The sequence below is a fragment of the Peromyscus maniculatus genome, chromosome 12, assembly GCF_049852395.1.
Source record: "Peromyscus maniculatus bairdii isolate BWxNUB_F1_BW_parent chromosome 12, HU_Pman_BW_mat_3.1, whole genome shotgun sequence".
NCBI classification, from domain to species: Eukaryota; Metazoa; Chordata; class Mammalia; order Rodentia; family Cricetidae; genus Peromyscus; species Peromyscus maniculatus.
The window spans coordinates 36006269-36078357 of NC_134863.1; the positions used below are offsets into that span (position 1 = coordinate 36006269).

Below are 72089 nucleotides of genomic sequence, written 5' to 3' on the forward strand. Positions count from 1 at the left end.
GGGATAAATTCAGGTTTTTTTTTTTTTTTAGAGCTATAGCCTTAGAAGGTCAGAGGTCTGATGTTATGTGTTTTAAAATATTCCTTCAAAATTCGTTGACTAACAATGGGAGCTAGCTTAGTGAAAAATACCATATTAAGAATTTCCTCCATGCTTACTAATTGACCTAAGCTAGCTCTTACTAAAATGGGAACAAGAGGCTACAGAGCTCAGTGTTGAATAAATCTCCATGGTTTAAACATTCATGGCTACATCATCCTAGTAGATTCAGAAAAGGCCTTTGGCAAAGTTTAATATTCTTTATGACAAACATCCCTGAAGAAAGTAGGAATTGAAGGAACATACCTCAACATAAGGTGTATAATAAGCAGATAGCATTGTAATAATGGGGAAAAACTGAAAGCATTATCTCTAAAATTAGTAACAAGATGGGAATGCCAACTCTTACTGGTTTTATTCAATACAGTGATGGAGTTTTTTTAAGAAAAACAATAATATAAGAGAAATAAAAGGGATGCACAGAGGAAAAGAAGTCAAATTATCCTTATTTATGGGTGACATGACCCTATACTTAAATGTCCCTAAGGATTCTGCCAGTAGACTGTTAGACTTGACAGTCATTTTCAACACATTGGGATACAAGTTAACTAATACAACAAAAATGAGTGCTTTTTCTTTTTAAAGATTATGTATGTTGTGTGTGTGTGTGTGTGTGTGTGTGTGTGTGTGTGTGTGTGTGTATGCACAAGTAAGTTTCAGATTCCTTGGAACCAAAATTAATAGGTATTTGTTAGCTTCCTAATGTGGGTGCTGGGATCAGAATTCTGGTTCTCTGATAGAGAAGAAAGTGCTCTTTTTGTTTTGTTTTGTTTTGTTTTATTTTGTTTTGTTTTTCGAGACAGGGTTTCTTTGTGTAGCTTTGGAGCCTGTCCTGGAACTCACTCTGTAGCCCAGGCTGGCCTAGAACTCACAGAGATCCACTTGCCTCTGCCTTCCAAGTGCTGGGATTAAAGGCGTGCACCACCACCGCCTAGGGAAGTAAGTGCTCTTAACAACTGAGTCATCTCTTCAGATCCCAAATCAGTAATCTTCTATATGTCAATAAGAAACACACTGAGAAAGAAAACAGGAAAATAAATTCTATTCAAAACAGAACATCCAGGAATAAATTTAAGCACAAGGATAGGAAGCCTCTATAATGAAAACAATAAAATACTGAAGAAGTCACCAGAAGATGGAAAACAGATGGAACATTCATGGGTCATCAGAATGATACGGTTAAAATGATTGCATTATCAAGAGTGAAAAAGATTCTTTAACACATGGTGTAAGTGACCAAGTAGTGGTGTTACATGCCTTTAGTCCCAGTACTTGGGAGGCAGAGGTGGGTGGATCTCCGAGTTAGAGGCCAGCTGGTTATAGAGTGAGTTCCAGGACAGTCAGGACTACACAGAAACCCAGTCTCAAAAATCCAAAAACAAACAAAGAAAAACAAATGGTACAAGAAAACTGGATATCTACATGCGGAAGAATGGAACTGTGCACAGAAATAAACTCAAGATCAAAGGACTCAATGTAAGACTTGAAACTTTATAACTACTTAAAGAAAACACAAGTAAAACACTTCAAGGTCTATAGAAATAGGCAATGCCTTTCTGAATATGAGTCCAATAGCTTAGGAAGTAATAGCATGAATTTGCATCCGATTGAAAAGCTTGTGCAATAGCAGAGGAAACAATTATCAGAATGAAGAACTGCCCACAGAATGGAAGAAAATCTTTGTCATCTATTAATTTAATGATAATTAATTTGATAAGGGAATATATATTTCCAGAATGCATAGAGAATTCAAACATTAAGCCCCAGAAGAATGAATAATTCAATAAATTAATTCACAAATTAATGGAAGAGACAGTATTCAAAAGAAGTAGCAATGGCCACTCACCCTAATCAGAATGACTGTCATCAAGAAAACAACAGACCCAGGTGAAGCTGCTTTGGGGAAGGAAGACATAGTCACTGCTGGTGGACATTTAAATTAGTGGAGCAAATTTGGAAATTGGTATGGCATTCTTAAAAAATTAAAAACAATCAAGATTTTATGTATGTGTCCGTGTGTGTGTGTCCGTGTGTCCGTGTGTCCGTGTGTGTGTGTGTGTGTGTGTGTGTGTGTGTGTGTGTGTGTGTGTATCCCATATGAGCCCACTATACTGCTCCTGGTTACATGTCCCAAAGAATCAAAAAGATTTTTTTTTCCTTTGGTTTTTGGAGACAGGGTTTCTCTGTGTAGCTTTGAGCCTTTCCTGGAACTCGCTTTGGAGACCAGGCTGGCCTCGAACTCACAGAGATCCGCCTGCCTCTGCCTCCCAAGTGCTGGGATTAAAGGCGTGCACCACCACTGCCCGGCCAAAAAGATTATTACTGTATATCAATGGTTATTTTGACATGGCTCACAGTATCCAAGGCATGAGATCAGTCTAGGAGTTCATCAATGTATGAACAGATAAAGTATCTTACACACACACACACACACACACACACACACACACACACACACACACAATTTATATTGAGCAATAAAGAAGAATGAAATTGTGTCATTTGCAGGAAATCAGATGGAACAAGAAACCATCTTAAGTAAAATAAACTGCACTCAGATAGACAAATACGTTTGGTTTCACTTGCAAAGTTACATATGTGAAATGAAAGAACAGGGACCATTTGAGAAGAGGAAGGGGCAGGCAGGAGGGAGTTGGGCAAAGAGAGAGGGTAATAAAGGCTGATTATGATCAAAGAACATGATATATGAAATGTCATAATGAAGTCCACTATTTTGTGAAATTAATATATGTTAAAAATAAGAAAGGCCTTCCAGAGTGCAGAAGCCTAGACAAATTTTTGGCTAATTAGGAAATTTCATGTAGTATTATGGCAGGCTGGTTATTTACCAGTGGACATTTCTGTCTCCCTTATGCCTTTTTCTGAAGTGTGTGTGTGTGTGTGTGTGTGTGTGTGTGTGTGTGTGTGTGTGTGTGTTTCCTAAAGAAGACGGGAAATGTCATATTGACATTTTACCTTGAGCTAAAGGTTGCTTTCTATTTAATGTTCAGCAAAGATGCATCATTGCTAGCCAGATGGATTTATCTCACTATACTTGTCTGTTTGGAATGCTGTGGTGTTATGCATGGAAGTGGGAGATTGATGAAGAATAGAAATTTGTTCCTCTTATTTTTGGAGGCTAGGAAGTCCAAGATAAGGCACCAGCAGATTCAATGTCTGGTAGGGCTACTTCTTCTTGTATGTGGTGCCTTTTTGCCATATCCTTGGCAGCAGAGAGGGGCAGGCCGGTCATCTCTGAAGCTTCGTTTGTAAGGTGATTGACACCAATTGTCTCTGAGGCCCTACTTTCTATTAATATCACTATGAGAGTGAAGCACCAGTATTTTTAAGATTTTTAAGGGTGCCAATATTTAAAAAACATAGCTGTTATTTTTTTTCATATTATTTTATTATTATTATTTTATTTTATTTTACAATACTATTCAGTTCTACATAATAGCCACAGATTCCCTTGTTCTCCCACTTCCTGCTAATTATGGGTAAAAAATACTAGCCAGTTAGAACTGATAACCGCTGTTCAAGAATTTGATGTTTATATTAGGAGATCAGTTGTTCTAAAGGTGAAAATGCCTCACATTACATTTTATTACTGCAAATAACACTTCACTTGGGAGCCAAAAACTGGTTATCCAAAAATTTTAAAGACGGTGATGGAACTGTTGAAGCAGTGGAATGTGTACCTTATCTTTACAGTTCATGGGTCATGGAGCCACACAACACAGCATACAGATCTGATAGGAAGGGATCATGTCTTACAAGTACACTTCTATTACATTAGTGAAGTGAGGTGTCAGTATTTTTCCTCTGTGGAAGGGAGTGTGTTCTTCAGGAGGGAAGTGTATAGATATCTTATGACTAAAGGAGTGAATTGTGGTGGAAACTATGTTGGCTATTCTTCATAATGGGACCTAGACATTTATTTAGTACTTCTGGCTGGTCAGAAGTTCATTTCCAACCATTCCTTGCAGGAAAGTGAAACCTGTGGTTAAGTCGCACATGCTCAGTGTGTTTTAAGTATCAGATTTCCAGAAAGTTTCTTTAATGACTGCTGCACAGCACTGAGGGTCACCATTTCCCTCTTTTGCCTCTTCCACCTAACAGCTCATACAAGGTCCCTGGATCTGAGACCATGAACGCACCCTGGAGAATGGATCTCAGAGTTAAGATGGAGAGTCAAAAGACAGAGTCAAAAAGAGAGAGATTACTTACCAGGAAGGAGCCTCCAGATCGGCCCCATACTTCCTATTTCTGAGTCTCCATTTCATTTGTAAGAAACAATTTTCAATCCTATGTAGCCATCCCTGCTTTGCATTTATTCCACTGTATGCAGCTGAACTTTATCCAAGCTAACAAAAAATTCAAATGACCAACAGTTCTAGGGATGTTTCTCATGCCTGGTACTGGGGTTTTGTTACTCTCTGGTTCTTGAGGGGGAGCATTGTTAACCCAAGTGACTCCACAGATAATTGCTTAGCAATGTTTATTGTTGGGCTATTCATATTAGCTAGGAATAGAAACAACCTAAATGAGGAATAGGTGATAAAAATGTGGTTCATATACACTATGGAATGGTATTCAGCTACAAAAAAAAAAAAATGAAATCATACAAGTAAATGGATGGAGCTAGTAAAGATTATATGGAGTGAGGTAACTCAGACCCAGAAAGACAAATGCTACATGTTCTCACTCATCATTTACTGGTAATTTGAGTGGTAACATACAAAATAACATCACTCACTCTATGACATTTGTTGTCATAGCAACAAATTACCACAAATTTAGTGTCTTAAAATCTAAGTATAGTCTCATAACTTACTAGAGCTCAGAAAACAAAGAGAATCTTATGAAAATTACACTAAATGCCAGAGAGTTGATTCCCTGGAGATTCCATGGAAACATACGTTCTTCCTCTCTTTCAATTTCTAGAGGGCATCAGTGGCCCTAGATTTGTGGCTTCTGCTGCCACAGTGCCTGTTCCTCCAGCCCTATGTAAGAATCTATGCCTCTCTTATAAGGATTGCTGCAAGCTCATCAGGCCTACCTGAGTAGTTCAAGATAAATTAACCTCAATATCCTTTATTTTTTCATTTTGTAATTGACATAAAGTGAGTAATTGGTTTGTTTGCTTTCATGCATAATTGTTTTATTGTTCTTCCCCCTAACCTCTTCCCATTCCCTCACTGATCTCTCTAATTACTCTTCTATCTCCAGTGGTTCCCTTTCTGCTTTCATCTCACATGTGGTCTATATATATATATATTGCCATGTAAGGTAGCAGGGGTTCAAGGTATTTAGAGTTAAGATATAGGCACATATGGAAGGCTATAGTTGGCTCATTAAATATCTCTAGATTTCTTGATCACAAATCAGCCAGAGAGGGGTTTTTATAATTTAGAAACAACAGAAATGGATAGATATGTCTACTTTAGAGAAAACTTCCATAAATCAAACCTTACCATTAAAGTACTTTCTTTCCAGCAAAAACAAACCACACTGGCTATCAAGGATATTTTTTTAGTGTTCATTTCTTCTACCTATCAACTCTACTTTGGGGAAGCCACCTAAAATACAGTAGAGGAAAATGCTTATGTCAAACATTAGAAAAATGTAGTATCTTACAAACAGAGAAATCTTAGAATCAAAATATGTCAAGCTATTCAAAACGTGTGCCTGTGGAGAACATGTTTTCACTTAGAAAGGTCTACGACAAGGGCAACTGTGTGGGTAAAATTTGCAAGGGGTGAAGGAGCATGCTACTCAGACCTGGACTTTCTGATTTTTTTTTTTTTTTTTTTTGCAAATTGCATTTGTATTGATGACTTAGGTGGACAATTATTGGGCTTGGTTGGTACTGACTTCAAATAACACCAAAGGATAACCATGGGCAAAGTTCAACCAGTGCACTGCTGTGGCTCTGCCAAGTGTTAACATTTGCAGGCTTGTATTTCTGAACCATTGACTAATAACAAGCAGTTGCTTGCCCTGAGTCCTGGGGTCGTCCCTGCAGCCTTCGCTTCCCTGGGCCCTTTCTTGGGACCTTCATTATGATTCTCCTCTCTATTGAGCAACTAAAACGTCCTACTTTCGGCTTCTAGGAAGCTGCTCCAGTGCTCTGGATTTCATGTGCTCTCACTAATGCCTCTCCTATACTGGTTAATGTATATTTATCACCATCCCCCGTACTGAGTGAACGATCAAATTTTTTGATCTTCTATGGTCTGTGAAAATAAATAAATAAATAAACCCCCAAATCAAAACAAATCAACCAACCAACCAAACAAACAACCCTCCATTTCATTTTGCACTGAATTGCTGTCATTCATATGTTCCCTTTCTCATTGTAAAGCCCTGTAGGTGCTGGAGATATGGCTCAGTTGATGGAGTGTTCAATTAGCATTTCAGAAACTCTGGATTGGATCACCATAAATAGGGCATTGTGGTCCAAGCTTGTAACCCTGGCACTTTGGAGGCAGAAGAAGAGATAATAAGAAATTCAAGGTCATCCTTGGCTATGTAGTAAGTTTACCAGCCTGGGCTGCATGAAATCACGCCTAAATATAAAACAAAATGATAACAAGAAGATCCCATGCCACAACAAATGTGATAGTGTGTGTAGTGTGGTTCTGAAATGCACACTTTCATTTTCTTTTGTTGAATTCCCATTATGGTCTTAGATACTCTTATTTTTATGATTAAAATATTATGAACTATCCAAGCTTCTATTTTTTTATGTCTGTTTTGCACATTGGCTAAAATTTAGTTTATCTTGAATTGATTGATTTAATCATATTATTTTTATTTTCTTTAATAGTTTCCTACCTCCTATAAAACAGATGCCTGTTGTGAAAAATGTTGCCTGTTGAACAAAGAATGAAGGGACATAGAATAAAATATTGTATGTTTGATATTGGCTCAGTAGCATAATACTACTGCATTAAGAGATGCAAAGAAATGGTCAAATATGCAAAGGTTTTATCATAGGGAAATTACTGTGGTGAAAAAAAATGGGAAGGAGGAGAACTATTTAGTCACAGTGCAAGTTAATTTCAGGTGAAGAAAAAAATAGGAAGTAGTGTGAGTGTAGTGATCCAAGACTGCTATGCAAAGCAGTATTGTAAAGTCCATCAGAGAGTCTTGTATCTTCCAGGAATAAGCCTACTTAGGCATCTTAGGTTGGGGTTAGCACAAAAGCAGTGATGAATTGTCAGAGTCCAGAGATTGGAGCCTCTTGCTCAATTACAACCGTTATCATTGGAGACACATTATAATACTTCATGGCCCATGAAAATTTCCTTTCCGCAAGGCTCTCGTGGCAGAAGAATGTCATGGCTTCAGACCCTAGTATTTTGCTGAGATCTCAAAGCTGAGACATGTCAAAGCATATGCATATCCACAAAACTAAGAGAAGAAGAAATATGCTAATCAGTCATAATGTTGGTTTCACAAGAAGAGCAATGAAATAAAGATATACAATGGTCAGGTGGAGGGAGTGAATGGAGAGTATGCAGGAGAGACAGTTGGAATTGGGGAGTATGGGAAGTGTGTGAACGCCTTAAGCAGTGGAAACTTTATGGAATCTATGAGGAGGACCCTAGTGAGGATTCCTAGTAATGGAGGTTACAGAGTCTGAAAAAAAGTCAGCTATCTTTAGTAGACAGGCAAGGCTTCCAGTGGTGGGACTGGGCTGCATTTGGCTGATCTGTTGGCTGAAGGGGTCCTGTGGAGCCTAGACTTATGATAGGACAGAGGGGGATTGGGATCCGTCCCTGGTGCATGAGCTGGCTTTTTGGAGCCCAGTGCCTAGGGTGTGACATCTTGCATAGCCTTGGTGCTGGGGGTCAAGGGGGGGGTCTTGGACTTGCCTCAGCTGAGTGTGCCAGGCTCTGCTGACTCCCCAAGGGAAAACTTGACTTAGGAAATGTGGGAATGGGGGTGAGTTAGGGGGAAGGCTAGGGGGTGGGAAGAGGGAAGAGGGGGGGGGATCTGTGGTTGGTATGTAAAGTAAATAGAAAATTTCTTAATAATTAAAAAAACCTGATACCAGGGTCCCATTGTCAAAGACAGCTTCCAGTTAGCTCATTGAATGTAGAGAGGTAGAGCTGGTACCCACTTGGAACCTTCACCCCTGTATTCTAATCTCTTTGGCACAAGAAGGTACTCTACAGGCTACAGGAAAAGAAACCTGGACACCTTCCCAGTCACAAAACCCTTGACAGGCAATCTCTCCTGCCTGCAATATATACTGGGACAATGGTGGCACAGAACATGTGGGAGTGGCCAACCAATGTTTGGTTTCACTTGAGGCCCACCCTACAAAAGGGAGTCCTTTCCCTACACTGCCTGGATGACTAGGACGCCAAGACTGGGTAGCTCAGAGACCTAGGGTAGAACCAAACACTACTGGAGGAAAAATCAATGAAGTGATTCCAACTAATCTCTGCTGTACTCAAAGATCTGTGCCTTTTCCGGTCATCGTCAGAGATACTTCCTCCAGCAGCAGATGGGAGCGGGTGCAAAGACCCACAGCCAGACGTTATGTGGACAGAGTCTAAATTGGAGGTCTCCAACTGGTCCCTCCCCTCAGAGACTGGGAACTCCATGGAAGAGGCAAAGACTTTAGGAGTCAGAGTGCATTGAGGATGCCAGAATAACATGGCCAACTGCATCAACTAAGCAGAGTTCGCACAGGGTCACAGAGACTGAAGTGGCCTGTAAGGGTCTGCACCAGGTCCTCTGCATATGTATTTGCTGTTAGCTTGATGTTTTCATGGGACTCCTGACTGTGGGAATGGGTGTGTCTCTGACTCTTTTGCCTGATCTTGGGACTCATTTCCTCTTACTGGGTTGCCTTGTCTGGGCTCAATATGAGGGCTTTTGCCTGTCTTATTGTAACTTGCTATGCCGAGTTTGTTTGATATCCCTGGGAGGCCTCTTTTCTGAAGAGGAAATGGAGAAGAAGTGGATTTGGGGGAGAGGGGAGTTTTGAGGGAGGTGGGAGCAGAGGAGGTAGGGGAAATTGTGTTTGGGATGTAGTGTATGAGAGAAGAATCTATTTTCAATAAAAAAGTTTTTGCTTTTGTTTTTCAAATTGTCAGGCATGATTTAATTAAGAAAATATAAGTCTATAACAAATACACTTTACACATGTGCATAGGATATAAGAGAATCCATGCTTTGTCAATGCAAAGAAAAAAGATCCAAGAAACTTAAAACTTTCTGCGTGGGATCAAAGAAAGGAAAATGCATGTATTATAATCTTTTAAAAAATGTTATGTTTATATTTACTATTTTATGTGTATAGTATTTTGCATGCATGAATATATGTGTACCATGTGCATGCTTGGTGCCCAAGGAGGTCAAAAGAGAGGGCATCAGAGCACCTAGAACTGGAGTTTTAGACAGTTGTAAGCTGCCATGTGAGTGCTGGGATTGATCCCGGCTTTCCTAAAGAGCAACAGGTGCTTTTAACCACTGAGCCACCTCTCCAGCCCTTTGTTTCAGGCATTGTGGTAGGTGTTTTCACATATATTAAATTAAAATATGTAACTCTTTATGTCTCTAGTCCTCATACCAACCTTCCACATGGGTGTTAATATCCTTGTAGATATTATGTAATTTCTGCATTCTAAATTCCAAACACAGAGACTAGAATCTTCAGCCTTGCTAAGGAAATGCCTCATTTTAACTCTTCATTGTGTTTTGTAGAACACATCTTTTGTACTGGTTTATTGATAACACAATTAGTAAAACAATTAATGTTTGTATTTATTTTCTACCCCACACTCTGTGCCCCCATTTTCCTTAATTCATTCTTAAAAATAATTAAGGATTCTGTTGGAGATATGAAGTTAAAAAATATGATGTAATTTGTGTTAAGATATCATAATGAATAAATAGAAGAAACATAATGTATACAAGTCTGTTGGTAAAATTGCCAACGATATTCTTGGAATGTGGTGTGTGTGTGTGTGTGTATGTGTGTGTATGTGTGTTTCCACAATCATCAGTGTTTGGCTTATTAATGCAGTACTTCTTGTTATCTATCTTTTCCAAATAAAAACTAACCATTGTTTGAGGATAATTATAGATACAATTGCTGATCACTATGCATAATCACCTCAGTTAACCAACCAGCTGAATAGAGTAGTATTATTACCATCTTTAAACAAAGTTAGTAATAGAGGTCTGAGTGGATTTGGTTCACTGGGAGCAGATATTGAGATGACCAGGAATCCACATCTGTGTAAAGACAGAGGTGATGCAGAACAGGGGAGAAATTAAACTGTGGTGCAGGCCTGACCACCTTGGCCAATTCAATGATGCATTCTATCACAAGAACGCCCCAGCAGCGTTCCATGTTGAGTGAAAATAGACAATGCTTTGTACACTTCTCTTGGTCCATTGTTATGTGCAGGGTGTCAAGGACAGAATGACCTTGGGTAAAGCACTTCTCAATGGAGAACACACTGAGGGAGTTAATGTCTGAGGCTTGTGTTAACTGCTGTCCCCAGAACAGTAAACACATCCATAGAGCACAATCTTGTAGGGCATCCTTGGGTCTACCTTGGGTTCTAAGACTTTAAAAAGCATGACATCTAGTGAGTATCAAATCTTTGATACCACATCTCAAAAGTTCACCAGTTCCACCAACAAGTCAATTTCTAACCATCCTTTCAATTGAATGTGTCCGAACCATGTTTATATCTTTTTCAGAATTGCACTCTGGCCACAGTTCTGTGGGATCTGAATTCAGTAGGTTAAGTGCAAGACCTAGGAATCAGTCATTTTCTAACAAGTACTCAGGCTGATTGTAAAGAGCAGTCATGTATAGATGCCACTGCTAGCAATAACATTAGTGCGGAAATCGATACATTAGAATGAGAATGGTTTTAGATGTGGGGTGACGCTATGGAGTATTATCTGGGTGTGCGCTAAAAAAGTCATGACTAAGGAGGGTCTGATGTTGTCGAACATTATTGCATCTAAGTCTGTGACTGCTGTTTTTCTGAACACCTGGATGAAATACTACAGAAAATAAAGTTGCTTTATGCTTCACAGTAGTAACTGAGTCAGCAAGTAAGTGGAATAATTACTGTGCAAGTGGCTCCTGGGTGTTTGTAAAGATAATTTGCATTTTGCCAAATTCTATTTTACTTTTTGTCATTCAACATACAACTAGCAGTTTGTGTTCTAAAGTTCATGTTTTAAAACTGTTCCCAGTATGCAACAAATCACTTCTAAGAATGCAGTAAACTCTTTCAATATGTGCATTGACATGGAAATTACAATTTTCAGATCAAATGATACATGATTACGGTGGGATGGTTTGAGATAAAAAGCCTAGCTACTGGATAAGTTATAAACACAAAGCAATACTGACTTGTCATTGAGCAATGCATTTCTGAATCTGGCTTCTTTCAGTTCTTTCCTAGAATAAAAAGGAGAGTGAGATTCTGAGGCAAAGTCTTGGCTAGTGGTACTCTCAGTACTGCCAGCTGTGAAGTGCTAAATAGCCAGTCTGTAGCCTCGGCTGGCCTCGAACTCATAGAGATCTGCCTGGTTCTCCGAGTGCTGGGATTAAAGGCGTGCACCACCATGGCCTGGCCAGGATGGACTCCTTTATATGACAAAAGAAATCATGAGGCTGATGGTTCAGCCAGTAAAATACCTGCTGTGCTCAAATGAGGACTTTAATTCAGATCCCCAGAAACCACATAAAAGGATAGATACAGTGATACGTATTTGTAATCCCAGTGCTGGGAAGTGAGTGAGAGAGACAGATGGATTCCTGGAGCTCATTTCCAGTTCACTCTAGTCAAATCGATGAGCTTCTGGTTCAGTGAGAAGCCCTGTCTACAAATATAAGGTGGAAAATGACTGAGAAGGAAACCTGATCCATGAACTCGCTCGGGAGAATGCACACAGCATGTCTACACATCTACATGAACACTTACATACATGACACACACATCAAAAGCAGAAGCAGAAGCAGGAGGAGAGAGAGAACAATTCCCAGAGCAGAGAATGATGAAAGTCTGTACTTGACAGGCTTTACTTCTGGTTGGATAATATTGTGAGCTTTAGATGATTCAAGGCTTTTCTTTTAAACTTCTCAGGCCATTTCGGAGGGACAATGAACATTGCTTTAACTGCCACAGGAATTGCACACCCCATTCTGAACAGGAAAGAGGAATGAGTGGTAACGTACTATAAACAGGGTGCCTCCTTGGCCAGCAGTGTGGCTTCTAAGAGCTCTGCAGACTGTATTACCTGGTGTGCCCAGGGTACATGGATGTCAATACTGGTTGGCCAAGTTTCTTAAATTCGGAAGCAGCGTGCTCATTCATGTTTGTATCTCCAGCCGCTGTGGCTTATCTGTTTAAATAAATGAATACAAAATACACTGGAGTTTGGCCTTGGATGGATATCACCACCCTTGGAGGGAAAGATTTCTCAGTTTCTCCCAATGACTACAAATGCACAAGTGAAAAACATCAAGCTTTTTCATTTGGAAAATACATAAGTTCCTGTTGTTTTAAGCTAGTGATTAAATGTGAGCTGGGGACCCAGAGCCCTCCCTCTGCCCCCCAGCAATCTAATTTAGGACTTTCCCATTTCTTACTTTACTGCTTAATCTAGACAACAACCACATAAAGCATACCCAAAAACGGAAGTTTCCTTTAATTGGTATTCAAGATCTCGTTTTTTGCTTAGAACTTTAATATTTAGAAAGAACATGGAGACAGCACTAATCGTGATTGTGTTCCATTGATAGGCATCTACAGACCGAAGAAGAAGGCCCTTTCTTCTTCCGTTGGTGAAGTGCATCCTGTCACTCATTTTCTCCATAAGCTCAGAGAAGTCTTCACTGCTTTCAGGTCAATGAGCATTCTCATCGTACCGTGACATGATGGGGTGGGGGTGGGGGTGGTTCTAAGATACACTACACAGAAGAAGTTTCGTAATCACAAGCTATGGAAAGGGGACATGCATGCTTAGCCTAGGTATTTTTACCATGAATTTCCCAACCTTGATTTGATTAAAATCACCTAAAACTGGACCAATTCGGATTTTTCAAGTTTAATTGTTCACTTTGAGGAAAACCTCAAGGCGTCATAAGAAGAGTAGCAGGGCGGAAAGAGAAGCAGGGACCCAGGTGCTTTGTACATCAGGAGGCCTGAGAAGTGAAGGGTAGATTGGATCAGAAGCAAAACCACAGCACAGTTTCTGTTCACTTGCTTTCAGAAAATCACTCAGGCTCTTCATACTGTCCTCTCCCGCCAGCTCTCCTGACTTTTTTTCCTCCTAAGATGCTGCTAGGGTAGATAATACCATCCAGCTCGGAAGATCCCTAGGGAAGAAGAGAAGCCTTCTGCTGGAGGAGTTTACCCCTGCCTGATATGTGCTGGGAATGAAGACACTGCCTGCCATGCTTGGGACTCCAGAGTTATTTAGGGAACTCTTAATCCTCCACCTGGGCCTCTGGAGCATCCGTGGTAAGGCACCTCCTAAGGGGACTTCTGGGTTTCTTCCTCAGTGTTCGTGTCTGTGATAGTTTTTCTCGGGCTTGCTTAGTGGAGAGGGATGTTTACGTGCAGGGGGTAACTCAGAGTAGTTGCCATTGCTTCTTGAAAATGCTAGAGGATGTGATTGAAAGCAGAACACCGTATTCACCTGCCTACAGAGCAGACACCGAGTCCATACCTTGGCCACGTTTCCTAAAAACATGCCCTGATGATAAGTAAGGATACTGCAGTGGATGTTATAAACATTTAGGTACTAATTTGTCACTACCGCTCGTGAGATCTCTCTGGCTGCCATACTAATGGGAAAGAAATCTCATGTTCTTTCCAAATGGATGTCAGTAGGATGCTGTAGTGTGTAATTGGGTGGGGAAGGTATTGGATCCTTGAGTTTACAGCTGTGGCCATGGTTACTGTCAAATGATGTTCAATCTCAGTGAAATCCCTCCTTGTTTCTGTGGGATGTACTATGAGAACACTGAGCAAACACCATGCTGTGAAGTAGAGGAGCAGAGCACTGGTGTTTCAGTTTTGTTGGATGAGATGATTTGCAAGTGGTTGCCAACTGAACATAGAAAACAATTCTCCATAGGTGACCCTGGCTCATCCCTGCAGAGCCTTTTTGTTAGCAAACCCTGCAGTTCCTTCTTTATCTTGCCATCTCTCGTGACTTTGCTCAGGAACCATGCATTGATTAGGGGAAAGACTGTGGAATGGTCAGCAGAAGTTTCTTATTCCTCAGTTAATTCTGGGCTCAAGGATATTTTAAGGAATTATCTCCCACCAGAGCACGTGTATCGCTTGGGCACATTTGTTTTAAATTGGAAAATCCAACCACTGAGGTCTTGTGGAATGTCATCTTGAATTCTAGAACTATGAAGTTCTAGAATTCAGCTCTGATGTCACTAGACCATATATCCAGGGGCAGAGTAAAACATCTCCTCAGTCATCCAAGCCCTCAGTTATTAGTGGTCCATCACATAGGTGCAACTGGAGTCAAACATTAAACTGAATCTATTTAATTCCAAGGGTCCTCTGTGTAATGAAGAAAAATTTTAATTCTGCATCACAGTTGGGCTGTACTCCATATTCTGTTCTTCCACCCAGTGTGCTATAACCTAGTGTTCATGTACATAAACTTGGTTATCAGAATTGGATTCTTTTTTTTTTTTTTTTTTTGGTTTTTCGAGACAGGGTTTCTCTGTGTAGCTTTGCACCTTCCCTGGGACTCACTTGGTAGTCCAGGCTGGCCTCGAACTCACAGAGATCCTCCTGGCTCTGCCTCCCAAGTGCTGGGATTAAAGGCGTGCGCCACCACCGTCCGGCCAGAATTGGATTCTTTATCGACTTTGTCACTTACATTATAGACTCAGTTTCTTTTCCTTTCTTAGCTCTCCTTTCAATTAAAAGCATATAATACTTATACCTAAAGATTGTCCCTTTGTTAGGTCTATAGTGCCTAGCTATAGTAAGTACATGAACTTAAAGCTTGATAAATGTTAATGATAATTTTGCTAACAGTTTTTATTTCATCAGTACCTCCCACAAAATCCAATTAAATGAGAATTGAGGTTTAACATGAACACTTTAAGTAATTCTGGTTTTAAGCTTTTTCATCCTTTTTAAAAAAATTGTCAAATACTATATGTATGAAGTATTATGTAAGGCTATAATGGAGGCATACATTGTAGAATGTTTAAATCAACTTGCCTATGACCGCGCATACTTATTATTTTAAATCTATCCAGTTATTAATTTTAAAATAGTTAGCTGCAGTCACTGTGCTATGACTAAAACTTTTTACTTCTGTTGAGCTTTGGCTTCATGCTTTGTGGTCAGTGTTTCTCTAATACTTGTTTCAAAGCTAAAATAATTAATAAAATATCTTGTGTGAAATTTTTAAACCCAAATGTAATGAATATATGTAGAAAATTAAATGGAAAGATTTAGGCATTGGCCAGATGTCTTATACAGTAGTTGATAAGGTGGATTACAGTGTTACTCAGGTTTAATTAATGGATTAGTAGATTACAGTGTCATTCATATTGAATTAATGGATTAGTGGATTACAGTGTTACTCTGCATTACAAATATAGGTTGGATGCTGGTGGTATGGCTCAGTGAGCAGTGGGTAGAGGTGCTTGCTGCCATACCTGAAAACTTGAGTTCAATCCCAGGGACTCACATGGTAGAAGGAGAGAATCAACTTCTGCATCCTGAAAGTTATCCTCTGACTTCTGTACAGATCAAACACACACACACACACACACACACACACACACACACACACACACACACACGATCCTGTGCACATTCACACATACACACACTAAATAAACAAATGCAATAAAATGTATTTTAAAATAATATAGGTTGAGAAAGGAGCATTTGGTGAGGTTTGAAAGTGTGGCTCAGTGATAGAGTGCTTGCCTAACATTCTTAGGCTCTGTTCTCAACACCCTGCTGTCCCCTCCCTCCAAAAGAAGAAAGCAAAAAGTAATCTTTGGTAATAAGGAATTATTCTGGACAAAAATGATGGTAGTTCCATCCCTTAAAATTATACTAATGACATAAAGAACCTTTATATATTGAAGAATTCCTGTGACTTTCAATAACTACTGAATTCTTTATAGTAGTGTATTCTCAAACTATTTAAGAATGGTTTAAACATATTTCCCCCAATTATAGTAATATGAAATGCTCATGAGGTGTGCTTTTTGTATTTCTCAAAAAAGAAAAATATAGAGAAACTCTCCCCTCAGTTTCAAGAACGTCATTTCCTCTCATGATGGAAATAGAGTATAAATATGATGCTAGAAAGTTCTGAGTGCAGGTGGAGATTGCTCCATCCTGAGGGCCTGGACCACTCATTCAGTTGAGGCTAACTGAGGACTTTAATTTGTGTGTGTGTGTGTGTGTGTGTGTGTGTGTGTGTGTGTGTGTGTGTGTGTTTGATCTGGAGTAAAGGCAGTACAAAATCTTTGATTGATCGTTGATTATTGTGATAAAAATAGTCATAATATGACCCAGCAAGGAGACATTTACAGATTTACAGCCTGGCTCTTTTGAGAACACCCTGCATAGAGAGTCATGTTGCCAACGTGGCCTTGCCTGTGTCTTCTTTCTCCTGAAGGTGAGCATTGTGATGTTGCTGTGTGGAGCCATTTTTAAATTGGGTCAGAGCAGACAGATGCTCTGAATCAGTCTATTACCCCTTGACAAGGTAACATGTCCTCATCTCACTTGAAAACGCTTTTAATTTTTAAATTTTTTTGTTGTATGTATTTGCATCTGCCATGCTGTGGATGACCATAGAGTCCAGTAAAAGGTATTAGATGCCCTGTAGTTTCAATTATAGTGGTTATGAGCTGCCTGATGTGGATGCAGGAAACTGAACTTGGGACCTCTGGAAGAACAGCAAGTGCTCTTACCTGCTGAGGTGTTTCTCCAGCCCCTCTCTGACGCATCTTCATGACTCTAGTCATTCCTGTTGAAAAGTTCACATGGAATCCTGGAAACAGAGCTGCATCTTTCCCCAAATTCCAAACACCTTTTGCGTATCATGAAAGTGTCTGGAACTTATGCAAATACCTAGAAAAAACATTCCTATGCTTCAGGATTTCCTGGATTGAGCACAATCATATTAAGCCATGTGCTGATTACATCCTTGAACTGACTCACTAATATTATTCAGCTCTTTAAATTACTGTTACTTCCTTTACTGCACTATAAAACTGCCCTCCATTGTATTACTGAAGTTGAAACTATTACCACACCTCCATGGGACTTTCCTATTTAGCTTCCATTACCTGCATGCTTGTTGGAAGAAAAATGCTGAAAAGTATTTGTAATGAGGTTCATATGATGCAATTGACTTTTTGCTTGATTTCTTGGACAATCTGTTGTGCAGTGGTTAAGAATGGATGTCTGGGTTTGGGGATTTAGCTCAGTGGTAGAGCGCTTACCTAGCAAGCACAAGGCCCTGGGTTCGGTCCTCAGCTCTGGGGGGGGGGGGGAATGGATGTCTGGAGACAGCCCAATCAGTCCATGGCTGTTACTTACTGGTTATATGACTACAGCAGCTCTAGTTCTCAATTCCTCATCTAAAAGAAGAAAACAGTCATGATGTTTCATTGAGGTGTTATGACGATTAAGTGCCTTGATTCTGTACAAATACCCAGAACGTTGTAGAGCACACTGTCAGTGCTGCGTAAATTCTGCTAAGAGTGATTATTTGTTATTGTTTTCTTCTGGTTCAAACTTTAATTAGCTTAATTGTTTCCTTAAGTGGTATTGGGAAGTGATATTTCTTTGAGGCTAGCAGACTCAGTAGTTCTCTATGTTATCTGTTATCATCTTCGGTCACAAGGAATGCCACCACACGTTATCTTTTTGAGAGTTAGTCAGTTTCTCCCACCCAGGTGTCATTTGTGATTTGTAATTCACTTTTCTCCAGTTCTCAGTTCTCTTACCTTGAAATTACTTAATATTGTGCCCCTGTCTTATATGCTTTGCACTTACGGTTTATTTATCCCATGATGTACATGTATGGATGTCATTCTTCATATCCTCAGAGTCTGATGTGTATATCCTTTGACACTCCTCTTAAACACAGGTCAGGGGACTGTCTGATGGACCATGTAGGACAGTCACAAACAAAACCAAGTTCATCTGGTAGGTCTCTCTAACACCTTTTCCTCTTCCCTAATTGCCATGTTCATCTAACAAACAGCCTGGAATTCACACCCATCAGCAATAGTCCATGGTTCAGAAATCATCAACAGGAGAAACATTCAGATTTTAGCTGGATGGTCACGACTCCTTTCACTTTCTTCTGTAGTCTTAGAAAAGGAAAGTGAACTGTGGGGAACAATTGGCAGGGTTTTCCCCCCACAAACCAACCTTGTTTTCCACAGGTCAGTCATACCTGGAATTGAGAGGCATTGAAGCTCAGTGTGTTGTTTCTGTAGCAGACTGTATTAGGGAAGTGAGAAAATACATTGGAGGGAGGTGAAAGTAGACTTCGCTGTACCTTTCTGACTTAACACACTCTTACTGAGCATCACAAAGAAACACCATTCCCCTGACAAGTTTTGTAAAAACTCAAGCTGGTTTCTGACAGGATAAGAGGAGCTCACCAAACACTGCTGTCAACAGCCTTTAAGGTCGGCTTCTCTTCCTGAAAGATTTGTGACCAAGGCAGAGGACCTAGCATCTCTGGAAGACAAGGCCCACTTGTACCAGGTACTCAGTGTCCCCCTGACCAGAAGCACCTGTAACTTGTCAGTAAGAATCTTTATTCCTCAGAGTCTCAACAAAACTTCTGTTGTTCATTGGAGATATTTATATATTATCTACCGAGCTATCTGACAAAACTCGCCCTGGACACATTGGATGGACAAGGCTCCATGAAGTGGAATGCATGTGAATCCTCTGAGCTGGGGAGCAAAGGCAGTGAACAATAGGGTCGAAGGTGACATAAGGTGACATCTGCCACCTAGTAGACTTATAATGAAGTGCCAAGAGCTGACTTGGAAAGAAAGCCAAAGACAAAGCTCTTTAGTTTGTAGTTGTGGCCATGTCAGCTAGGCCTTGATGGTCAGTATAATTCCATAACATTTTTGTTTATAAGAAAGAATTACATTGTTATATAGCACTCCCTTTTCTGTCTGTGTATTTGTTGGGCTGAAATAGATCCCACTCATTACACACCACTGCTAATCCCGTGAAAGTAGCTAGGATTAATTTTTAAGAACAGAGGTACTTGGGGAAGACCTTTGGATTTTTATTTTGTCCCTGAGACTCATAGTTTTTTATGGCTTTTGACAATTATTCAACTTATAAGTCAGTTTTATAAATCCATCCCTATTGCAAAAATAGTAACACTTGGTATTTATTGTTGCTAAGTATAATCTAAGTGTAGCGCCAAGAACTTTTCCTACATATGCTCATTCACAATAACTCATTTGGATAAAAACCTGTGTCTTGGAAGAAGCAGTAGACCTGGATTTAAATGCTAGTCCCAAGTCTCACTCCCAATAGCTGGTGAACTATATGGTAGATGGCTTATTTGTTCTAGAATTCATTTTTTTCAACTTAAATACAAAGACAGTACCGTTGATCACTCATAAATGCATGATTCATGAATTAGGATGGTTCAACTTAGAAACTGTCAAAACATTACAATGGTGCATAAGTGATATGAATTTAGCAGAAGATACACTTCAAAATTTAAGTTTTGATATTTTCCATGGCTAGCGATATGTGTTGTGATAGTCTTTTGCAGTGCTGGCTAGAGTCCTACTCAACTATGCAATCACTGAGGTAAATGACCAATACCATCCAGTGTACCGTGGTGCGAGCAGTTTTTGGTTAAGTATATTCTAAAATTACACAAAGTACCAACACTTAACTATGACTTTTTGTTAGTTTATTTGGGCTAACTGTAGGGTAATCTGTTTTGAATAAGTTTAAGGAAGGCTAGGTTAGGATATGATGATTGATAAATTTAGGTTTACTAAGTGAATTTTTCCTCCCAATATTTTAAAATTATGATGAGTTTATCAGCACACAATTCTACCATAAGCCAAGGAGCACCTCTATAAATGATGCCCAAAAGTACTTAGCACATAGTAAGAACTTAAGAATGATTAGCCATTTTTCCATTTGTCCACTTTTGTGCTGGATCTGGGAGATGTATGTGCACACTGATATGGAAGGTTTAGTGAACCTGTGTAACTAGCTATGAATGAGCACAGGAGGTTCTGAAATTATCTGCCAAACATGGCTTAAATTGCAATCTGCTGTCTGGATGGCCTTTCAAGGTCTGCACTTGTCCTGCTTTAAGTATTTCTAGGAGAGGAAATACTATAGGCACCTTTGAGTATTTAAAAAGAAGTGGTATTTTAAATATCAAAACAACTGGTTTTGGACAAAATAATTTCAAAATTATTGGTAAAAATAAGACATGTCTGGCTTAATGTCTCTGATTGTCCTATACAACCAAATTTAAGAGATAGTCTTTAAATTCTTTCCCAAAATCTCATGTCACAATAACTATCGTAAACTTTAACCCTAGAAGAACCTGTGTTCTTTAAAAATGTATTAAATAAAATTTAAATGTGTTACATATGATTATAAAGATGTATATGCTTTAAGAGGAAAAAATAATAGATGATTATAAAAATTCTTCCAATTTTCTTATTCCATGTTCTCTGCTGTGTTTTAAGTGATGTTATATGAATTCATACCATGTGTGTACTTCACATGGGGTTAATTCTTTTCAGGTCCATTTCACAGCAGCCTCAGTTTTCATTGTATGCTTCATCCCTGAGACCAAGACACAGGGTTTTCCTCCAACAATGGTGCTTTTCCAATTACAGTTCTGATTTTAACTTAGATGTATATGTATTGCTGTTATTCATATTTCTCTAGATATTCCTAGGATTTTTTGGAATATCTTACTTATGGAATATGCTCACTTACCATAAAGTAATACATTTAACCAAAACTACAAAACATTCAATGAATGGTTTCTGAATGGAGTGCAGATCCCCCAATATAGTCTCATGTTACTGTGGTGTTTCTGGTTTTGTGGCTGTGGCAACTAGCTTATGATGAGAAATACAATACCTTGACTTTCTGATGTGGTGCCTGTGATTTTCTCAAGTGTCTGGCTGATGTCCTAGGATGGTTACTGTAAAATTACAAGGCTGTGCATGGACTAACCTTGGCTAGGTGCATGCAGGGCACCTTCAAAGGATTCCTACATTCCAGTTCTAGGAAAGATATATCTCTTTCCTTTCCTCAGTGAGTGTAACCTCCCCACTCCCTTCATTATTCCTAGCCTTTCAAGTCAGCAGAATATAGTACTGAATATTGTCTAGAGACTTTTCCCCCTCCTGATGTAAAGACACCATTAATATTAATTATTAATACACTATTGGTAATACTTTTATTTTTCTAAAATGGTTTACATTCATGTGTTCATCTTTGACATTGTAACTCAAACTTATCCAATCTTCACCTTTTTTCATTAATTTCACTCAATGACTGCAACCATTTTTGAAGTTTCTATAAGCTGTAAGAATTTTTCAATGGAGGGTTGATGACTCTTGGCTGAGACTTGCTTTACAATAATAGGTGTAATCAAGGCAAGGCAGTTGAAGCAATTTTAGACTAGCATAAGGCATTTTAATGAGTGGAGATGGCATTGTGAAGACAAGAGGACTGGGTTTCCCTAGAGGTGGGCTTGGGTTACATTCTTTGATGAAACCTTTTTTGACCAACTCAACCAGAAGGGCTCTTCCCATCTTGAGGATCTGAAAGCTGGGAGATTATGTCATGTCTGAGATTTAAAAAGTCTAACTATAAAATTCTGTTAGAAATTATCAGATTCCTAAATGATCATAGGCAGTGGTATGTCCATACCTTTAGAGTATGGACAACAGGAAGGCACAGTATCCATACTATCTGGTGTTGATCATCACTATGTATTAGAAGTTCTGACAATGTCCATGGTAAAACATTCCCCACTGGAGTAATTTTGGTTTAAATTCTGACTAGTTAATATGTTACCATTGAGTTTTTTTTTTTTTTGTTTTTTTTTTTTGGTTTTTCGAGACAGGGTTTCTCTGCGTAGCTTTGTGCCTTTCCTGGGACTCACTTGGTAGCCCAGGCTGGCCTCGAACTCACACAGATCCGCCTGGCTCTGCCTCCCGAGTGCTGGGATTAAAGGCGTGCGCCACCACCGCCCGGCCTTACCATTGAGTTTTTAAATATGTATATAATTTGTAAATAAACATGTTTGTAATATTTATCCTCAGCAGAAATTTCACTCTACATAAAAGTTAATTCAGAACTGCCCAGCTGTAGAACTGGCCCTGAGCACATATGAATTCAGCCCTTTTGCTCACTTTAAGCATGAATTATACTCAGAACCACTAGAGTTTGATTCTGGCCAGTATCCCCACATTCTTTGTGATAGTACATATCCTTACAACATTTTTGTTTTGTGACTTTATTTTATATATATGATCATTTTATTGTTTATTTCCTTTTGAAATTTCACAAAATGTATTTTTCATATGGAGATAGTAGTTGTCCAAAATGATACAACCCAGTTTTCTCATTGGCTAGACACTAACTGGTTATCCATTGGTGTGTACAGTTCACATAGAATACAAACCACAAGTGGCTCTGGGAAGACTTTTTCATAGGCTCCTCCACTTCCAGTGGCTCACAAAGAGCTATGTCATATGAAATCCTGGGGGTGGTAGGTAGTTTTGGCGTCTTGCTGCCTGTGTTTTCATTATTCCTCATTGAAAACCCCCACCAGATAAGAATGTTTGAGAAAAGCAGCCGGGACAATAATACCAAGGACAAAGTGGCTGGGAGTTGGCAGACAAGTCAGAGCTAAACCCAACGGTGATTATTTCCTCCCCAGAAACTATTTGCTTGAGGAGACAATCCAGTCAAGGGTAGCTGTGAGCATCCTGAGTGTCACATAATTGATTGGCATATTTCAAGGCAGACAGAAAGGAATTGTCAACATGCTTGCCAGATAGAAAATTAGAACTGTGACATCTGTCTCAGTAGATCATTCTTGACCTGCTAACATCAAGTTATCGGCTTTGAGGATGAGAAGAAAAAGAAACCCTGCCTTATTTGCACACAGAGTGACTATTCTTGATGTCTAATGCTGTAAAAGCATTCTTCTATTTATCCTAACATTGAAGAAAAATTCTGTGCCGGCTAATGTGATTGTCAGTCACCTTTATCCTGTGGAGAAGAATACTCAGAAGCCACAATAATGTTTCTGTTATTTCATTCCAAATCAGTGATGCTTCTCTTAAGTGTATAGTCACAGAATGCTAACGATGGACTAGGTTATTAGCATGAGGTAACAATTCTCTGGCTGAAGGGAAGGGTAATGCATTGCAGTTAGAAGTTTTGTAGACTAGGAATGATTTCACAGTCATGCATTGAGGGAAGTGAGGTGTGTGTGTGTGTGTGTGTGTGTGTGTGTGTGTGTGTGTGTGTGTTGACAGTTGATACATGAGAATTTTCCTATTTTTATAGTTCAATGTGTACCTCATTTTGAAGAAATTGGGGGTCCAAGTTGGGCATCATATTTTTTCTTCATGGATAGGAAAAGTTTCAGTGTCCCCAAACTGTGCTCATCCTATTCATTCTGGAATAACCAGTGATCTTTATCACTTCCAGAAAGCCATGATCCACCTGTGTATCAGTCCCTTAAATCTGCTGCGAGACTATTGAACTAAGGAGAAGCCTTTGTTTTTCCACTTCGTCAGACTCCAGTACCTAAACAGTCTCTGCTCTGATGGCCAAAGGCTGTTCATCCACTGAAGGGCAGCTCAGCTTCTAGGAAAGCACACCAGCAGCCCAGGCTGAGTGCTTTGTACCTGTGTACAGTATTAACCTCCCATTTGTTGTGCATGATTGTTTTCCACATGAAGGCAAATTCCACCAAGGCAGACCTCATTTCTAATTCCTATATTCTCTAACAAGAAATGCACAAGGCTCCTCTGAACCTTGCTTTCAAGCTTGGATACATTTCAAGAGAAAAAGAATAGTATATAATAGATTTATTTAGAAAAAGTCCTTATCATTACATAATTGTCCCATGAATGAACAGTAAGCTCATTGAGGACAACATTCCTTTGGCCACAGCCCCCTTGTTGTTCAGATGTTCTCAAGAAAATAAAAAAAGGGAAGTGAGGAGGCTGAGGTCTCTTAACTTGAGAGAGGAAGGAACTTTGGAGACAAGGTTTCACTTGACGTTTTCACCTTTGCCTTCCCCCTTCGGCTTTCTTGCTTTTTGCTGTAAATCTGACCACATCAGGTACTGTATTGTTAGGTACTTCCTTTTGGTCAGCAACCTTACCCTTCCTCTTCAAGCTTTTGAAAACTTGCCCTTATAACTTACCTTTTGATTTTCTTTCATGTTTATTCTAGAACATTTGAAGCGACTGAACCATGACATCTTAAAGTGAAGTTGTTTGGGAATCCAATAGAGTTAAAAATAAGTCACTAATCGGAGATGCTAAAAGTTCTCTGTAGGGGTCCCTAGTCTCTACCTGACTCCTGAGAATTCAGTCAAAGTTCAGTTGTTCTAAGCAAGAGGAGGTGGGATCTGGGCAAAAGTTACAGTGCGAGATTTATTAAGTGTTAAGATATAGTTAAAATAATGTCCTGAGCACTCTTCATCTTTAAAGGAAGCCTTGACTATATTCTCATTTAGGTGTCATTATAGCCTGTGATTCCATACATCTATTTAGGAAAGTACTTGAGCATGAAAGTTAGTGAGGAGGCAGAGGACGTTTATTGCCATGAAATAGAATATTTCAAAACTAAGAAAGAGCCGGGCATAGTGACTCATGCCTTTAATCCCAGCACTCCGGAGGCAGAGGCAGGTGGATTTCTGTGAGTTTGAGGCTAGCCTGGTCTACAGAGTCATTTCCATGACAGCAAGAGCTACATAGTGAGATCCTTTCTAAAAATTCAAAACAAAACAATAAAACAACAACACAACAACAAAACTAAGAAAGATCATAAGGCTGGAGGAAAAAGAACTTGAAATACGTTAAGACCCTGTGTTTAGCCTCATCTTTAATGTAAAAAGAGGAAGCTGGAAAGTGCCACAGAGTACTTCACAACAGGGTTCTTTGCCTATTTTACTTATTTCATTTTACCAGCTCAGGAAATCCCATCTAGTCATTTCTTGATGCGTCAGACATAGCAGTTATACGATGGACATGATGCGCAAAGGCTTCTAACGTTGTCATGATCATGCCATTTCCTCTGCTCATTTATGAATGAACACTTGAACATGACTGTTTTCTGAGCAATTGCAGCTTGGGACTTAGTAGCCAGTTTCTGTTTTGAAGTACCCATGCTGGTAGAATCTTTGGTGGACCAAATTACACACTTGTTTGTTTCAAGAAAGGGATGTATTTGAACCTGATTTTAAATTTTATGATTTTTGTGCTTTTAATATAACACAATTATAGGTTGATTAGCAAATGATAATGAAATTGTAAGAACTATGTGTAAAGTGAGGTAAATTTGGTATCTTAAATTGTCTATCTTTTTTTGCATAGAGAAGATCTTTTTCGTGTGCCTTGGCCTCAAGTTTATGTGTTGAGGTTACAAAGCATGTGATAATAAGTTAATAATAAAATAGTACATAAGTGAATGATTATGTAACATACAGTGACATAGAAAATTTAAATTGTTTTTCTATGCTATCGGTTGTTTTTGTTTGCTTTTTTTCTGGTATTGCTCTTTAAGAAGTGTCTTGCTATATAGCACAGGTTGGCCTGAAAATTACTATGTGACTCAGTCAATTCTTCTGCCTCAGCCTCTTAAGCACCAGTATTATCCATATGAGCCACTACTCCAGGCTTGTACGTCTACTTTTACAAATTCCTGGCAATTATTAACTCAAGGTTCATAAGTCATTGGAAGATGCATATTCAGGAGAAAAGCTCATTTCCTCAAAACAAAAAGATGCATATTTCCAAGATACCTGTCTGGTATGCAGAAATTCCCAAAGAACTGGGGTGCTGTTTCTCTTTCTGCTTTGTAAAGTATACAAATGTCGGCTGTCATCAGAACACATCCTACCTTGGCATGGTTATCCTGAGTTGCATGTCTCTTACTCAGATTCATGGAAAAGAATGAAAGACAGTATTAAAGCCATTGAAAAACAAGGGAATGCTTCTATATACTATCATATCACCTGCAAATAGTGATACTTTGACTTCTTCCTTTCCAGTTTGTATCCCCTTGATCTCCTTCAGTTGTCTAATTGTCTAGCTAGAACTTCAAGTACTATACTGACTAGATATTGAGAGAGTTGGCAGTCTAATCTTGTCCCTAATGTTAGTAGAATTGCTCTGAGTTTCTCCTATTTAATTTGATATTGGTTATAGGCTTGCTGTAAATTGCCAGGCAATGCTTCCCATGGTGGTACTGGGACATCAACCCAGCCACAAAACCTTGAACCTACAATCTGTCCTGTTTGCAAATGTTCTGGGACAATGGTGGCACAGAACTTGTGGGAATGGCCAACCAATGACAGGTCTAATTTGAGGCCCACACCATGAGAGGGAGCTCATGCCCAGCACTGCCTGGATGGCCAGGAACTAGAGGCTGGATAGCTCAGAGACCTAAGGTAAAACCAAACATGACTGCCCCCAACCCCTCAAAAATTAGTGAAATTATTCCTAATGATATTCTGCTATTATGCTCAGTGCCTAGCCCAGTTGTCATCAGTGAGGCTTCCTCCAGCAGCCTATGGGAGTGGATGCAAAGACCCACAGCCAGACATTAGGTGGAGCTCAGGGAACCCCACAGAAGATGGGGAGGAAGAATTACAGGAGCCAGAGGGGTTGAGAACACCAGGAGAACGTGGCCCACAGAATCAACTAAGCAGGACTCATAGACTGAAGTGGCAATGATGGAGCCTGCATGAGTATGCACTAGGTCCTTTTCATACATGTTAGGATTGTTACCTTGGTGTTTTTGTGGGGCCCCAACAGTGGGAGTAGGGGTGTCTCTGACTCTTCTGCCTGCTCTTGGGACCCTTTTTGCCCTACGGGGATGCCTCTTTCAGCCTTGTTATGAGGTTGTGCCTATTCTTATTGTATCTTGTTAGGCCCTAGTTGGTGGATATCCCTGAGAGGTCTGCTCTTTTCTGAAGGGAAATGGAGGAGGAGTGGATCTGGAGGGGAAGGGGAAGAAGGGATCTGGGAGGAGTGGAGGAGGGGGAAACTGTAGGCAGGATGTATTTATTGTATGAGAGAAGGATTAAAAAAAAGAATCGAAATAAAAAATGATAAACATCCAAAAAAGGAATAAAGAAAAACAAGGGAAGAATATTATTACTGCCAAGTATTGTATAGAAGTGATTGTTTATAATTCCCTATTTAACTTGACCATAGTAGTGCTGATATTAGAAAATGTAAAATGTGATTACTGGCTAAGAAGTAATACAAACAAAATAATGCCGATAAATAATGCAGTAGAGATCTCATCATGACTTTAAAGCCTCAGTTTTTCTAATTATTAGCATATAACCATGGACAAGTTCTTTAGCATTTCAACCTCATCTGTAAAACAGAATTCATAATGTTATTTTGTGGGGAGGATGAAACTAATTAATTAATTGTTTGTTAGTTTGTTTTTTGAGACAGAGTTTCTCTGTGTATCCCTGGTTGTCCTGGAACTTGCTTTCTAGACCAGGCTGGCCTGAAACTCAGAGATCTGCCTGCCTCTGTCTCCAGAGTGCTGAGATTAGAGGTGTGTGTCATTACCACTCAGTGAAATGATTTATTTTTAAAACAACTATTTATTATGTGCTAGCTATGTACCACATTGGGCTAGTGGAGGTAAAGTACTGAAAAATAGTACTGAGGAAAATTATGGAATTGTGCACTAGAAATCTTTGTGGGAAATAATTGCTGCATTATCTATGGTCCTACTAGAAGATCATACTGATTCCAGTTTTGCTTTTGTGTTTTAGGTGAAGAGTCATGTGAAGTACAAATTAAGGTTAACAGGCATTCGGAATATGTCACAACAGGAGAGCACTTTAAAATTAAATGTCCTGTGACATACTGTGATCACAGACCTAATGTGACTTGGTGCAAGTACAGTGGAAAACAATGTTTACCTTTTGAGTTTGGACCTCAGAAACACACTAGTTGGGAAGAAAAGCCAGAGGCTTCGGTTTTTATTCTCCATTTTAAACCAATAAATGCCAGTGATGGTGGATCATATAGCTGTTCTACAAACTTTAATTCTAATGTTATTTACAGCCGCACAATAACCATCAATGTGACAGGTGAGTGCTCTACCCCAGGCCATCTATGGCTTTTTTTCATTGCGTTTCCATGGAAGAGACAACCCAGACTTGCAGATGCTTTGGTTAGAAGTTGGAACACTTGTATCACATCCACAGTCTACCACATCTTCCAGACTGTGACAGTCATAAATACATAAAGTATTTGTGTAGGGGAAGAGAAGGGTGAGGCAAGAACAGTAGAGGAAAAATAATGGAAGTTACTGGTCTTTTTTTGAGGTAGGGTCCAGCTGTTCTGGAACTCTCTTTGTAAACCAGGCTGTCCTGGAACTCACAGAGACCCACCTGCCTCTGCCTCCCGAGTGCTGGGATTAAATGTGTGTGCACTACCACAGCAGGCAGTTATTGATTGTTCTTGCCTTTAGAGATTAAAACATTTATTGGACAAGTTCAAAAATGATCACAACAACATTGTTTTCTTTTTCCTTAATTTTTTTTCTGTTGTTGGCTCTTGTTGATTAGAATTTGTAGAAGTTATGTTTACATAAGCAGCAGATTTGTAGCATGAATTAACAGATAAAGATGTAAAAATACCCTATTGTCATCAGCTTGGAAGACTGTTATAAAGATGGCAGTCCCCAAGATTGAACATCATTGTCTCCATCAAATCTTATTTAATTCTAAAATTCACATCATGTTGTAACAGACTCCAAGAAGCCAAAATAAACTGGATAAAGAAGAGAGTTGGAAGTTTACGACTTCTCTATTTCAAAACTCATTATTAAAATATAGCTATTTAAATACTGTTGTGAGATCAACATAGCAGAATTGAGAGTCTAGAATAAAATTCTGTATAGGATCAATTGACTTTTTATATTATTTTGATTTTCTCTGTGTGGGTGTTTTAGCCTGCATGTATGTCTGTGTACTACACATATGGCTTGTGTTTCTGGGACTGAAGTTACAGATGGTTTGATCTTCCATGTGGGTTCTGGGAATTGGGCCTGGGTCCTCTGGAAGAGCAGCTAATATTCCCAACTACTGAGCTTTCTTTATGCCTCTCAATTGTTTTTTGTTGTTACTTATTTTTGTTTTGCTTTGCTTTGTTTTTTGAGACAGTGTTTCAGTATGTATTTTTTGCTATCCTGAAACTGGCTATGGAGACTAGGCTGTACTGAAAATCAGAGATCCACTGCTGCTTCCTCCAAATACTGGGCTTAAAAGTATGTGTCACCTTGCCCAATGCCCTCAACTGATTTTTGAGAAGTAAGATAAAAATCATCCATATGGGAAAGAAAAGTCTCTTTAACAATAGCAACTGGGAACTTAGCTCAATGGTAGAGTTCTTACGTACTATATTGGAGGCTCATGATTTGATTCCTTGCACAAAAAAAGAAAAAAAAATCCACCAAAAATGACAAAGAAAGAAGGAAAAATAACCCCAACACAAATGATGTTGAGATATAATTGTATATACATATGCCAAAATTGAATTTGAACCTCCTGCTTCATACCATGTAAATAAGTAAGTCAGTAGGAGAAGGAAGAATAAAGGAGAAGGAAATGATGGGAGTTGAATGAACAAAATTCATGATATATGTGAATGAAAATGTCAAATAATAAAAAGCCTCAAAATTGATCAGAAATTTAAATATAAGAAATTAATCTACAAAACTACTTTTACACAAAACCATACATATGCATAAAAAGCTAAGTCTTGATCTTTTATTTTGTAATCATTTCCTAGATATGATTATAAAAGCATACAACAAAAGCAATAGCAGTGGAGTAGACTTCATCACAATTCAACATGTTTCTGCATCAAGAGTGAAAAGGCGCCTCACAGAACATGAGAAAGTATTTGAGATCACATGCCTAATAAGAGACTATTGCCCAACATATATAAAGATGCACCAGAGCTTTCTCCATACCTTCCTGCATCACTTCAAGGAGGAACCTTTCCAAGCTGAACAGCATTACTTCCCATTGCCTTATCTTTGTGTGTGTGTGTACATATATGTGTCTGCACATGTGTGTACGTGGAAGGCAGAGATTGACATCTGGTGTCTTATTTCCACCTTATTTTTTGAGATAAGATCTCTCAGTGAACTTGGGACTCAATGGAACAACTGTTAGGCTGGCTAGTCATTGATAACCTGGGATGCTCCTGTTGCTGCCTCCTTAGCACTGGATGACAGACAGGAGCTGCCATGTTCTCTCTCTTATGTGGATACTGAACATTCAACGTAGGTCCTCAATCTCACACATGTGACGCATCTTCCCAGGACCAGCCTTACACATCCCCATCATCACCTTCCTATGCCACTCTCACCCATTTCAGAAGATCCATTTTTATACCTATCACAACTATACTTTTCCTTTCAAGCCCTGATTATTGCCCAAGTTCTCCAGGAAACCTCCAGGATTACTCTCAATGAACTGATTCTGCAGTCTGTCAATTTGCTTATCATTCAGGTCTATGTCTCTCATTTATCATACATTTCCTTTCCCTGTGCATTATATAAAAATACGTCAAGTTTCATAAGAGCTTATAGTGCCTTACAAAATAGAAATCATGTCTTGCTTTTTGTGGTTGTTTTTCTTTTGTAGAAGTCACATACATTTCTTTTTAGGATTAGTTTAAATTTCAGCTGAGTATATAGTCTCCTTTAGGGAAATGGTGATTACAGGGAAAGAATAAAAATATTCTTTTTATTTTTGAACCCAAGAGTATTCTGGGAACTGCTTATGAAATGAGGAAATAAATATGTCCTGGGACTATGGTTATGCTTGTAATTAGTAAAATTTGGAGATATAATACAAGTATTTTGTTTTTTACCCTTTGAAATATCTTTCTGAGGGGATGTTGGAAATGCCCCTGTTTTTGCATATGTTTTGCTTTTTATGTTCATGATAGGAATTGGTTTGTGTAAGGACAATTGTGGACAGAAGGAGGCTTGGCTATTCTTGAGAAAGTAACTGTCTTCCAGAATGATGAAAGGCACCTTGTGAAACAAACCAGTGTCCAAGGGGATTATCTCACAGAGCCAGGAACAGCCCCTGCATATTATAAAACTCCGCGATTCTCAATCGTCCCAGGTTAGTTTCTGAGTAGGGACATTAGATAAATGCAGAGGTCATTATCGAGATGAGTGTTGAGTGAGAAGGCAGGGAGTGAGAAGGCAGGAATTGAGAGGCACAATCTTTGTTTCAGAATGAGCACCTTGACTGACTCTCACCCAGAGCGTCCACAGTCTCAGAAGCACCTGAGGGTTATGTGTTTTATTACATTGCAGGTGTCAGAGGTCACACATGGTCTCTGTGTCCTTATGCCTAAGGAATGAGGAGGAGAGAACCAAAGCAGTCAGTTTAAGGTTATACTGTGTTGATAGCAGTCTTTCTTCAGACTTGAAAAGAACTCCTTTGCTTTGTGTACCATGATCTCAAGGTGAAGATCCATGAATTATGCAAGCTGAACTTGGCCTGGATTATTGGATTCTCTGTTGTCGTGGCAACACTGGAGTCCTTTCTAAATAGCTCTGACTTTAGAGATAACATTGAGTACTACCTTAGTGTTTTCTCAAGCCATTTTAATACTTAATCTTGTTTTCTGTTTCAGAAAGGACTCAAAATGATTCAGAACACCATCTAATAAGTAAGTATGAAACCAATCAAAATTAGCAAGTTTGTTTGGTGTTCGGATAAATAATGGGAATAAGGTCTTCTTAATTGAGTTTGTTTGTATTAGATTATCTATTGTTTGCCAGCAGACTGCCTTCCCCCAGACAGCTGCATCTGCTTCTTGGCTGCTTGCCCAACCTAAACAGCAGCTGCAGTAATTCGCCACCATTCTGTACCATTAAACTATATGCTCACTGTATGTCCCCTTCAACTGCTCCTGATTGTTTTTACCCTCAAAGAGAGGATCTGGGGTATGTGTGTGTGTGTGTGTGTGGAGGGGGAATCACACACATAATTCAAACTTTATTTCACTGCTTTTGATACTCAGTATCAAAATAACAGTAACTCCAAAGAAGCAGTACATCTTACATCATAAGCCAGAACACACACACAGGAAAAGCAAATCCACACAATCCATAGATAGTGGAGTTGTTTGATTTCCGTGCTATGGGAATGGAAGAGTGCCCTGTGTAGTGCAGGGATTTTATTAAGCCCTTGACTTTCCCTTACTAGATGCAGGTACTCTCCCACCTTGTGATACCAGAAAGGTCTCCCAAAACTACCACATGTTTCTGGAGCGTGAGAGATTTTCTGGTTGAGAACCACTGCATGTACTATGAATTCAGATATTTTGTAGTTTGTCTTATATTATTAAAACACTACTATTTGGGGGGGGGGAGGTCTAGAGAGATTGCTCAGCAGTTAAGAGCACTGGCTGCTCTTCCAGAGGACCTGGGTTCAATTCCTAGCACCCACACGGCAGCTCACAACTGTCTATAACTCAGTGAATCCAACTCTCTCACAAATGCAAGCAGGTCAAACACCAATGCATATAAAAATAAAAGAAAATATGTTTAAAAAAACTACTATTTTTTGATTCACTGAGTTGTGTCACAACTTATTTGTAAGTCAATTTTAACACTGATCAGTCATAATGAGCACTAGCTAGATGCTAAGAAAAGCATATTTGGTAAGAATAAAAGTATTTGATGTTTGGAGATAATGATGTCTTATGAGAGAGAGCAAAGGTACAGCATCAGAAACCCTCTGGCAGGAGTCCCAACTGCCATTCATGAGCTGTCTGTCTTTGGGCAATTTTTGGAGCAATAACATTCCTTTCAAGTTCTAAAACTGTATAAAGAAAATGGTTTCATGAGCTCTGAGCTAAATATATAAATGAAAGGGCCTGGTGAAGTAGTTTGTGAGAACTGTCACAGAGATCTTTCTTCAGATGACTTGTTCAAGACGAATGTGAGATGTTCACAAAAGTTAAAAAGAGTAGGTTGATGGTACTGGGACCACCAAAGGAGAAATAGAGGACTTGAATTATTGTCATAATTCAAACTATGACAATGCAAAAGGGTATTGTTAACTCTAATGCTTCTAGAATGTCTTAATTGTTTTCAGCACCGTCTGACATCCCAGATGCCACCAACGCCTCAGGACCACCCACCACGGAAGAGAGGCTGGACATGATCTGGCTGCTTTACAGCTTGCTTCCTTTGGGGGCATTGCCTCTGCTGCTCGCCTGTTTCTGCCTGGTCTGTTTCCTGAAAAGGCGCCAAGGTGGGTTGCAATTTCCCTCTGCCCTCATGTACCACACACTTGGGGCCCATTTTCTAGAGCATAAATTTTTTTTTGTTGGCTAGTGTTTTCTTTCTGAATAACGATTCCTGGGGAACTACTGGTTTCCACTAGAAAACTGAATGGGCTAAGGTGGGCTCTCTCCAGGCATGATAAGGCATATTCACCACATCACAATGCTAGCCTGGAGTTGTGGCGAAGAGGGCACATTACTGGAGTATTCTCATTCTATACACATCAATCTCAGGTGTGTATAAAGACAGCGTTTTCCTAAACTTTAATCAGGTTGAAAGGCAGGTTGAAATAATCTCTTGAATGAACATGTTTGATTTGAGTTATTCTTTTTAAGACCTTTCCACAGCTATACCACATAATTCCAATGATACACACCCTTATCTAAATAAAGAACCATTGTCCCCAGAAGGGATTCATGTGCGTTTGTACTTTCTATTCTGTCATAAACCCATGCTTGCGTCAGATTTTTACTCAGTAGTGTTGCATTTGAAAATGTGGACTTGCCTACAATAAGAGAGTTGTGATATTTCTAAAACAGTTGCCTTTTCCTTTTGAAATCATGTCTTCATCATCATCACTGAACAGTGAAACTCAGCAAGAGAGGCATGCTGATCTGGTCCATCTATATTTTCTGTTTCCTGTTCTTCTCCTTGTCTTCCCCTCCCCTTTTTCTACAATACAAGCCACAGTGTAGCTGTAGAAACTGAGCCAGACAGAGCATCCCTTGTTTGGCTGCCACAAGAGAAAGCTTTGTCTGGATGGAAGAGCTTCTGGTGTTTTGAAGTAAGTGCTTCTGGATCCCAGAACCTTTTTACAGTTCTAAGGAATCCCCCTGTAAACCCAGCTCTGCTTCTGTAACTACACAGCACAAGAAACTAGAATAATCTTTATTGGTCATCATATCCAAAGGGAATTGGGAGCATGGGTATGTGACAAGAACATTAGTTACATTTTTATAATTCTGTTTGTTGAGAATTTCTTACATGCATACAATACATTTTGACCATTGTCACACTGTCCTTTTCTCTAACCCCTCTAGTCCCTCCTAGATCCTCCTCCCAATTACACACACACACACACACACACACACACACACACACACACACACACACACACCTCTTAGGTTTTTTGTTGCTGTGAAGAGACACCATAACCATGGGAACTCTTATAAAGAAAACATCTAATTGGAGTGGCTTGCTTATAGTTTTAGATGTTCAGGCCATTATCATCTTGACAGGGAGCATGGCAGCATGCAGGCAGAAGTAGTGCCAGAGTAGTAGCTGAAAGCCCAACATCTTGCAAGCAACAGGAAACTGACTGACTCACTGGGTGGTATCTTGAGCAAAAGAAACTTCAAAGCTTATCCCGACAGGGGCACATTTCCTCTAGCAAGGCCATACCAATTCCACCAAAAATCATACCTCCTAATAGTGCCACTTCCTATGAGATTATGGGGGTCAGTTACATTCAAACTACTACATTCCATTCCGTGGCCCCCATAAGCTTGTATCAATATCATAATGCAGAATTCATTTAGTCCAACTTCAAAAGTCCCCCATAGTCTATCACAGTCTCAACAGTGTTTAAAAGTCCAAAGTTCAAAGTCTCTTCTGGGATTCATGCAATCTCTTAACTGTAATCATCTGTAAAATCAAAATCAAAAAGCAGATCACATACTTCCAACATATAATGGCACAGGATATACATTACCATTCCACAATGCAGAGAAGGGAGCATAGTGAGGAAATATGCGACCAAAACCTGACCAAAAACCAGCTGAGCAAACTCCAAACTTTGCATCTCCATGTCTGATGTCAAAACACTCTTCAGATCTCCAATTCTGTTCAGCTTTGTTGACTGAAACACACTTTTGTTTTCCTTTTGGGCTGGTTCCACTCCCTGTTAGCAGCTCTTCTCAGCAAGTATCCCATGACTCTGGCATCTCTACCATCTTGCATTCTCCAAAGCAATCCAGGCTTTAACTTCATAGCTTCATGAAATGACCTCTCTACTAGGCCTCCATTCAGTGATGCCCCTGTCACATGCCTGGCCTCAGTGGCTTTCTTTAGGTACACAAGCACATTACATAACCAATTTTTTTCTGCCCTTAACTCGAGAGGCAGAAACACGTGGCTGAAGCTGCCAAGTTCTGCTGCTTACTGGGGCTGGAACATGGAATACTCATTCAATTATATCTTCACCAGCTTTCTGTCCTTTACTGCTTAAGGTTGGCTGTCCTGAGACTTGCTCTCTAGACCAAGCTGACCTCACACTCAGAGATCTGCCATGCTCTGTCTTCCCAGTGCTAGGATTAAAGGCTTGCACTACCACACCCATCTCTAAGCTTTTCTTTAATTCATAAGTTGGAAATTTAGTTGGACAAGGGCAAAAAGCAGCCACTTTCTTCACCAAAATATCCCAAGAAGAATCTCTAGGCAACATACTAAAATTATTCTCCTCTGTAACCTTTTGAACAAGCTCCCCACAGTTCATCAAATTGCATTCAGCATTACTGTCTTCCATGCCCCTACTAGTATGGCCCATCAAGCAGTGCTTAAAGCATTCCACTATTTCCTTAACCCAAAGTACCAAAGTCCAAATTCCTCCAAACAAAAACATGGGTCTGGCCTATCACAGCAATACCCCAGTCCCTGGTATCAACTTCTGTCTTAGTTAGCATCTCTATTACTGTGAAGAGACACCATGACCATGGCAACTCTTATAAAGAAAATATTTAAGTGGGGTGACTCCCTTACAGTTTCAGAGGTTCAACCTTTATCATCACGATAGGGAGCATGGTGGCATGCAGGCAGATATGGTGTTGGAGTAGTAGCTAAGATTCCTATATCTTGCAAGCAACAGGAAGTCGACTGACACACTGGGCAGTATCCTGAGCATAGGAAACCTTAAATCCCACCCCCACAGTGACACATTTCCTCCAACAAGGCCATAAACACTCCACCAAAGCCACACTTCCTAATAGTGCTATTCCTTATCAGATTATTGGGGCCAATTACATTCAAACTACCACAACATATATCCCATTGAGCCAATTACTGTTGCTCATATACATATAGCTGTGGAGATTCACTGAGGTATGGTAACCTGCCAGAGATGATCCCCTCCCCCTGCAAAAGAACTAACTCTTCCTCTCCTAGCATCTACTATCTGTCATGAGCTAAAGGTTGCAGAGCTCCAGTACTGCCATGCTGGCTGTCTTAATCTTGCACAGGTCTGTAACAAGAAACCACAGGTGTTATGAGTTACTTGATACAATGGCACAGTCACATCCAGGAGGCAGTTTTTCCTCAGTCTTCACCAACCTCTGGCTCTTACACTATTTCTTCAATGTTACCTGAGCCTTGGGGGAGGAGTATGCTATAGATGTCCCATCTATCGTAGAGCTGACAGAAGCACTTTTAACATCGAGACTGCAATGACTCCCAACCTTTGAAACTGTTCTTCATTAGATCCTACTCCTTCCTTCGTCTTGGATGTGAAGACTGTTGTATGACATAAGAAGTGAGGGGAAGGAAGTGGGCATGTGCATTCTCACAGGCCGAGATGTGTGTGGTCCAGGTAGCAAGGCAAAGCTAACAGTATGAGTGCTGGAGTGCATGAGGTGGGTGTGGTGGGAAGATCATTTACCTTGCTTTCTTAATACCATTTGATGACCATTTTTCTTTCTTTCTTTTCAATCTTTCAGGGAAAGGAAAGATGCCTTCTGACTTAGCAGAAAGGGACGTTAACCTGGTACGTCTGAAATATCTGCTGAGACAAACACATTTTATGTTACACCATATGTATTTTTTCAGTAAGTTTATATGACATTATCACACACACACACACACACACACACACACACACACACACACACACTCCAGATTTTTCATGTCAGCTGTGATTGCTTGTATAATACTTGTATAAGATAGGGCCTCTAAACAACTTGCTATGGAGTGGGGAGGAAAAGATGGTAGTCAAAAATGGATGGGGAGAGAGCCGTTTTCAGTGTGCTCACTGTAAATAAACCCTCGCTTATATTATTGTAAGCCACTGAAATGAAATTCATTGTGGGAAAAACCATCAAAATAGAAAGGGAACAGGTTGGGAAGAGGAAGGGGATTGGGAGGATTGGGAAGGGGACAAGAGAGACTAATGGAGGGTGACTATGAACAAACCTATTGTTTACATCTATGTCATTACACATTATTATGTGTAGTTACTATATGCTAATGAAACATAAAAAATAACAAAACAGAAAAGTACAGGGTTCTGATCTTATTTCAAAATAGTCCTTCTGAGGTAATGATTCTCAACCTTCTTAATGCTTCGACCCTTTAATACCTCATGTTGTGGTGACCCCCAACCATAAAATTATTTCCATTGCTACTTTGTAACTGTAATTTTACCACTGTTATAAATCATAATGTCAATATTTTGGGAGATAGAAATTTGCCAAAGGGCTCGTGACCCACAGGATGAGAACCACTGTTCTAAGGGAATAAAAGTGGTTGTATAGACAAGTCCACTTGGTCATAACACACTTAAAAGGGTTAGACTTTTTGAAAGTGAGTTATAAACCAGCATGCTTGTTTTTAAAAGAGCCGTACAACTGCAATAGGTCTTCAAGGTGAGATGTCTGCCTGTCTAACAGCCTTTATTGTCTCTGGCCATCACATCACAGTGCACCTGCCTTGTGGCACCCGCTGCTTTTTATAGAGTGTTACAGAACTTCAGGTGCAAAGAATTATGTTCATGTTAACAGAGTTTTCATGACAATGAGCCATTCTGGTGAAGAGAGCCAAGCCAACTGAACTGACAGACTAAGATTGGAAAATATAGCAGGGAACCTCGGTGGTAGACAGTGAATTTGCCACTCTTTAGCAATTCATTTGACAGTCTTCCGCGCCCCCCCCCCCATGCAGGCTCATTTCATGAGGGGGTACTTTCCATCTTAGCCAACCCACTCTTGGCTCTGTCAGGCCTCCAGCTTCCGTGTGATTTCTGGGTGCTCACCTCACAGGAAAATTGCAGCGTATCAGCAGTTATTGCCTCATTTCTCAAGTTAGGACTAAGCGTGCTTTGAGGACAGAGCTTTCCTCAGTAGGTATAAGAGAAATCCTGCTGCGTATGTCACAGTGAGACTTACCAAGGACTAGAGGAGGGTGACTAGTCAAAGATCAAGAACCTGGCAACTTTTAGGAAGAGCATAACTTGGCTGGCAAAGTGGAGATTTAAAAAGTCAAAATAGAGCCCTGGGGGAAATGGACCAGTGGGTAAAGCACTCTGTGCAAGCGTGAGAACTTGGTTTGGATCCCACAACTTATGCCAAATCTGGATGTGGTTGCACACACTTTAAAACCCAGTGGTGGGGGAAGAAGTGAAAACTGGTTGAACCAGGCACTCATTGGCCATCCAGCCTAGCTGAAAGTATACTTGAAGTACCAGCTTCAGTGAGAACACCTTTCTCAATAAATAAGGTAGAGAGGAATAGAGGAAGAAACCTGACATGACCTCTGACCTCTACCTGTACACACATGGGTGAATGCACCTACCCACACACATACAGATCCACCCCTCCCCCCTTCCACACATGAGAATTAAAACCCTAAATATTAACACAACATCATTCTTACCATCTGCATTTTTGTATAACCAGGAGAAGCTAACAAATAACTGAAAAGGGGGAGAAAAGATCAAAATTCACTTCAGTTTCCACAGATTTCTCTCTGTCTCACACCATTTAGGTCTCTGGCACTATTTAAAAGTATGATGATTTTTTTTTGCAGTAGAAATAACAAATAGAATAGTATTTTAGGACTTAATTGAAACTTTGTTCTTTCAAAATTGGCTTCCATTGTCTAGTTTAGCTCTCTCATCATAATGTGTATTGGATAACCCATGATGCTTCCTGTTCCTGCTTTCCGAGGAGGTCTCAGGTCTTTTTGCCTTGGGCTTGATCTTTTGATGTTCTATGTATTATATGCCAATGTGTTATAAGCTGCCTAAAATTTTCATAGAGTTATTTTTCTCTTCCAATGAACTGGACAGTGATTTTTTTCCATGGAAAGAGCATTGTGTGTATGTGTTGTGACCTTAAATGGCCCATAATACAGCACAAAACAACTGTTTGGGAAGAACGTAGTGAACTTCAAATATTTGGCCTTTGGGGCTCAGTGGTCAAGAAACTATCTAGCACTCATGAGGACCTGGACATAACATAAAATAACACAACACAAAACAAAACAACAACAAAAAAAAAACAATCCAAACCAACCAAACAACCCCACCCCCAAACAAACCAACCCTTTCATCCTTTGATTATACAAAGTTTAGTGAAAATGTAGATATTAAGTAACTTACATGAGGAACAATAGACGGTCTCTCTCAATGTGCAAAACAACATGTAGCCTTTCACTCAGAGTCTAATAATCAATATGTTTTGCTGCATCCTTACGTGCTACATCTCTTTTCTCTTGTAGGTTGATATCCCAGTGAGTCCCAGGACAAATTCCCAAACACTGCCATCAGAAACTGGCATTTATGATAACGATCTCTGGTCAAGTGTCCAGGAAAGTTCTGAATCTACAACTAACTCCCAATTGGAGGGAAACAAACAGGGCATTGTTTATGCTTCTCTGAACCATTCTGTTATTGGAAGGAACCCAAGACAGGCAAAGAACATAGAAGAGGCACCCACAGAATATGCATCCATTTGTAGGAGAAGTTAAATCTGGTACTGACATAGACTGTGAGCACTGTAGGATGGACTTGTCAATACCACTGTCTCGACCTTTGGGGTCAAATAACTTTCTTCAACCCGGGAATTTTCACGTCAAGATGGTTCGTACTGGGCTGTGTCCGAAAGGTCCATAGAATATTTAGTTAAAATTTCTGCTGAAAACTTTGGAAGAGTTTTGTACAAGAGCCTTGAACAAAAGACTTTTCTCTGGGAAAACTCATATCGCAAATAGTAGAATAATAGAATGTTTAAATTTGACCATGTCTTACCCAAGGTGTGAATTTAATATTTCCTTTGGAACTCTCAGAGAGACTTGCAGGGAAGAAAGAAGTGTGACATTTGGATCAACTCACTACACATTCTAGAAAAAGGATGGCCCAATTTGACTGACTAATCATAAATACAGTAATGATTGTATGTTCCCAATCTTCCATGATAACACAATTTCTCATGTCAAGCTATAGCTAAGGTTTTATTTTTCTTAATATAAAGGAAAATTATCTTGGACCCAATTCAGAAAAATATTAGAAAAGGTAATTGGTACAATACAGGTACAGAAGATGCCGAGCAGAGGTGGGGCCAATGTACATTATCCCTGCTAATGAGATGCTCATTACCACCCTGCTAAATCAAGAAAGTTGGGTAGGACAGGATTCATCAATGTATAGTGAGCACTTTTGTAATCAGAGCGGTAGTGTTCGGATCAAGCAGAGTAATGTGCATGAATGTGATGCAATGCTACCGAACTAATACACGTATGAACATATGAACAAGAGTCAACGGGAGGAGAGATTATAAGGCGAATCCAGATTGAACTTTTAAACCACCGTGTGCTTTACTCGAGAGCCAATTCAAAGGGCCATTCAGAAAAAGAAAGAATCTGGAATATGTAGTTGATCAGTAGGCGTTGACATACTTTCATGAATGTCTGTTTCTTGCTTCTTATCAAGTGAATCAGGACGAATCATATGTAATGAAATATGGCATATGGAGGTCATTCAGGTTTAAATTCTGACATTGTAGCTGCTTGAGAGGATAGATTTTTCAGGTGTGCTGAATTTCCAGATTACTTGAGTCTAATTATTTAAAACATAGCTCGTAATTTTATTCATCAGCCTGAGGCTTGAGTTCTCTGACTCTGAAACTGAGTATCGTCATCATTTTAGTATGCAGTGGATGGCAAAAGCTAGAAGCCACTAGAACAAACACATGAGCTGCTGAATGAGTGAATATGGTCCAAGTAATTGTGCAGGTGTGTGTGTGTGTGTGTGTGTGTGTGTGTGTGTGTGTGTGTGTTCCTGTGCCCATGCATGCTAAAATGAAAACGTAAGACATGACTTACAGAAACAAGACAAGAAACCAATCAGATTGCTGCCCTATTTTTAGTTTGCTTAGGAGGTACAAATCATAGAACCAACTGGGCATTAAAGAAAATAAGTTCTGACACGGTGGGAATAGGAATGTTGTTAGAGAAGGTATTCAGAAACAGACAACGAAGAGGCCTTGCTGAGAAATTTCTCAGCCACTGCTCACATCAGGTTTCAGTTCCCTGGATGTGGGACAGCAGACACTGTTTTCAGATACTCTTGCAACCAACTCTAGGTAAGCTCTTTCAACCAGGTGCATTTGTGGGTATTTATGCAAAAAAAAAGTCTTAAAATAGCTGCTTTAGCTGCTCATCTTCAAAACGGAAACAGGAAGTATGGGGGATGAGCACAGCACCCTGTCCCTCTTATCAGATCAGCATGTGAGTGGAGCAATTCTATCAGAATTGTCTCCAGCTTTAAAAACAAAATTCTTCTGCCAATTTTGTTTAAAACAATCTTTGAAAACCGCTGTGTGTGTATGTATATCTGCGTATGCCTGTATGTGTGTGTGTGTTGTATGCGTGTTGTGGCATATGCACACGTGTGTGCAGGAGCCAGAAGAGGACGCCAGGTGCCCTTTCCTATTGCTCTCCACTTCACTCAGTTAGGGACAGGTCTCTCCTTGAACCCGGAGCTAGGCCTGTAGACAGCAAGCACCGTGATGGATCCTTCTGTCTCTGCCCCCCATGTTGCTAGGGCTATCTGCTCATGCCCAGCTTTTTACACGGGTGTGGGCCATCCAAACTCAATCCCTTGCACAGCAAGCGCCTTTACCTGCTGAGCCATGCCCGATGCTCTTAGCTGGGTGGTGGAGGCACACGCCTTCAATCCCAGCACTCGGGAGGCAGAGGCAGGCGGATCTCTATGAGTTCGAGGCCAGCCTAGTCTACAAATCAAGTTCCAGGACATCCAGAGCTGTTACACAGAGAAACCCTATCTTGAAAAACCAAAAAAGAAAAAAAGAATGTTATTATTATATTTTATAGTGAAAGGCACTGCTAGAGATTTCACCTCTATGGATGGTCCATTATGTTTATGTTTGTACCGTGCTTATCAAAAATCACATATCATTTATGCTCTTATTCCTACTTAGAAATATATATATATATTTTCTCAAATACATCTGTTCCAGGATTATTTTCATGTTTATTTAAGTTACAGATGGTAGATAGTTTTATGATTTCCACGAACTTTAAGATTGTTGATTGTTCCCAGTAAGACAGTAAAATTGTTAAAATTTACCTGAGATTGAAGAAGCCAAAATTTACCAGTAGCTAGAACACTGAAGAAGACCCCCTCCCCACTCTGGCCTGGCAATCAACCGCTAATAACTCAGGAGGCAGGAGCAACCATTGTAAGCCCCTTCCCCATCCATGAAGGACATTGATGGCACCACTCTTGTGCAGGTCTTGCCCAAGAAAACCCAGCTGTTGTGAGTTCATGGGTACAACACTCGTGTCATGGCCCAAAGCCAGCATTACAGTGCTCCTTCCTGTGTCCCAGCTCAAACGTTCTTTCCCCTCTGTCTTCCTTCACCTTTCTTAATCACTGGAAGGGATGCTACACATGTCACATTTACAGGTGAGCGCTCAACAGTCACTTTATCTTGACCCTTTGACCAGCTCCAAGTCTCCGCATTGACCACACCCACCACATTAAGAAGTTCTTCTGACCAAGACTGAGAGCAGTCCAGATCTAGGGGTATAAAGGTAAGTATGTCAAAACCTGCTTGACCAGCTGACAATTTACCGGGCATTTTCTCTATTTTTCTTTTATTAAAAATAGTTTTTTTTTCATACAATATATTCTGATTACAGCTTCTCCTTCCCCAATGCCTCCAAGGCTCTCCCCATCTCCCCTCCCATCCAAATCCACACCCCTTCTGTCTCTGCTTACAAAACAATCCGGCATCTAAATAATAATTATAAAACAAGAAAACACAAAAATGAACAAATCCAAGTAGGACAAAATAAACAGAAAAAGCATGAGAAACACAGATAGATGCCATGAGACACATGTTCACACACATAGGAATCCCATGAAAACACAGGACCAGAAGTCATAATATAAACACGAAGGACCTGTAAGATTAAAAAAGAATATGCCCTGACCAAACATTATGAGACAAAGAGCATCCAGAGATTCCACTGAATTCATTGTGTGCTGTCCATCTGCTGCTGAGCAGGAGGCCTGCTCTGAAGAGTAGTTTGTATATCCAGTAAGAGTCCATTGTAGAATATTAATTTTCCATTTGTGAGTGGTTATCCATTGGAGATGGCTTCTGGGTTAGGGATGGGGGCTTCTGTCCACATCTTTCAGCTCAAAAACCCCCTCTGGTACAGACCTGTGCAGACCCTGTACAAGCTGCCTCCGTCTCTGTTTCTGTGAGTTCATATGTGTGTCTGTCCTGCAGTGTTTAGAAGGCCCTGTTTTCTTGGTGCCCTCTTTGCCATCTGGCTCTTACATTCTTTCAGCCTCCTCTTAGGCAGGGTTTCCTGAAGGGAGGGGTTTTATGAAGACATCCTGTTTAGGACGGAATGTTTCAAGGTCTCTCACTCTGTACATGCATCTGGATGTGAGTCTCTTATTTATTTCCATTTATCCCCCAACAAAAAATGAACTCAGTTTTTTTTTTTTGTAGACTTTTTGTCTCATATTGCTTTGCTTGGGATTTTTTTTCCTTATTGGTATTTTGCTTGTGTATTATAGTTTATAATTCTGTGTTTTCATGGGTTCTGTTTGTGCTTGGGTATGTACATGTCTCTTGTGCTTTCTCCTTTAAAACATTTCTTTACTCTGGTTTGTTTTCTAAAGAGGTAAAGAAAGGGTGTGGAGTTGAGTGAGTGGGGATGATCTGGGAGGAGTTGGGCGAGGGGAAATCATATTCAGAATATATCTTATGAAAAAAATATCTTCAATAAAAACACATAAAGAATTAACATAATTAAAAATTAAAACTTTTCATCAGAGTAAATATCAAGAAGAAAACACAGAAGTTTTCCATGTGCAGTTTTCTGCAGTGTGCACAGCTGGCCCCCATCAGCATCCTGCAGGACAGGAGACTAGTAAATGAGGACCAATGCTAAGATATCATTATCAATCAAAGTCTCTAGTGTGCCTCAGAATTTATTCTTGGTATTCTTGTGTCTATGGAGTTTAGACTTGCATAATGACCTTTACCTATCATTGCAAAGACATGAAAAATAATATTGCTACTTACCTACTACACACTGAGTTCCACCTATCCAACCCTTCTGTCCTCTTAACTCCTGGAAACTGTGTAATCTGTGTATTTTATCTGTAGCTTCGCTTTTTCCAGAACAGCTGGAGTCACATCCTATGTGTCCTTTTCATACTGGCTTTTTAGATGCGGTAACATGTATTAGTTCTGTCATGTTTCCATAGCTTAATAGTTTATTTCTGTTGAATGATATTTCATTGCTTGGACAACTTATAGTTTATTCATTCTCCTTCTGAAGGAAATCTTGGTTGCTTCCAAGAACTTGGTAATCTTGATGTGCTATAAACATCCATGCAGAAGTCTTTGTGTAGGAATAAATTCTTATTTTATTTGGATAAAAGCAAAGGAGGATGATCGCTGGCCTAGGGTTGTGTTTACTTTTGTAATAAGTGCTACAGTGGCTGTACCATTTTATATTCCCACCAACTTCCTAGCCAACATTTAATGTCATGTTTGGGAGTTTCATCATTCTAATGTTCAGCAATAATATCTCATGGCTATTTAAAATTTAAGTTCCATAATGGCATGTGGTATTCATCAATTTTATAGACTTACTTGCCTTCTCTGTATTTTCTTTTGGGAGGAATGTGTTCAAATGTCTCATCCCAATCTATGGTTCATCTTCTTATATTCAAGCTAATCAGGGAACTTATTTGCTACATTGGCTGTCACATTAGATTGCAGACTTTAAAAAAATTATTTTATGTGTATGGATGTTTTGCCTGCATGTGTGTGTATTCATACAAGCTGCCTCATGCTCTTGAAATCCAGAAGAGGGCATCAGATCTTCTGGAATTACAGACAGTTGTAAGTTGCCTTTTTAGTGCTAGAAATTGAACCTGTGTCCTCTGGAAGAGCAGCCATTGCTCTCAACATCTGAGCCATCTATCTATCCCTATCTGTGGGCTTCTTTTTTAAAAACAAAATTTTTAAAAAATGTATTTATTTATTTTACATCCGGACTGCAATTTCCCCTCCCTTCTCTCTTCCTTGTCCCTCTTCCTACCTCCTGTCTGCCTGCCTCCATCCATCCTCTCCTCCTCCATTTCTGTTGAGAAAAATGGCAGGCCTCCCATGGATATCAACAAAACATGACCTATCAAGTTGCAGTAAGACTAAGCACCTCGCCTTCTTTTAAGGCTGGGCAAGGTGACTCAGTATGAGAATTTTCTCATTTTGGATGAGCCATCTCTCCATCCCTATCTGTGGGCTTCTTAAGGGTAAATATTGTCACATTCCCATTTAGTTTCACAACCCAGTGCTTGCCGTGTATTATAATTAAATATGTTGAATTGTTTGTGAAGTAAACCATCCACTTTCTTTTTTTTTTTTTTTTTTTTTTTTTCTTTTATAGGCAAGGGATGATCTTTGTGTCAGATGCATAGGAACTTTGAACTTTTGGGAGCATATTAGTAATGTGGAATCACACTCTTCCCACCCTAAACATGGATTTGCATTTGAACAAAGCCCCGGGTGGGTTGCATGCCCTCTCTGGGTCTTATAATTCACTGAGCCTTTGTGAGCATCTCTCCCCAACCTCAGTCAAGTGCAGTAGGAACATAAGCAAAGGTACATTTATAGGAGAGATGAATCTGGAAAGTTCTATTTTGAGCGGGTACAGGAAAGGCCTCACCACCCCACTCAGAAAGCAAAAATGGCAAGTAAAAAAGAAAACACAACTTAAAAAAAAATTTTTTTTAGAAGCTTGTGCCAAAGAACTTGAGAATATGAGAACTGAAAGTTCTGTGCTAGAAATCAACATACAGCCTCAAAAGCAGATTATAGATGTTGATTTTCAAAATGAAGCCCTCTCCAGGAGTCAGAACCAGTAAACACTCTGTGTGCATTGCTTCACCTGAGTTTATGAACACATGCTTGCATCTCCTGGTTTGCTGGCTTCTGAGATGACATGATGGACAAAGACCCTATTTCTGCATGATATTGTGTACTGAACAAAAATTGTAACCCCGCAGCTAAATGATGTCATACAGGTAGTTGCAGAACATGTGGAAACCCCATGCCACTCTCAGTCCCTTGAAGGTAAAGCTTGTTTCTTATTTTACTAGAATCTTCATTCCCTAGAAACTGCCTGGAGGGTTGTGAAGAAACTCCAATTCACCACATCCCTCTCTCTCTATTGGTCTTTAACCAAATAAGAAATGGGGGAGTCAGATCAGGAAAATTATCAATATCAGTAGTAAAAATGAACTGGAGTGCATGGCTTGAGCCCAAAGACAAAAGGGGTTTCCCAAAACTTCCTTTCTAAATCCTGCTTGACCTTGCCGCTCACATGTGGGTAGAGTTGATTTACAGAGAGATGTTCCAGCCTTGTGGAGGTGCCAGCTGGCTTCAAGCTCTGATTGTAGACACAGGAAGAGAAACGAGATGAACACTTCCTGAACTTTAATGTAAGAGTCCGCCCCGCCCCCGAGGTTAATGTGGTCAAAAGGGCCAGAGCCCTGTCTCTCAGAGCCAGCTAAACATCCTCTTTCTGGAGGGCGTGCCTGAACAGAGGTAGGCCAGATAAAGATCCTATTTTGTGGCTAAGGTAAAACCTCGAGGAAATCAAAAGAATGGCTTCTTGCTTATTTGAGTTTATAATAAGAATGCACAAAATGTTACACTAATTACTGGGTGGAATAAAATTAAAAGTGCAGTTCTTTAGGGGAGATCAAAGAAATATAAGTTGTGCTTTCTTTTCTAGCCAGACAAAAGAAAAAAATTTTAATTGGAGATAGCCATTCTAAGGGTATGGGGTATTTTGTAAAGCTGTTTCTGTTAGTGACTAATATATATATATATATATATATATATATATATATATATATATGTATATGTATATGTATATATATATATATTCATTGTCCTATTTTTATACTTGTATATATTTGATCATATTTACTCTCTGGTCCTCTTCCCAACTAGTCCCCTCCTACGATAATGTCCTTTTTGGATTTTGTTTGTTTTTGGTGACTCAGTGAGTTTCATCAGGGTTACTTATGAGAGCATGAATGGGAAGGTTGTTTATAGGAGCATAGATGCTTTACCAGTGGCTGTATCATTGAAGAAAATCCAGAAGGCATTACCTACTTATAGATCTTCAGGGTTGCAGGTGGGTGGGCTTCATTTGCCCCTCTCTGCTCCGTGATGGGATGTTGGTAGGCCCAATCTTTGGCAAGAGCTGTGCAGGTACCCATATTGCTGTGAATTCAGGAGTTGATATGGGCCTAGCAAGATGGTTCAGTGGGTAAGGCTGCCTGCTACATGACTTGGTGGCCTGAGTTTGATTCCTGGGACCCACAAGGCCAAATGAAAGAATTGACTCACACAGTCTTCCTTTGACCTGCACTTGTGTGCTGTAGCATATGTATCCCCCTCTGCCCAAACAAAGAAAGTAAAATCTAATTCTTTAAAAAGAATTCAATGGTCATATTGTACCCGAAGTCTTCATTCTACAATGCCTGGCTCCTTCCTCGAGCTCTTACATTCTTCTTTGCCCCTCTTCTGTGATACTCCATAAAAGCTGGAGTGGGAGCTAGAGATGTCCTATTTATGACAGAGTACTCAAGCACTTACTGTGAACACTTTGACCAGGTAAGGAGTCTCTATAGTTACTCCTGTAAGCATTGCATATCTTGACAATGTTGGAAATGCAAACATGAAGATCTGAGTTTGACCACCCAAATCCATGTGAAAATAACAGTCAAACACAGCAGTGCCAGCCATGATCTCAGCTCTGAGGAGGTAGAAACAGGAAGGTCCCAGGGGCTTCCTGACCATCCAGTCTAGTCAAATCAGTGTCCTCCAAGTCTGGTGAGAGACCTTGTCTCAAAAGTTATGGTAGAGGAAGTGAGGAAAACACCTGACATTGGTCCTTGGCTTCCACATGCATGGATACATTCATGAACGTATATATGTACACAAAAAAATACATAGTCAATATGCTTATATAACAATAACTTTCATTTTTATATATGACAGTGCTATGAACTTAGCCAAGTCTTACTAATTATGTTGATAATTTTATTTAGCAGGAATGTCTAGAATTTTATCAAGCCCTGTGAAATAGTAAACAAATAGAGATTAGAAAGTTCAAACTCGAGGGGCGGTGATGGCACACGCCTTTAATCCCAGTACTTGGGAGGCAGAGCTAGGCGGATCTCTGTGAGTTTGAGGCCAGCCTAGACTACCAAGTGAGTTCCAGGAAAGCTGCAAAGCTACACAGAGAAACTCTATCTTGAAAAAAAAAAAAAAAGAAAGAAAGAAAGAAAGTTCAAACTCAGTAGCCTGGAATGGTGGTGCATATAAATGGGTGTTTCCTGTTCCCAAATACCTGGCAGTCTCTTCCCAAATTACTGCAGAGACTTAATATAAATTATAAATGATGGGCCAATAGCTCAGGCTTATTACTAACTAGCTCTTAGATTTTAAGTGAACCCATATTCCTTATTTATGACCTGCCATGTAGCACCTGTATTAGCATGTTATGTTCATCTCCTGCTCCCTCTGTGTCTGGCTGACACCCCTGGCTCTGCCCTTCTCCTTCCCATCATCCTTAGTTTGGTTGCCCCAACTATGCTTCCTGCCTGGCTACTGGTCAATCAGTGTTTTATTAAATCAATTTGAGTGATAAATCCTTACAGTGTATGAGAGGATTATCCTGCAGTAGGTGCATGCCTGTAATCCAAGTCCTAGGAGACTGAGGCAGGAGGATCACAAGTCTGAGGCTAGTCTAGGCTATGGAATAAGCTGCTGTCTGAACAAAACAAATCAAAAGACAAATAGAAACTCTAACAACAAAAACCCCTCACACTTCCTTTTTTTTTTTTTTCTTTTTTCTTTTGGTTTTTGAGACAGAGTTTCTCTGTGTAGTTTTAGTGCCTGTCCTGGACCTCGCTCTGTAGACCAGGCTAGCCTTGTACTCACAGAGATCTGCCTGGCTCTACCTCCCAAATGCTGGGATTAAAGGTGTGTGCCACCACCACCCAGTCCCCTTCACACTTTCTTACTATTCACAAACTGCTGAAGATGGTTAAAATGATAGCTCGTACTGTAGATTATGCTGGCTTTCAAACCTTAGAGAATTTTTATTTTCTTTGGGTGATATTCAATATAGAGTTTGGACCAATGTGATCTCCAAGTTCACTTTACATCTATAAATGCCCAGTGTACCTTCTTTTAAACTTAAGAAGAATAACTTAAATAGTATAGTACATTTATTCCAATCATTGTTGGGATACTAAATTGAGATGATGCTATTTAGGGCTTTCTATGGCTCATAATTATGCATGAGCACCACTGCTTACAATAACAGGCAGCTACCATTTGGCTGTTGGTTTTCCACACACCAAACACTGTTCTAAGAACTTTACATATACAACTTGTTTAATTCTCCCAACCACCATATAACAGAGTGGTATTGTGCTCAGTCTTCTGATCAGAAAACTGAGGCACACAGTAGTCAAATAACTTGCCCATGTTCCCATCACTAATAACTTTAAGGAGTGAGTTGCAAGCTAGCAGACTTGTTGCAGAGCCTCTGTTTCTCTATTCAAGAAGCGACAAAGGAGTCGTGTTGTTCTGGGCTCTGTCATATGCACAAGAACTGAGAGTGATGTGATGCCTTAGAGCTGCCTGTTAAAGCTGACTTGGGGGTGTTTGCTGAGTCCTGGGTGAGATTCGTAGTGTTTGCAATTGTCTGGTTATCAGTGGGAGCTGAACAGTGGATGAAAGGAATCACAGCCAAGGGAAATATATGACATTACGTGAGAGTGGGCAGCTTGCTTGTAGAAAGAAAGGGCAGGTTGTAAGATGGCTGTTAGGACAGATATGCTCAGAAGGAGAAAAATGAGCAGACTGTGAATGAGAGATCAGTGATCGCAGTAGGAGTGGCTGGAGACAAAGCAAATGGCACAGAGAACCAGCATTTGCTGAGAGCTCAGGCCATTACATGTGAGTGTGGGGGCTCTAACATGCTCCCTACCTAGGCCTGGTCCCCGACTGGAGTGGGCTTAAATCTGAAGATGAAGACACCCCTGGCTTTCCTGGAGAAGAGTAATGTGGAATGAGAGAAGATGATGCTTCCAGTAACAATCCTGAGAAAAATTCAGTTCATAGGCAGAACTGACAGCTCTTACCACACTTCCCCTCCCTCAAGAAGCATGGATATGTTGGGCAAACAAATAAAACAGGATCAGCAATAATGCCAAAAAAGGAAGGAGAGGCTGGGGTGGGGGCAAATTGCTGAACCAAATTTATGGTTAAGGGTATCACCCAATAAGCTAAAAATGGACTCCAGTGGTCTGAGGAAAATCAGAGGGTAACACATTCACTAAACCCCATATGTCTTGTGAACATCTAATTTAACTCACTTTTAGCTGACAACTCTAAAATATGCTGGTCCTGTGGTGTACGTTCTATGGAAACCAAAACAACTTTCAAACAAACACAACCACACAATCAGCTGTTTTGTTTTGTGAAATTCTTATTCTGTACTGTAAGAGTTTTTGAGCATTTCAGAAACTCCAACTAACAGTATTATCAAAAAATATACACAGATACACAGACACAGAGATTTTCCTGGACACATACGTATATTTAGTTTAAAAAAAATGAAAACTAAAAATTTTTAAAAGGCTACCTCTTGGTGGAAAGAAATAATAGTGTAGAATAAGCAAAGAAAAAAATGATTCTTGCTAGGCTGGTGGTGCATACTTTTGGTTTTAGCACTTGGGAGACAGAGGAGGCAGATGAGGCAGAGGCAGAGGTAGAGGCAGGTATATTTCTGCTAGCTCAAAGCTAGCTTGCTCTACATAGTGAGTTTCAGGACAGTGGGGGCTACATAGAGAGACTCTGTGTCAAAAAAACTAAAGAAGAAAGAAAGTGAGTCTTTAAAAACTATATTTTGGCAGGACAGTGGTGGTGCGTGCCTTTAATTCCAGCAGAGGCAGAGGCGGGTAGATCTCTGTGAATTCAAGGTCAGCCTGGTCTATAGAGTGAGTTCCAGGACAGACAGGGCTACACAGAGAAGCACTGTCTCAAAAAACAAACAAACAAACAAAAAGAAAAAGTTGTACCTTCTAGAATTTGACTTTGGAATCATGGGAATTCTTTGCAACGTTAGGCAATAATAATACTTCATAAATAATTTTTAAAATTAAAAAAAAAACCCTAAAATCACCTCAAATTCATGTTGGGTTGATGGCATAGCCAGACAGATAAAATAAATGTATGTAATGATTTTTATCAGTTTGATATGTTATAAGAAAAAATGATGTGGAGAGTTATTTTAATCCATATTTTTCATAGTAAAACTAATACTTTATTTTGGAAACAGTACACAGAGGGCTAAGGAGATGGTTCAGTCAGTATTGTGTTTGCTGCACAAATATAAAGATCTGAATCCAGTTCTCTAGGATCTATATTAAAAGCTAAGTGTAATGGTGCCAGCCTGTAATCCCAACAGTGGGGACGCGGAGACAGGAAGACCCTGGGGCTTGCTGGTCAGTCAGTCTGGCTAAATCTACAGGCTGCAAGTTCAGTGAGAGATTCAATCTCAAAACCACTAAGGTGGAGTGTAACTGACGAAGATACCAACATCAACCTCTGGCCTGTACACAAACACATTGTTTACATATGTGCATACATACACATGCACATATATGCAGACATACAACCCCCCATATCTTACCCCCAAAATAAAAATGGGTGACATACGGAGAATATAGGGTGCAACAAGGCTGTGTGTATGTGGTTGATCGAAAACGAAGCCTTCCTGTGGGACACAAATGAGCACGAGCACAAACCAGATGTTAAATAAGGACCTGAAGCTCAGTTCTAAATTGAAAGTATGCTCATAAATTCACCACTCTTCCTCCTAGAAACTCTTCCTTAGACCTGTCTATGGAATCCAAAGAAACTTAAAGGAAAGGACATAAGCATTTCTCTGATCATTTTGATAAGCAACCTTCAATTAAAGTTTTCCAAATGTGAAGCAACAGGATATTCAAGAAACAAGATAATAGAACCAAGCAAAACATTCTAAGGAATGCAAAGTAGTTTAATATATATGTAACCATATCCTCAGAGAAAGACAATAGTGAAGCTGATGCAGACAGACAAGAAGAATTTGGAGAAACAACAGCACAATTACTTCTAAATTTGGTGGAAAAATATCAACTCAAATGTCTCAGAGATGGTAAGCATGAAGAAAACTATGCTAGAGCATGGTTAAATTACTCAAAACCAAAAACCAAAAAAAAAAAAAAGCCAAAACAAACCAACAACAACAAACAAAACAAAACAAAACAAAAAAACAAATATAAAGCAAAAATATTTTTAAAACTCAGAGAGGATATTTGCAGGATTTAAAAAGCATTCATTGGGATGAAGAAAGTAATACTAGAGGAAAGTAGGTCCTGGCACCAGAATGGAGAGTGTCAGGGATAGAAATATCTGGATAAATATAAACGACATTTGAAATCCCCTTTTCAGAGTTTTTAAAAGATTAATGACTGGAAGAAAAAAAGTAACAATGTAATATGGAAATTTTAGAATGTGCAGATGTAAAATATTTAACAACAGTAGCTTAAAGAATGAGCATGGTAAGTGGAAGCATGATGTGTTTAACAAGCTATTAATTAATTAATAAACTTGAACTCCCTGGGACGTTAAATAAACTTGAACTCCCTGGGACACTCACTATATGCTTTGAAGAATTTTAGCTAAAAAGCCAAAAAGGACAAAAATGAAAGAGGATAAATATCAAATAGAAAACAAATTAAACAGGCAGAAAATATGAGACAAATATAAACAAATATTAAGATAATAAACCAAACACATAACCCATTTCACAAAATGAAAAAGAAATATGTGTCTCAATTAATTACCAATTAATATTAGAAATTGCTGCACTGGAAAACAACCAAAACACAGTTAGATATATTCAGTTTATAAGATCTATACCTTGAATGTTAAAGTTCAGCTCCAAGGTAGAAGGATAGAAAAAGATATACCACAAAACACCAATCATAATTAAAGTGGAAAGTCTATATTAATATTAACAGAATTTAAGAGAAGGAATTTTATCAGGTGAAGAGGGACATTTCATACCTCAAGCATCAATTTTGTAGGAAAAATTTCAATTCTAAATGTATATGGAGTTGAAAAAAAGGTCTTAAAACACATGTAACAAAGATCAAAGGTGTAGGGGGAAATTTATCAATCCATCATTAAAACCTCAATTGAGAAACCACTGTATAGACAGCACATCAGTGCAAGAGAAGAGAGAGTCCATAAATCAACTCACACATTTTGTTATAAAATTAAATATGCCTTTATCCTATGACAGAAATTCCTTTCATAAGTATTTAAAGAAGATCAATGAAAATATAGTTTTCATTGTACAAGAATGTGCATAGCAGTTTTGTTGCAGTTTTATGTACAACAGCAAATCACTATCAATAGGATTATGATTTAAAAATCACACTACAGTCACACAAGATCACTCAGCAATAAAAAGGAATGCTACTGCCTGTAACTACGCGGATGCAATTCTAAATCATTTTGCTAGGTGGAAGAATGCGACGTAAAAATGGTGATTTCATTTGTAGGAAGTTCTAGAATAGGAAAAAACAATGAACCAGAAAAGCAATTATAGGATGCTAGGTGTAAACATCTATGTGTAGTAATATATGTAGTAATACTGATGGGAAGATTCACAGGGGGATTTTCTCAGAGAAGTGGAAGCACTCTGTGTCCTGACATGGAAAAATGGCTACAGAGGTAGACTCCTTCAGCAAAACTCCTAGAATATTTAAGATCTGTATACTCTACAGCACACAATTATACTTCAAACCTTAAAGAGGTCCTCTATTAGATTATAAACTAAATTAAATGCAAAGACAAACTATGTCTTTAGACTAAGATTTCACATGACTCCCTAAAAATTTCATTATTTAATGAATTTCAATTAAAATATCAATGTAATTTCTTTTCCAAAGTTTGGAAAATTACATCAAAGCTCACCTAGAAAATGAAAACTGGTAGGCAATTTCTGAGAAAGGAAGAATTAGAACCAACAACACTACCAGTATTTAAAATCAGTTTGAGAAGGGAATAAACATCCTTGGAAGAAAATTGAGCAGGTATAAAAACATCACCAATCAGAAGCTATTCAACACATGGTTTATGCTTGGAGAATGGCTCAGAACTGTTTATATTTCCATAGAACGACTTTTCAGGCTTAAATGAAATAATCACAGACAGGGAAGAAATTGTAGTGTTTGCTTTGGGCAGTGTTGGAAACTAGAGATCCTTAAAGATCTCCACAACACGGAGCTTCCAAACATTCTACATAAACACATTTTAAATCTTTGTCAGGAAAAAAAAAACAGCTGATCAAGCAAAATGGTAAAGCTGTTCTGAGGGAGAAAGACTAAGAAAGATCTTTGCTTGAAGTATGATCGCTGAAAGCAAATGCTTGTGCTGCTAAATACTGGTGTTTGGTGGCCTACCAGGAGTGCACCCCAAACTGAAGTTCCTTATACTGTTTGATCCTTTCAGTATCTTTATGAGTAGGTGACAGTCTAAATACCCACTCAGATGTGAAAAACCTGGGGCATGCAGATATGGCTCTTTTGTACATTCCAGTAAAAGTTTAGGTCTGTCCATTGGTAGGAAAAAGTTTGTTTACTAAAATTAATCTTCTCAATGATTCTTTCTGCTTAGAAAATATTGTAGCTTTCCCATGGTCTGGAAAGTAGTCCCCCTAAAAATAGAATAGGCTAGGGTTGGACTGCCAGGAGAACTTGAGCTGACCAGAGAGATTATTAGTGACTTTCCCTGGATCTTATTTGACCTAACTAAAGTGGTGCAAGTTCACAGAAACTCTATGCAAAAAGCTCCACGATGTTGCCTGACAGATGGGAATAAACAGAGAGACATGTGAATGGGAGATGGGATCAGAGATCAGCACAGCTAGCATGCTTGCCACAGAGGTTAAGAGCCATGTTGAGGAAAGTCTTGTTTATGTGGGTACAAGAAAGGGTGTTCATATTCAGGTTCTAAGTGAAGCCCCAGATGGTTAGAATTTCTTGAGTAAAATATGTCTAGAGACACAATGGCTTTCTGCTGACATCAGTTTGTGTGACACAGTGTCCTAATGCTAGATGTACAAACTGCTAATGAAGAGCAACCGGAAGAAGGGACATGCGTGATTATAAGTTGGATCTTGAGTCAAGGGGCTACTCTTGGCCTGAAAAAAAAAATCAGCCTACTTCTGCTTCTGCCTCCAAATGAGTTCATCGTCACTTGGAGTCCAAAGACCCAAGGATAGTTGGCTATTGAGAGAATTTCCTGGAATGTTTCAGAGAGGAATGGAAAACACCCTTAGTCAATTCCAGTCTGAGAAATGAGTTTGTAAACACAGATAATAGCTCACAGATAATGGCTTCAAAAGTCAACCTGGCTACACATCTTAGTTACAAAATATTTTTCTTCCAACCATTTCTTACCCTTACTCCTGAAAATTAACAGGAAGGGATCCGCTTTTCTATGTTGGCCAAGTTCTTTGGACTGGTTTCCTGTCTTAGTCTGGTAAGCTTATATTCCCGGCCCTGCTGTCTTTTCTCATATCTCCTTGCCTTGTTTGTAGAAGGTTCTTCCAATACATAGTTCTGGCTAATTCTTTCTGAAGTTAGGGCTCCTTTTATCTCTCTGATATGAGCTATCACTTGCATAGGCAAGCCTGTCTGGCACTGGATTTCATTATAGGTTGGATGGTAGACTTGCCAAGATTGCTTTCTCTATCCTGATTGAAAACTACCTAGTTCTGATTAAGTTCTTACTCAATGTCCTGAAATTTGTTAGATGAAAATTTGTTTTATCAGTATGCTCTGTTCATATTTCTCTCTTGAAACTTTTTATTACACTTGTTATTGTGTGTGCACATCTTGAGTGTGTGTGCCATGTGCCGCTATGGAGAACAGAGGAAATCCAGACAGACTCAGTTCTCTTCCCTCCACCATTAAAGTCCTGAGGGCACAGCTCAAATGACCAGGCTCAGAAGCAGGCACCTCCACCCACTGAGCTCTCTCTCTTTCTCTCTCTCTCTCTCTCTCTCTCTCTCTCTCTCTCTCTCTCTCTCTCTCTCTCTCTCTCTCTCTCTCTCTCTGTCTCTCCTTATAGTCTCTTTCCCTAGACATAAGCACAGATGAAGGTAAACTACAAACTCTACTGTGGGACATGTAAAACCTATGCAAATTTGATTCTAGCTTAAACCTCCTAGACTTATCTCCCTTATTTCTTTCCATGCCAAAAGGACAAAAATCATTGTCTTAAATGCTCAAATCTTGCTAAATAGAGAGCATATAAAAGGTGCCACTATCTGTCTCGTGACACAGTGAAGCCCTTACTGTGTTCCACTGAATACTCATGGAGTAACTTTTGCTGTAATGCTGTGTTCAGAAGCTGTATTCAGAATCTCTCTCTCTTTTTTTTTTTTTTTTTTTTTTTTTGGTTTTTCGAGACAGGGTTTCTCTGTGTAGCTTTGCGCCTTTCCTGGAACTCACTTGGTAGCCCAGGATGGCCTCGAACTCACAGAGATCCACCTGCTTCTGCCTCCCGAGTGCTGGGATTAAAGGCGTGCGCCACCGCCGCCCGGCCAGAATCTCTTTTTAATTGCATTCATGGCCATTGAATCTTAAAACTTGTGTTGAGTTCTACTTTAAGAGAATATGCACAGAAGAAAATAAGTATCCAGTCTCCATCATAATCCTGATAACCCAGTGCCCCAGTGCCCATGAACTCTTTAGCCCTCCATAGCCTTGAATATTTGTCTATTCTTTTTCTCATTTTTACTCCATGTTTTGTGCCTCTTGGCACACAGATTATTTCAGACTTAATTCCTATCACTTTCTTGCTAAGTCTTTTAAGATTTGGTTTGGTTTGCTTTTGAGCCATAGTCACATGCAGCCTCATGCTGGCTTGTAATCATCTGTGTGGCTGAGTCTGGATTTGGATTTCTTGCTCTACCGTTAGATATTATTGATGTTTAAACTCACATGTTTTAACACCATGACCACAGCAACTCCCATAAAGAAAACATTTATTTCCTAGTACCAAGAAGATGAATTTACTCCTCTTCTTTTGTTTTTCTATGCCTTTGCCTCTATTTCTAATTTGCTACATGCTATCTCTGTATTCACAAAGCTTGCCTTTGAAGTTACTTTTGATTTTTAAAGTCTGAACAAGTACATGTTCCAGATCACATTCTACCCTGATCTTGCCTAGAGATCCCTTGCCTTCACTCATATTAGTTCCTGCTTAATTCCCCCTGTTACAGCCCCACAAATGATGCAACATGTCCATCAGCATGTACCAGAGAGAAGCTGATTCAATTTTGCATGTGGGCTATGCCTCCAGTTTGCAGAAAAATGAGATACTCAGATTGAGGCCTGAAGGAAAAAAATGAAAAGTAATGAAATATTTATACTTTAAAATAGGTAAAATCTAATCTGTTCTTGGGTATTCTATATCCTAAGCACAGTAAAAGCTATGATGATTCTTAATTGCCATACTAGCAAATGTAGAACATATTCACAAATACTGGGGAGGCCTTGAATGGTTTACACATAATGCACTTACATCATTTTATCTGGGCAACCAACTGTTAAGTGAAAAATGAAGGTTTATAAAGTAGTTTTAGAGACACTCTTGTCCTTACTATACCATGACCACTACATTATAAGATGTCCCTTCTGTTGTTGAACTATTGTCTTCAAAACAAAATCTATATGCCATTATCTTCATTAGGGTCTTTATTGCTGTGAAGAGACACCATGACCACAGCAACTCTTATAAAGAAGACATTTAATTGAAGTGGCTCAAACTTACGCCTTCAGAGGTTCAGTCCATTATCACCATGACAGGGAGCAGGCAGAAAGTGCTGGAGTAGCAGCTGAGAGTCCTTCATCTTATAGGCAACAAGAAGCTGACTGACACATTGGGTGGTATCCTGAGCAAAGGAAACCTCAAGGCCAACGCCCACCCCCACAGTGATAACACTTCCTCCAACAAGACCATACCCACCCCAACAAAACCACACCTCCTAACAATACTACTCCCTGTGAGATTATGGGGGCCAATTACATTCAAACCACCACAGCCACAAATTGTGGTTTTCATCCAACTTTTACATTCCAAATTTTGTTTGTTTCGTTTATTTGTGATAAGGTTTCATGTAGCATTGGTTGACTTCAGACTCACTCTCTAGAGAAAGTGTGTCCTTGAACTCCTGATCTTCCTGCCTCCACATTCCACATGCTGAGATTATAAGAATGTGCCACAACACAAGGCCCAAATTATTCTGTAACTGGTTTCTTCATTGTGTAAATATGCCTTGTAGTGAAGAAAGATTAAAATAATGTAGGAGAAATTACGCAGTTTTCAGGCTTAGCCACAGTCATCCAAAAACATTGAACAGAATATTTGGCACTTTAAAACACAGAGAAAGACAGATCCTTTTCTTTTTATAAAGCATTTAAAAATACATTTTAAAACATTCCTTCAAAAGAAATTATACTTTATAAGCCATTGACTTAGTGAGTAAGCATATTAGATTTAGGCTACTATAGGAGTCAGGCTAGAGTCTTCTAAGGTATCTTCTCACACTGATACCTATCAGGATGTTCAGCCACAGATGGTTAAAGAATGTGACTAACTATGTATGCCATCCTGCATCTGTGACTTTGGTGTTCCTTTTGGGTACACAGGAAGAAATGGTCAGCTTAACTCTTGCGATTGTACATGTCAAGGAGATGTAACACTGAACATCAGACAAAGCTAATTTCCAGTCTTAGTGAAGGATGCCTCACAGAAACTGATCTTGGCTTTTTCTGATGGAAATGTTGGTACATGCTGAATAGGTAGACAATGAAGCTAGCATCTCCAGAGCTGTTGAGCAGGAATACCTTCCAGGAAGGTTTTAACGTGTGTTCCTGGCTCCCAATCCTGACAGTAACAATGACCATTTCCTCACTTGATAGATTTCTTTCTCAGGAGGAGCAGTTGTCTAGAGTCATAGACTGTCAGCACTATAAATCTCCAGATATAAGAGATTCAGAAATTCCATTAGGGAAATAGCCAAACTGCTACATGACAAAATGTTAAGGGTCCACATCACCTGATAGCATGTTAAAAGCTTCTGAGGTTCCTTTAAAGGTTTGTTGTTTTTCCTCTTCCCTGAACCACCACTTCTCTTGGGTGTTGATTTAGATTCCTGTCTCAGACAGCTGAAATAATAGTCAGCCTTTTTTTTTTAATGTAAGGAGAATCACACATTTAAAAAACTACCTGTGTATCAGAGCATTTTTCTCTTCCTCATATGTAGATGATAACTTGACTAAATCCAAAATTCTTTAGTAACTTTTCTCTTCCCCTTTCAAAATGATGTAGCTAGTTTTATGTGTTCTGGAATTCATCATTGAACCAAACTCTGTCCCAACATAGTTTCTCCTATTTTGGACCCATGTTAATTGTGTTTCTGTTTTATTTCTTTCCTCCTTTTCTCTTCATGACTAGACACTTGCAAAGTTATTTTTATGCATTGAGTTCTGAATTTCAAATAGCAATCTGCCCAACTTCATGCCTGTCTTGACCTTTCTCTGATTCTGGAATGTCAAGTAGAAACATTGCTACTTGAGCGTTGTTCATTTCTTTTGGAGATCACTTCAATTTTCATTACCCTTTGGCCAAATGTAGTCTGTCTCTTGTTTTCTTGTAGTCTGTCTCTTGTTTTTAAAGTTTGATAGTTTGGCAATCTACAGTAGCCTGTGTACTTAAGTTACTACTTTTAAAAAGCTTTAGTAGAAACTTGGTTTATTTTTTTTAAAAATTGTCTTATTTTAGAATATGTGATAATTATCCTTCTGTGTCTGAATTTTTTCACTTAATATTATGTTTTTGGATTCTATCCCTTTTGCTGCAGATGACAGCATTTCATTCGTCTGTAAACATGTCATATTTAATAATTTATTTTTAGGAATTTTCAATTGTTTAGTGTGTTTGTGTGTGTGTGTGCGTGTGTGTGTGTGTGTGTGTGTGTGTGTGTGTGTGTGTGTGTGTCTTTGTGCATGCACACACACTTATAGAAGTAGGAGAACAACCTGAGGGAATTAGTTCTTCTTCCACTATGGGGGTACTGGAGATCAAACTCAGCTCATCAGCCTTGGCCATCAGCACCTTTACCCACTGCGCCATGCCACTGACTTGATACACAATACTTTCTTTATCCATTTAGCTGCTCATGGGCACCTAGGCTGCTTCCATATTTTGGCTGTTGTGGAAAGTTCCACAATAAACTTGAGGGTGTAGTTATTGGTTTTGCCTGCTAATATCATTTCCTGAGGAATGGGATAGTTGGATCATATGGTAGTTCCACTTCTAGGTTTTAAGGAACCTCTATTGGATTTTCACAGTGGCTACATTAACCTACATCCCCCACAGTGTACAAGGATTCTTCTCCATGTTCTTACCAACATTTATAATTGTTTATTTTGTTTTGCTTTTAATAATAGCAATTCTAACTGGAGTGAGATGGATTCTCATTGTAATTTTACATTGCTTTCCCTAGTAGCTAATGATATTGAGAACTTTTTCATATTCTTTTGGTAATTGTATATTTAGATAACTTCCCTATTTTAATTGACTGTTTTATTATTCATTTTTAAACTTCTTTCTACTTTTTGGTTGTTAACTCTTTGTCATATGCATAGCTGACAAACATTTCCCCTTGTCCTGCACCTTCTCTCTGCACTGTGATTTTTTTTTTTTTTGCTATGCAGAAGCATTTTAATTTGATAGTCCATTTGTGGGTTTTTTGTTTGTTTGTTTGTTTGTTTGTTTCTTGTACTTTTGGAATCATGTCCAGAAAATTAATGCTTGGACCAATGTCTTAAAAGTCTTTGCTATATTTTCTTTTAATATTTTCACAGCTTCAGGCCTTTGATCCATTTTGAGTTGCGTTTTATATAAGGTGAGAAATCGTGGTCAAATTTCAGTTTTTGTATATGGATATCCAGTTATTCAACATTTGTTAAAGAGATTAGCCCCTTTTCAACATGTGTTTTTTGCATTTGGGTAAGAAAACTTATCATTTGCATGGGTTTATTTATGCGTCCTCTATGTTCCACTGATGCATGTGTCTGTTTTTTCATGTCAGTATAATACTGTTTTGGTGACTATGGTTCTGTAGTGTATATTGGAACCAGGTATTCTGATGCTTTGGATTTGGTTCCTTTTACTTAAGACTATCATGAATCTTCAGGTTACTAAATGTGTTTTTTTTTTTTTTGAGGGAAATAATATTACTTGTAGTTCAACAGGGATCACATTGAATCTATAGATTTCTTTGGGTAATACAGGTATTTACCAATATTAATTCTTCTGGTTTGTGCAAATGGAAGTCATTTCCACTTAGTTGTATGTTTGTCAATTTTTTCTCATACTTTGTAATTTCTGTTATAGCTGCTTTTTAATTCCTAACTTAATTTCTAGGTATTTTACATTTGCTTTTTTGTGACCATTTCAAATGGAATACCTGCCACAATTTCTTTCTTGGCAAATTTATTATTGATATGCACAAAATCTACTGGTTTTGTATGTTGATTTTGCATCCTTCTACTTCACTGAATTTATCAGTCTTAGAGTCTTTGGTGGAAACTTTAGGTTTTACCACATGTAGAATCATATCATCTGTAGACAGGGTTATTGCCTCCCCCTTGTCCTATTTATATGCATTTTATTCTTTCTCTTAGCTAATTGCTGTGGCTGAAATTACCATTACAACACTGAAGAGGGGCATTGAGAATAAATGCCGTTGTCTTAGTCCTGATCTTAGAGGAAATGTTTTCAGTGTTTCCCTATTCAGCACTGTTGGTTTCAGTGAGTTGTGTGCAGCCTCTGCTACTTTAAGGTTTCTTCTTCTTGTACTTCATTTTTCAAGGCTTTTCTCATGAAGAGAAATTGAATTTTGTCGAATTATTTTTTTGCAAATGTTGAGGTAATATTATGATTTTAATTAGCCATCTTATTTGTATGATATATTATTTTTCCTGATTTGCATAAATTCTACCATCAAAACATCCCTTGAGTGAAACCAACTTGATTATGGCATATAATAATAAATAGATATTATGTATGAATGAGTGTGTGTGCTTGTATGCATGTGTTATTGATGTAACCAACCGTTTTATTAAATAAGAAACACAGAAATAATGCAAAAGAGAAAGCCGAGAGGTCAGAACTCAGAGCCAAAATCTCACCCTTCTGCCTGCGGTGTCCCAGCTTCCCGAATGAGCGCGCTATTTCCTGTCTGTTCGCCTATTTAAAGAGACAGAACAAGCCACAGCTATCTCACCTCACCAGTTCCTCAGCTGGTCCTGTTTCCTCAGACTGGAAGCTTCTGTGTCCTCATCCCAATAGCTCTCAGCTGAACTGTGTTGCTCCAAAGCCTGAAAGCTTAACCAGCCAAATGCTTCTAGTTTCTGGTCCTCACGCCTTATATATCTTTTTGCTTTCTACCACCACTCCCTGGGATTAAAGGCTGGCTTTCTGGGATTAAAGGCGTGTGCCACCACCGCCACACTCTTGCTATGGCTCTAGTAGCTCTGACCCCCGGGCAACTTTATTTATTAACATACAATCAAAATCACATTTCAGTATAATTAGATTACCACCACAATGTGTGGTTGTAAGTATTAAACTCGGGCAAGGACTCTATAAAAGAGCTATATTTGACATGCTGCTGTACTGTAGAATAATCCTCTTGTGCTCTGTAAAGATCTGTCACTCAAACTGGTTTAATAAAACACTGATTGACTGGTAGATGGACAGGGAGTTAGGCAGGAAAGCCAAACTGAGAATGATGGGAAGAAGGAGGGAGGAGTCAGGGTCACAAGCTAGATACAGAGGAAGGAAGATGAGAATGTTGTACTGAGAAAAGATACCAAGCCACAGGGCTAAACATAAGTAAGAATTATGGGTTAATTTAAGGATAAAGCTAGTTAGTAATAAGCCTGAGCTACTGGCCAAGTGTTTATAATTAATATAATTATAAATTATATTATAAAATAATATATATATATATATATATGTATATATATATATATATATATATAAAATAACCTCTGAGTGGGAGGGAGAGAACCATCTGGTTACACTGTTGAACTTTCTCTGGTACTGTTTTTTAATATAAGATAGATTGCTTTGTCAAGTTTTTTTAATTGAAAATAAAATTATTTTTATACAATATATTCTGATCATGATTTCCCCTCTCTCATCTCCTCCCAGATCCTCCTTAACTACCCACCTTTCCAACTCTTTCTCTCTCTTAAGAAAATAAATAGGCAAATAAAAAAGACAAACAATAATAAAACAAAACAAACAGACAAAAAGAAACCAAGAAAGAGCACAAGAAATGCATATATACAGATACACAGACACAGACACATACAGACACACACACACACACACACACACACACACACACACACAAGACCTATAACAACACACAATTAGAAACATTAATATATAAGCAAAGATCAGTAAGATTAAAACAAATGCCCTAACAGAGCAATATGAGAAAAAATATTTCCCAAAATATCTTTGAGTTTGTATTATGTTGATCATCTACTACTGGGAATGGGGCCTGCCCTTAAGTGTAGTTTGTATAACCAGTGACACTCCCTTGGAGAAATGAATTCTTTCATTCTTAGTGGCTGTTAATTGGAGACAGCTTCTTGTCTGGGAATGAGAGCTTGTGTCTATTTCCCCATCTCAGTGCTAGGAATCTGTCTGATTAGGGCTTGTGCAGGCCTTATGCATACTGCCACAGTCTCTGTGAGTTCATATACCGGTCAGTCCTGTTGTGTCTGGAAGACACTGCTTCCTTGTTACCATTCATCCCCTCTGGTTCTTGGAATCTTTCTGCTTCCTCTTCCGCATACTTCACTGAGTCATGAATTGATGAAGTCATTCCATTTAGGACTGAATGTTCCAAGGGCTTTCAGTCTCTACACACTGTTCAGTTGTGGCTCTCTGTATTAGTTTCCATCTACTGCAGGAGAAAGCTTCTCTGATGATGACTGAGAGAAACACTGATTTTGGGTATAGCAGAATGTTGTTAAGAATTGTTTATTGCTATATTCCTTTAGCAGAACACTAGTATTAGGTTTCTCCCGGGGTCCATGACCTATCTAGTCTCAGGTTCCTGACCACCCAAGCAGTGTTGGGGATGGGTTCTCTCTCATGGAGGGGACCTTAAGTCTAATCAGATATTGGTTGGTTACTCTCATGTTTTTGCCACTGTTGCACCAGTATATAATGCAGGCATGTCACTTTGTTGATTGCTGGGTTGGTAGATACGTTGATGTTTCCCTTTTTCCTTTGGTAGTGTGTAGAGTAACTTCAAGTACAGTGAACACTAGTCAATAAGGCTGTAGGGTCTAGGTAAGCACCAGTTTGATTTCTCTATGTGCAATGAGTTATATACATCATTATCATCAGTAAGGTCTTACTTTGTGGAGAGCAATCAATTTCTTTGAAAATTGTTTGAGTTGTTTGGGGGTTTTCCATAGGTCTCCTTTAGCCAACAACTCAATTAGATGTAACCTATTCCTGGCACTGAAAATTTCACTTGGTAGAGAGATGTCTAGTTGGGGCTTTGTCTCCCCCATTATTTGGTGACTCCATTTAAAATTTTCATGTATATATATATATATATATATATATATATATATATATATATATATATGTATATATATATATATATTTAAATAAGCTTATAATCTAATGTGTTTACATATGACCCTTTAATGGCCCTTAGTGTTAGCTGTGCCTTCCTGTCTTCCCTCTCTTACCTCCATCTTTCTTCCTACTCTGTTTAATATCATTCCAGTCTCTCCCACCTCCTTATCTCTAACTATCTATGTTATTTCCTATTCCTTTGGAGATCCTCCCGTGGCCCTAGTTTATTACTCTCTATATAACTCATATAGTTGTGCATATAGTAGTCTTTTTATTGACAGCTCAAGTGCTCACATCCACATGTAAGCAAATACATAGCCATTTGGTTTTTGTTTTGGTTTTTTAGAACAAGGCTCTGGGTTACCTCCCTCAGGATGTTTTTGTTTTTTTTCCTTCCTATCTCTATCCATTTACTTGAAAACCTCATGATTTCAGCCTTTTAACAAATGAGTAATATTTCATTGTGTAAATGCACTACATTCTCCTGATCCGTTCATCTGTTGGTGGACATCTAGGCTGTTTTGAATTTCTGGCTGTTATGAATAGAGTAGCAATGAACATGATTGACCTACTATGTCTGTAGTAGAGTGTAGAGTCCTTTGGGTATATAACCAAGAGTGGAATAGCTGGATCTTGAGGTGAATCTGTTCCCAGGTTCCTAAGGAAGTGCTACACTGATTTCCACAGTGGCTGTACAGGTTTGCAATCCTATCAGCAATGGATGAGTGTTCCCCTTACTCTACATCCTTGCCAGCATGAGATGCCATTTGTTTCTATTGATTTTGGCCATTCTGACAGGTGTAAGATGAAATCTCAAAGTAGTTTTTGTTTTGCATTTCCTTGATGACTAAGGTTGTTGACCATTTCCTTAAATGCTTCTCAGCCATTTGTGTTTCATTTTTTGAGAACTTTCTGTTTAGTTCTCTACCCTATTTTTAAATTTTTATTTGTTCTCTTGACTGTCCAGTTCTTTTAGTTCTTTATTTATTTTAGCTATTTATCCTCTATTAGATGGGTAATTGGTAAAGACCTTTTCCCATTTTGTAGGCTGCTACTTTTCAAATGATGTTGTTTTTTTGCTGTGCAGCAGCCTTTCAATTTTATGAGGTCCCATTTATTAAATGTGGTTCTTAGTGCCTGCAGTAATGTTGTTCTGTTCAGAAGTTTTTTTCCTGTACCAATGAGTTAAAGACTGTTCTCTTCCAAGAGAACCAGCTTCCAGCAGGTCAGAGAAACTGGAGAGGAGATATGGAGTTGTTGACCTACTACTACTACTACTACTACTACTACTACTACTACTATTACTACACACACACACACACACACACACACACACACACACACACACTGTATCTGAGGGGTAAAATTTAATTCTTCATTTTATTTTTTTCTCTTTCTTGTTCTTCTGTTCTTTCTCTGTTCTTCTATCCTGCTGTTTTCCTTCTTCTTCTTCCCCATTGTTCTCCTTCTATCCCTTTACTTTTCTCTTAACCCTTTTACATCTCCTAAGACAAAAATTTCAATAAAAGAAAAGATTACCTCATAACCACAAGTTACATTTTTTCTCAAAACAAATTAAAGTCTTTACCGAGGAAGAAATGACATTATGATCACAAGTCACATATATTTCTTAGAAGCCCACAAGTAGTTAAACATTTTTTGTATTAATTTTCCCACCATAACATATCCACCTCAAAGCAATGATTCTTTTATAATTGACTAACAAAGTTTTAAGCAGGGCAAGTATGTTTCACCTTTGTACTCTAGGCAGCTGCTTGCGGTTTCAGTGTAGCAGATTCCCACCCTATTTCTACAAAACTTTAAACAAGTGGTCAGTCAACCATCTATTTTTCTTTTTTTTTTTTTTTTTTTTTTTTTGGTTTTTCGAGACAGGGTTTCTCTGCGTAGCTTTGCGCCTTTCCTGGAGCTCACTTGGTAGCCCAGGCTGGCCTCGAACTCACAGAGATCCGCCTGGCTCTGCCTCCCAAGTGCTGGGATTAAAGGCGTGCGCCACCACCACCCGGCTCAACCATCTATTTTTCTTTGCACACAAAAGGGTCATTTAATTTCTTTTCACAACTTTGTTTTTTCAAGGTGCATACCAAAACCCATGATTAATTCTATAAGTTACATGATCAAGAAACTCAGGCCTAACCTTGGGTGAAGGGACATAATTGCTTTCTTTAATCATCAGCCTGTTTTTCCACAGGCAGCATTCATGGGTCTATAATGCATGAAACTTCCTTGTTCTTATTTTCCATCCTCTGCAAATCTCACACCTAACAAAGGAGAAGGTGACTTCTAGCCTATTTTTGCACCCCTTTTTTTGTATCTCTTATTGGAGCAATTGGCAGGATAACTTAAACCATTTCCCTAATCATCTTCACTGTCTTAAACACTTGAATCTTTCAGGCTGCTTCAAAAAATTTAATTAAATCATTAATCCAACTAAACATTGTTGCTCTTATAAAACACAATCTTCATTATGATCTGCAAGTAAATCGCCCAGTGAAGAGTGGGATTTTCCCATGAAACAATCATACCATACTAGATACAGTGGGATCCTTCTACATAGTAATCACACCATGCCAAATACAGGAGGGCCACAAGAGCAGCAAGCAGGAGGAAGCATAGCACAAGCAAAGGGCATTCTGGAAACAATCCCTCAGGGGCTTTCCCTTTTCTGGATACCAGTGTAGCTTTGCTATCAGATGGGCCATATTCTGTGAGTCCCATTGCTGACTTCAGCTCCTCTGACATGGCCGCTCACATTCTCCACTCTCCCTTTTATCAGACTCGGTGTTATCTGGTTTGATGTTGAGGTCCTTGGTCCATTTGGAGTTGGGTCTTGTACAAGGTGATAAAAATCTATTTGGATGTTTCTATATGCTGCCATCCAGTTTGATCAACACCATTTGTTGAAGATGCTGTCTTTTTTTTCCCACGGTGTGTTTTTCTGGATTCTTTGTCAAAAATCAGTTATCCAGAGGTGTATGGACTTATGTCTGGCTCTTTAATTAGATTCCACTGATCAATGTGTCTGTTTTTATGTCATTAATACTCTGTTTATATTACCACAGCTCTGTATAATAAATTGAGATCAGAGATGGTGATGTCTTCTGTAGTTCTTTTTATTATTAGGATTGTTTTAGCTAGTGTGTGTGTGTGTGTGTGTGTGTGTGTGTGTGTGTGTGTTTCCATGGAAAGCTGGAAATTTTCCTTTAAAGATCTGTGAGGAATTGTGTTGTGATTTTAATGGGGATTGCATTGAATCTCTAGGTTGCTTTTGGTAGGATGGCTGTTCTTTGCTATGTTAATCCTATTGATTCATGAGCACTGGAGATTTTTCCATCTTCTGATATCTTCTTCAATTTGTTCCTTCAATGACTGAACATTTTTAATTATACAAGTCTTTCACTTGCTTGGTTAGAGTTACCCCAAGACTTTATGCTTTTTGAGGCTATAGTGAAGGGTCCTTTTCCCCTGATTTCTTTCTCAGTCATTTGTCATTTGTATGTAGGAAGGCTACTGATTTTTGTGTATTGAATTTGTTTCCTGCTACTTTGTTGAAGGTGTTTATCAGCTAGGAGTTTCCTGATGGAATTTTTATGCTCACTTACGTATACAATCATATCATCTACAAATAAAGGTACTTTGATTTCTTTTCTTCCTATTTGCATCTCCTTGTTCTCCTTCGATTGTCTTACAGCTCCAGTAAGACTTAAATATTACATTGATTATGTATAGAGAAAGTGGACATCCTTGTTTTGTTCTTGATTTTAGTGGAAATGTTTTGAGTTTCTGTCTACTTAACTTGGTATTAACTATGTATTTGCCGCTAATCACCTTTATTATGGTGAGGCATTTTCCTTGTATCTCTAGTCTCTCCACTACTTTTATCATGAAGGAGTGTTGGATTTTTTCAAAGGCCTTCTCTACATTCAATGACATAATCATGTAGTTTTTTTCTTCAGTCTGTTTATGAGGTAGATGACATTTATTGATTTATGTAAGTTGAACCATCTCTGTATCTCTAAGATGAAGCGTACTTGCTCATGGTGGATGATCTTTTTAATGTGTTCCTGGATTTGGTTTGCAAGTATTTTATTGAGAATTTTTGCATGTACATTCATAAGAGAAATTGGTCTGAAATTCTCTTTCTTTGTTGGGTCTCTGTGTGCTTTGTGTATCAGGATAAGTATGTTCTCATGAAATGAATTGGGCAATGTTCCCTCTGTTCCTCTTTTGTGGAATAATTCGAGGAGTATTGATACTAACTCTTCTTTTAAAGTCACGTAGAATTCTGCACTGAAACCGTCTAGGCCTGAGCTTTTGTTTGTTTTTGTTTATTTTTACTACTACTTCTATTCCACTGGGAATTATAGGTTTGTTTAAGTTACTTATCTGATCTTGATTTAACTTTGGTAATTGGTAGTACATATCAAAGAATTTACCTATTTCTTTTAGGTTTTCCAGTTTGGTGGAGTGCAGATCTTTAACGTATGTCCTTAGGATTTTCTGGATTTTTTTAGTACCTGTTGTGATGTTCCCATTCTTGATTCAAATCTGATTAATTTGAATCTTCTTGCTGTGTTTTTCATTGATTTAGCTAAGGGTTTATCAATCTCATTGGTTTTCTCAAAGAACCAATTCTTTGTTTTATTGGTTCTTTGTATTCTTGTTTGTTTGTTTCTATTTTATTGATTTCTCACCTGAGTTTGATTATTTCTTTTCATCTACTCCTTTTGGGTATTATTCTTTTTCTTCTAGATCTTTCAGGTGTGCCATTAAGTTTTTAATATGATATCTTTCCAGTCTTTAAAAATAATATCTTTAGTGGTACAAAATATCCCCAGAACAGTCTTCATTGTGTCCCATAGGCTTGTCTATGTTAACTTATTTTTCATTAATTCATGAGTTGTTCCATTTCCATGAGTTTGTAAACTTTCTCGTGTTTCTGTTGTTAATATCCAGCTTTAATCAATGTTGTTCAGATAGAATGCAGAATGTTATTCAATTTATTTTGCATCTGTTGAGACTTGCTTTGTGTCCAAGTGTGAGGTCAATTTTGGAGAAAGTTCCATAAGCTGATGAGAAAGTTTATTCTTTTGTGTTTGGGTGAAACGTTCTATAAATATCTGTTAAGTCCATTTTATGATGTCAGTTAGCTCCAGCATTTCTCTGTTTAGTTTTTTTATTTATTTAAAAAAGTTTATTCATTTTACATACCAACCATAGACCCCCCCTCTCATTCCACCTCCCACCCACCCCCAATCATCCCCCCCTCACCCCCATCCCCTCCTCCAAAAGCCTAAATCCTCCCATGGGTAGTACATTCAGTTGAGGTAGTACCAAGTCCCTCCCCACTACATCAGCTGAGCAAGGTGTCCGACCACAGGTAATGGGATCCAGAAAGCCAGCTCATGCATCAGGGATAGATCCTGATCACAATATTAGGGATCCCTCAAGCAGACCCAGCTACACAACTGTCTCCCATATGCAGTGGGTCTAGTCCAGTCCCATGCAGGTTCCACAGCTGTCAGTCTAAAGTTCGTAAGTTCCTATGAGCTTGGTTCAGTTGTCTCTGTAGATTTCCCCATCATGATCTTGACCTCCCTTGCTCATATAATCCCTCTTCCATCTCTTCGACTAGACTCCCAGAGCTCAGCCTGGTGCTTGGCTGTGAATCTCGGCATCTGCTTCCATCAGTTACTGGATGAAGGCTCTGTGATGACAGTTAGGGTAGTCACCAACCTGATTACCACGGTAGGCCAGTTCAGGCACCTTCTTCACAAATGCTAGTAGTTTAATCTGGAGTCATCCTTGTGGATTCCTGGGAATTTCCCTAGTACCAGGTAACTCCCTAACCCCATAATGTTTTCCTCTATCAAGATATCCCTTTCATTGTTCTGCTCCATCCCTGTTCCAGCTCAACCACCCCTTTCCGTCATTTTCTCATCCCCCATCCCCTGCCCTCTATTGCCCCTTCATCCCCAGTTTACTCATGGAGATCTCTGTTTCTTCTTCCCAAGGTGATCCATGCATCCCTCTTAGGGTCCTCCTTGTTTCCCAGCTTCTCTGGAGCTGTGGATTGTAATCTGATTATCCTTTGCTTTATATCTATTATCCACTTAAGAGTGAGTACATACCATGTTTGTCTTTCTGAGTCTGTGTTACCTCACTCAAG

General features: G+C 39.1%; 1 protein-coding gene across 1 annotated transcript; it reads left to right on the forward strand.

Annotated features, from left to right (window-relative positions):
• Positions 1-12572: 12572 nt before the first annotated feature.
• Positions 12573-45623, forward strand: Btla (B and T lymphocyte associated). The gene is made up of 6 exons (XM_076548882.1): positions 12573-13616; positions 28192-28512; positions 32090-32125; positions 33559-33717; positions 37457-37503; positions 40233-45623. Exons 1-6 carry the CDS (start codon positions 13532-13534, stop codon positions 40479-40481), a joined length of 897 nt encoding a protein of 298 aa, XP_076404997.1. The 5' UTR covers positions 12573-13531; the 3' UTR covers positions 40482-45623.
• Positions 45624-72089: the final 26466 nt, after the last annotated feature.

Bases quoted from the DNA above. Each gene is read 5' to 3' on its own strand.
- Btla (XM_076548882.1), top strand. From the start codon at position 13,532: ATGAAGACACTGCCTGCCATGCTTGGGACTCCAGAGTTATTTAGGGAA. The intron at 32,126-33,558 runs GTAAGTATGAAA...AATTGTTTTCAG, and splicing joins TTCAGAACACCATCTAATAA to CACCGTCTGACATCCCAGAT. The intron at 37,504-40,232 runs GTACGTCTGAAA...TTTCTCTTGTAG, and splicing joins CAGAAAGGGACGTTAACCTG to GTTGATATCCCAGTGAGTCC.